A 57,331-nucleotide genomic window follows, 5' to 3' on the forward strand; every position below is an offset into this window, starting at 1 on the left:
AGATCTCTGTGTTTTAGGGTTCTATAATGCAGAAAAACATTATCAATACAATCTTGAGCACTGTTGTGACAGGCTAAATATATAAAAAGACTTATAAAAACTAGAATTTTATCCAAACATTTTGTGCAACTAATGCTAAAATATTTTAAGTTAAATTTCCTTTTCTTTAAAGCAAAATAAAAGTTTAAAAGGGGAATCTGTGGCATTCAACTGATAAACAGAAGATTACTAAGAGATGAAAAGAAAGCTACTCTTGGAGCTCACTTCCCCCCACAAGAGCACCACATTCCTAACCCTAAGGCAGCACACAGAGTCCAAAATAAAAGTCTTTCGTAAGATCAGACTCCACGTTTGCTTAAAGACACCTAAAGAACAGACATACGCTCAGTTCATATCCAGTCAAGGCTACAAATACTGGTTTTCTTTATTTGTATTTCTCCCCACCCCCCGGTACAGTAATTACAGTTAAATGAATGAGCCTGACATTGTTCAAAATGTGGCGACTTCTCACCAACTTACACCTGCCCCACATAAGAGCCTTCACCAAGGCAGATCAGATGTAGTGTCTTATTGGTAACCTTATCATTTGATGGCAGTGACGCATTCCCTCTTTTTTGTCCAAACAGACCTGCTGTTATGACACAGGTTTGCTCTGCTGTGTCACACAAATACTTTGGCAAGGGCATCAGCTCCTGCACTGGCAATATATGCTTTTGATGGATGAAATGCTACATCATAAATTGATTCATCCAGTTTTTTCCTATGAGCTGTTATTTCTTGCACACATGTCTTGCTGTCCAAATTCCATAATCTAATGGAACAGTCATGGCCTGTTTAGGTTAAAAAACAAAACAAAACAAAAACAACAAGAAACACAAAGAGTTAAGATTTGCCAGACACTTAAATGCAAGATTTATAAATCAGAGTATGAAAAGCTCCTTACTTCCAGACATTAAATAGATTCCATTGGGATCTACAGCTAGACTTGTAACAGCATCCAAGTGAGCAACCATAGAATGAATCATTTTACCTAAAAGCAAAACAAACAGTGAGTTGCCTGTAAAGTGTTGATTCTTTTAAAAATAACATTCCCATTAAATGGAATATGTAAGAACAAGCCTATTTAGATTCTAATATCTGAATTACACAACTAGATTAGAAATGATTAAATTTTAACTACAGCCTCTTGTATAAGCGTATGGATAAATGACACTGTAAGTACTCTCTTTATCCAGCTGTCATCTTTACTGATAGCAAAGTCAATGAAGACCAATCTTAAAATTATTCAGTGAGAACCTCAATGTTTACTCCTTTAAATGTCCTAATACTTACCCTCAGTCGGACAAATGTTGATGAAGCTTTCTAAAAACAGACTTACTAAGTCATACCAAAGGTTCATCTATCTCTCATTGCTAGGAAAGGGGCTACTGGTCATAAACCAGGGAAGAAAATAAAAATCAGCCGACTGCAGATGATGCTTGCCCAGAATACTCTCCAGCTTCCAATACTGAACTGTTCAGTTATGTTGTCAACTAGAGGTGTTATCTCTGCATGCAAATACTCATATTTCTTTTCACTAACCTGCCCTTTTGGACTCTTAGTAACACCTTTTAGAATCTCATGATGCTTTTCGAAAGGAGTTCCAAAATGTGTAACTGCACATAAGAACCACTACCTCTTTTTGTTTTGAATCTGTCACCTGTTGGGGGTTATCAACAGAACCTTAGTTCATGTACTGGAAAAGAGAACAGGGATGTAAGACCATAACTAACATGAAGAAAGTGCATCATTTTTTGCCCAGTTGTCTGTCTTCCTGTAGAGTTTCAGCTTAGTTTGTTAAGATTCTTCCTGAAAAAGCTAAAAGCTTCTAAAGTTCTCTGATCACCTTCATAACCACTCTCTGAAACATTTTAATCTGTCTACCTCCCTTCTGAGATAAGGGAGACTGGAGTAACGCAAAGCACACATGTAAACAGATCAAGAATTCATACAGAGATATTAACAATTGTTCTTTCTGGTTGTTCTTTCCTTTCTCATTCATTTTGCTGTTCTGACTGCTAAGCAATGAGTGGCATTTTCATCCAATCTCTGCTTACATGTTGTTTTACTTTGAGTAAGAACAGTCAGGCCACTGATAATTATTTTATATTATGAAGTTTTTCCTTATATGGATAATTTCTCATTTGTCCACATGGAATTTAGGTTCCCCGCTCTTAAGTCTATCAAGGTCATCAGCTCTTCCTGGTCAACCTTCATCTTTAATACCCTGAATTAATGAATGTTAACCAAATTGTTAACATACTGTCCACTGTCCAGAAGATTCATATTAGGTAGGGATATTGCTGATCCCTCCAGGACATGGTAATTTTCCATTTCTCAAAATGACCATTTACTTCTACCTTCTGTTTCCTGTCTTTCAACCAATTAGCAAGACTCTGGAATAGTTTGCCCCAGGAGGCTGCGAATGCCTCCTCCCTGTGAGTGTTCAAGGCCAAGCTGGGTAAGGCCTTGAGCAGCTGAGTCTAGTTGAGAGACATCCCTGCTCATGGTGGGGAGGTTGGAGTAGATGATCTCTAAGGTCCATTGAAACCTCAGCCATTCTATGATTCTTTGAATTTAAGGTTATTTCTTTCCCTAATAGGCACTAAGCAATGTTTTTCACTACTGAGAGTTGAAAAACATAACTGATACATGCTTAAAAGCATGCAAAGGAAGACAGGAAGAAAACGGCAGACATATTCTATAAAGTAGGAAAGCACTAACTTAAGATGACCTCCTTGTGCCTCACAACTACCTCCATCTCTTTTGAGAGAGTACTTCCTGACTGCTGAAGTCCAAATTGTAACAGATAAAACTGTTTTAGGGAAAAGGTACTGAAGAGGTTTAATCTTACAAACACCAAGTTTTCTTTTTTGTAAAACTGCATCACTAGTAAGTTTTCTACAAATGGATTCTCCCTAAATCCATCCAGATCAGACATATTTATACATGAAAATTCAGTTCTCTTTATCCTTACCCGTTTTGTTGTCAAAAAATTTGATGTGTCTATCTTCATGTGCTGTAATAGTTACAGGAAGTGTGGGATGACTTACTACCTTGTTAATATGATTATTTGATTGTACACCTGAAAAGGAAACATTCACTGTTTAAAGAAAGGGTTAAAGTTAAAATGAGAACATTTTAGCACGATGCTTCAGCTTTCTGTTTTAACTAATGTTACATAAATAACATTTTAAGAAAAGAATCAACCTCCTGAAAAACTAAAAAGAAAAAGCTTCTTGCTTTGCAGGATGGTGCTAAGCTAGGTGGATCGTAGCCAATGAACTGTAAAGAACAAGTGGTACAAGCTGTACAAGTGGTTTATACAATCAAAGTTTCTTGAGAGACAGCAAACAAATCAAGCAACTACTGCAGGGCAGCACTAACCAAGCAGAAACAAACTGTGACATCTGTAACATGTTCAGCACACAGCTCTTATACTTTCACATAAAAAAAAACATTTAGGTTGGGGAAATCAACTATGTAAAGCCACTTTCAGATTCTGTTAATTCACATATTTTACATTTGGTCTGTTCCAAGCATCCTTAAGCATCTAACCAACTTTCAAATTGCAAACTTTTTCATTTGCTTCCTCATATAAGAAAAACCTTTGATAAAGATGCTTCATCCAAGATGGATAGTCAAGACAAAAGAGCTTTTCTTACCAGATTCTATTTGTGATGAAAGCATTGCCACTGACTGGGATGTTTCTAAATCATAGATGACTGTGCTGCCAGTGTTAAAAGATGCCACCATATGAGCAGGATCACAACCTATAAAGTCAACTGATGTAGGTATTCCATGCTCTAAAAAGAAAGAAAAGTATCTTTGAATGAATGAAAGACTTCTAAAATTCTTGACAGTTGAAATGTTTTGTTTTATACTTTAAAGAAGAAATCCACTCTCTTCTTTAAAGTTACATTACAGCACCAGAGTTACTTCATTGAAAGATCTTTTCCCTTTTGGCCTGTTACCTAGTTTTGATAAATGGAGATAAGGAGTCTGGATGCATTATCAGCTGCCTCACAACAGATTTTCAAAACCATTGAGAAAAACCCTTACCTTTCTCTCCATTGTAAGTGCAAATACAGGGCATTTTTTCTGGTGGGTTCCATAGTCTAATAGTGCCATCTGCTGAACAAGACAGTAAGTGATTCTTTACACCACTGTAAGCAAGACCCCAGACTGCGTCTGTGTGACCAATTAGTGTGCCAGCTAGAACGTTTGGCTCTAGAAAAAAAAAAAAAAAGAGAGTTGAGAAATAAAACTTTCAGTTTAAAACTGTTAAGTAAGTGATACAGTGCTCTAAAACTCTCAAGCACTCAAAAAAATTCAAACAAGATTTTTTTCTCTTGTGGAACTGTGTAACGTTATTATTGTCTTCTCCCTGATACCTCAGAGTTGTGTTTCATAGAGAGACTTTTAATCTATTCTCTATCAGGCTTTGAGTAGAGAAGTGAGAGCAAAAGATAAATAGAAAGGAATAAAGCCAGATAAATCACTAAAATTCAATTTTGCAGAAAATTAAAAGCAACTTCTTATTGCAACCCAAAACCCTACTAACAAGCTCTAAGCAGGCAAAACATCCTATTGGATATCTCTCCTTTGAAGATAGCTTTGTCACTTGAGTAGAGACACTTCTATCAATATGAACATTATATCCACAATCCTGCCTGCATTTCTTGTGATTAGACTACACTGATGAAATTTTCAGCTGATGCACAATGTGAGCTATGTACTGGTTTTAAGGGACAGGGTCTAGCAGTCTCCTGAAATAAGAGCAAGACAGCACTACTTCCCATCTTTCTCCATCTCACTGCCACAGATTATGCAGCCTGACCTGTATTAGGTCACTCATCACATTGACACAGGAAGAGAGCAAAAGTTCTGCACACTTTCCCAACAGAATTTGGGTTAACCATGGAACTCAACCCTTAGAATTACATTAAGCACAAAATGCTGATCACCACCAATGGCATAAGAATGAGACACAGTTTTCCTAGAAGTTATCAGCTCTTTAATTTTAGGGACATCAGCTATGGGAGCAAATCAGAAACATGGGACACAGAATTTGAGTTTAAGATATTTAAAATTTTGGTTCAGAGTAGAAGGCATGTTTCTTAAAACTTAAGAGTTACAGCTAATTTTTTCTTTACTGTTTAAACCTCAGAAATTGCCAGACTTCCTATTACAGTTCTGTACAAATCATGTCACCAATGCAAGCAAGAATAAGAAATTAATGTTTACCCCATATGGGAAGCTGAAAACAGGCCATTTAGTCGATAAAGAGCAGTTACACTTCACAAAAGTTCTCAAATAATAGATGAACATCAGAAAATTAATTTTTGAAGACAATGGTCATAAGTTGTTTCTCTTTTAAAAGATACTTACCATAGGTATCATATGGATCCACGTTAGGGCTAGGCATATTCCACCACTGGATGGTTGCATCAATACCACCACTGAAACACTGTTCTCCATTGGAACTAATTGCCAATGACAACACAGGTCCACTGTTGGGAGACAGAGAAAAAAGAATGGTTATGGATACTGCCTAAAGGCCAAAAGTGAAAAATCTGGCCATTTCCTTCAAAAAACAATTAGATTCAATTAAGGCATTAGGAAAATAATTCTCTTAAAACCTGAAATTCTCAACGAGTAATAGGGGAGGTCTCTTCCAACCTGGTTGATTCTAATAACAACCTCTATTAAAATACTCGTAACAAATTAACTGTAAAAATTCCAGCAATTCCAAGACCACCACCTTATTTCTCAGAACCAACAGCAACTGCACCTAAAAACGGTGAGTTGAGAAAAACAATGATCCTAGAAATAGTACTTTCTGGCCAACATTAGACTTACTGGTTTAACTTTTTTCATCACTTGATCAGACAAACACAAGCTGCAGCTCAAACAAAGAGGCAGCTCTACTCCTTTAGAGACACTACTAAGTTAGGACTAACTGCATCATAAAACCATATCCCCAAAATTAGATGCATGGCTCATTTGATGGGCCAAGGTCAGGGCATAATGAGTTTATCATTGATCTGAGTGCAGATGAGCAAACTAGAATTACATATTTGAAGATGGTGAAATGGAAGATTATTGGTTGAATCCATCTACGAATTTGGCAAAGTGAAGAAGGAAGCTGGGCTGAAAGGATGTGTTACTTAAAGCTTGCCTGAGGGGAAAAAAAATACTAAAAATTACTTTATTACCAGTCTCACACTTACATGTGGGCCCTAAATGTGTAGATGGGTTCTACGTCTAAAGAGGCACTCCTGAAAGAGAAAGGAAGAGTTATTACACAAAATGAAAACTCTACTGAAAACCTGAAAACCTTTAAGAGTTGAATTGATTTCCAAGGCATTTACAACACGATGTTTTACAAAAACCCATATACTTGCTTTTTGGCAGGAACCGTTTTCTGTAAGTTCCAAAGTTTTAGAGTATGGTCCTCAGAGGCTGTAACCAGCACAGGCTCTACAGGATGAAAAGCTAATGCCCGCACTCCATCAAAATGACTGCGTAGTGTGTACTTAGGGTTCCATGTCTTGCGGAAGGCATCTTTATTAGCTGGCAGCTTAAATAAAAAGGAAAGAAAAGGATTAATTTCATCTCAAGTTTAAAAATACACATTTTATATATCTCCCTGCATTACTGGAAAAGCACCCTCTTTTTGATTCAGTTAATACTCATTTAATCTTCAGTTTGCTTTTTTTCTATCGATCTGTCTACATGCATCTGTAACTCCCTCTCCGGTATGCAAGGTAGTCTGCAAATTTTTCTGTTGCTGTAGTTTCTTTTGCTCCAGAGCAGAATGGAGTAAATAAATACCAAGCAGACATTCAAGAAGCCTTGATTTTCAAAAACGGCTGTTTATCCTTTTGTGCAATTACACTTTAATTCTTCCCTGAACAAAGACAAAGGTTTCATTGCTTATCATCTTGTCTGCCCCCAAAGAGAGATTACAGCTGCCAAAAGCTCATTTATCACCTAAACTGTGTTTAGGTGATAAAAGAGCTGCAGGTACCTAGTAAGTGATTGTCATCAGATGAGTAACTTGACTAAGAATGAGAAGAAACAAACATAATTACTTCTCTTTGTGAAGGTATGTACACAGAAATAGGTGTTTCAATACACATTTGCCATAATTTTAAATATAAGATTATAAATGAAGTCTTCATTGTGTTTTAAATATATTTGTGAGACAATAACTTGGTTGCTATGTGAAGCAATTAAGAACTTCACATTTATACATTGTGACCACCTAATTCAGCCTCTTAAACCTACAGACTTGTTAGGCTAAAACACAAAAACTGCAGCTGTTTAATATTAAGTAACTCAGAATAGCTACCAGAAAAATCCCAAAATCTTCTAGTGACTGCAAGAGACTAATTTAGACTTGTGAATACACTTTAGATTATGCAGAGAACAAGCTCTTAAGGCTACGGCCCGTTTGACCTAAGCCTCCAATCATAAGGAGAAATATGTTGCAGGTACTTGTTTTCCCCGCAAGGAATTATAAAGGGAGTTTAGGAAACTGAGTTAGATGACCAAAATCAGAAAACTAAGAATGAATGGAAATTAATCCTGTCCTCTGCCTTAGACACTACTCATCATGTAACAACATGTTTCTCAGCTCTAGGCCAAAATCACTCCACATCCCAAGATACTTTCAGCAACACTATTAAAAGATGAAAATCTCCCATAGCTAATAAAATCTTAGTACCTTATAGCTGTCTGGACTGAAAATAACATATACTGTAATAAGTATTTCTCGACCACATCTATATCCTGGACTAAGCAACCACTTCTCACTCAAAATAAACTTGATTCTATCTGATCAAAATAAATAGAAAATCTCAGAAAATAAAATTTAATGTTCTGAATTACAGAAGTGCAGACTTCCTCTATATTAATATAAATTTCTAACTTAAGTGCAAATGATGCCAAATTCAAATCAAGTAACAGAAACTTGCACATGGCATCTGGATTAATTTTTTTTTAAATGCCATCCAACAAATCCATTTCATAAGAAAGCGTATTGCTTCCAGTCTTCCTACTTCAGAGTATACTGAATATCGCAGTATTTTTATTGACATATAATTTTGCACTACACTGTATATTATATTCAAGCTTCATTAAAAAAAAACTGCACCCAAGCTAAAACCCAAATCCAATACCATCAGGGAAGGAAGTTTTTCCTTGCCCCTGCTTTCATCAGAATCTTTACAACATAGTAAGGAGATGTGCATTTCCCCATCTGAATCAACTACTCACCCACAGCAAACAAAGGAAGTAGAAAGCAATATTTATTAACTGTAGACAGTGTCTTTTAATGTTTTAATGTTGATGACTGTACTGTATTACAGATGACTAGCATTGTGTAGAACTTGTGCATTAAATCCTTCATGCATGGAAACATTTTCAGCTAGTCAAAATTCTTAATTTACAACTTAATCCCCATCCTGCCCACATATCCTCTTCTCTTTAAAATGCAAGACTCATTAAGGAGTAATGCATGAAAGCTAAAGGAACCCCACTGTGGTTATTTATTCATGTGCTACAATGGCTCATACAAGGTATTTGAAGAGTATGGATCTACTGGGAACAAAATGTAAGAAGTTACAACATTAAGGTTTTCGGATTTTTTTTGTTATTTTACTTAAAACATTAATTTATCTTAACATTATCTGCTTATCTGGAGATTTACTGGAAAAGGACATGGCTTCAGCTAAGCTCAGAGGGACATGTGGTTAAGATATCCTGCAAGTACTTCATTACAGACACATAGTAAGAAGTGATCTTACTGCACTACAGATCCATAGCTGCATGGAAGCTACTTCATAAAAATTTCTTTGTAGTTCTTAATTTAACCTGAAGATACACTGTGATGCAGCACTAATAGCATGTGAATTTCACTATGTAAAACATGCCCACAAATTATTCAACCCCATCATTCTCAGGGAAACACAAAGAGCTGAAATTGGACTGATACAAAGTTATCTGATTTCCCTGAAGCATTATGTAATTTGAACTGAAACAGACAACCTGGAAATTAACCTTTACTGTGAACAGGACAATAGAGTATACAAAATTAGGAAGTACTCAAAATATTTTAAGAAGTTCTATTACTGGACTGTATTAATGAAAGAAGAATGGATAACCAACATTTTTATTTGTCATTCAGGAATTAGAACTATGTAACATCACACCCTGCAATAAGAGAGAAATGTTAAGCACTAGCTCTCGCTTCATTACAGCAATTAATAACCCAACAGTTATTACATACTGAAAGACAAGTACAATTAACGAAAGGTGTATAGTAACACAAATATTTTCAGGCCCTGTATAAACATACTATGTCTTCACTTCGTGCATTCTGAGATTTAAATAAAAATCCCAAGTAATGGCTTCCAGTACAAACACCATGTATGCAACTTAAACAGTTATGGAAGCAGAGTTATCTTACCAATAACAATAATAAAAAACCCCAACCAACCAACAACCACCCAAAATCACTTTAAATACAATATATAAGACTTACCTGACACTTTCCTAACCAGTCAAACATTACTAGCCAATGAAACACTCCAGTTGCACTATTGTTAGCTTAATAGATATGGTGAAACAAATGTCAGAATACTCAGGATCAGAATACAAATACACTCAAAAAGCTTACATCTGAATTATACTACTACCTGTTGGCTATGCTGTTAGCACTACAAAACCACAAGGAGCAAAGTTAGTATCGATATTTTTGTTTTATACCATGTCTTCTCGTATCAGCTAACTGACTGCTGTCATAGCACACTCCCCTAGTGACAAAATCTGAATTAAATTATTTAAGTAGAAATCAAAATGAGTCATCTCACTTAATTTTGGTTACCCAAATTACTTAGCCCATTCACAAGGTGCTCCCTTCCCTGTCCCAAGTAATAGTTTTTGGTAATGAAATCTGTCCTCTGCATTTGTAATGTTCAGGATGGGGAAGAAGGGACCCAACTACTATTGATTAAACTGTATAAAGAATTTTAAAATAAAATTGCACTTACATCGTAACTATAGTCTGCATCATTTGTTACTGTCAAGTCTGCAAGGTCTCCAAGGCCCAGAACACTTAACAACACATCATCAGAACCCATAATAAATGACTTGCCTCCTCCAGGTGGAAACGTTATTGGCTCAGCTACAAAGAACAAAACAGTTTCTTTACATCTCAATGGAATAATTCAAGCTGATGAAAAATTACATTAGCCATCACTTAAAAAAGCAAAGCAGAGTTTAAAACTGAACTTGTAGGTACTACATACTGCCCCAACTAAAAGAGAAAAAACACAAGAGAGCATGAAGACAGGCACACATGTGCAAACACACACATATAAATACACAATTCTTACAGCATGCTTTGTCATTTCAAGGCATACTCAATAGTACAAACAAGCAACTTGAATCATGTTACTTTACACTGCAACATCAAGGGTACATCCCAAGTCTTCCAATTCTCAGCTAAGCATTTCATTCATTACACCATGCTAAATGCCTTCTATACATCTGCAAATATGTCTCTGTGCTTTATACTAGTCTAATATCTCTACTTGTAGGTGTAGATTTTATCTCTCAGGATAAAGACCTCCTGAAAGACATCCATTTTGCCTTTTTTCCCCAAATTACAAAAAATACCCCAAACCCCACCCTGTTATTCATGAATTCTCTCACTTTGTCAACATGATTTTTAGATTCTAATTTAAACCACCCAGCTGATAGCACTTAATTAGCTGTGCCTTCCTCAAATTAAATTCTAATATTTCTGTTGAAATATTCACCCATATGCTTAACACTCTTCAACTTCTGTGTAGCTCCTTCTAGCCACAAATATCAATTTAGCAGTAAGTAACAGGAATAAAGGCTTAAACTTTGTGATGCTTTAGCATATTCTAAAGGCTGCTTTTACTACCAGTACTCCTCAGTGCAAAAATTGGGACATTTGTTTGGTAGAGTATTTAAACCCTAGTGTGTGAACTTCAGCTAAGTACAAACACCTGCAAACTATGTTAAATAGTATTTGACATCTTCAAAAATTAAACTTCCTTGACTTTTGGATTTTACTGATTTGGCAGACAGGGTTATGGTCTCATTTTAACACCACCCCTCAGAGAAAAATAGGTTTCCAGATCTGAAAAACGCCAATATCCTGGTTCTCATTTCACAAAAATAGTTTCAAAGAGGACTAGTGATCAGCACATTCCTGTTTTTAACATGCAACTTCATTATCCTGTATTGCCACTATCTGAATGATTAATCTAGTTATGTTCCAGTTCAGCCGAAGGAAGGGCACTAAGACTAGGTGTAAAGTTATAGACATTGGCCATCATTGCAGTGTCTTTGCAATGAGAGGACAGCCCAGCGAGACCAAAAACTTCTCAAAAATAAAACAATTTCTAATGCTTGACATGTACTGTGTTACTAAAAAAGAGTAACCTTATTATCACAGGCAACACAACTCTATGCGGGATTCTAAAACCAACAACTAACAACTGTTATTCCTACACTTGCATAAAAAGAGGAAATAATACTGTAACTATGCACAATCACCTCTTCTTGTAACTTTCACATTCCATACAAAGGTCTTAAACTGTTAAGAGTACTGCATTAATTTAAAGAGCCCCAAATAACTTACCATGCCCTTACACTTAGTATTTTCAATTCTTTTAGTATTTTACTAAAACTCTCAATTTGACAACGTATTCCAAACCATTCTTATTTAAGAAAAAGCCATATTCCCAGAAAACCCCCAATTATTTTTTATATTCTTATCTATTTCCCTTAATATTGATCTTTGAATTTTGATTTTTTTTTCAGGGGGGTGTGAGAAGTTATCCAGTCATCCATGTTTATTAAGTGAGATCAGAGTTTCTAAGGATAGATTTCTTAGTGAAAGTGTCTGAGTTGAATATAGACACCTATAAACAATCCTTGAGGTCACTTCCAATGTGATATTTTATGATACAATTCTATGATTAAACAAAGCAAAGAAATAACATCACAAACATTCTCTGTGCAAATCCAAATTGTGAAATCCTCAAATGAGTAGCAATTAGTCCTCAATTACTTCAAAGACCAAAGTTTTCCTGGTTCTCTTCTGACAGAAAAAGAATAGAAGGAAAAAATTATAAAGGCTACAAAAGAAAGAAGAAGTTTTCAGGTTTCGTTGTTATCTTTTGATTTGCTTTATGTTTATTTCATTTTCTTTCTGACTCCCACAGGAAGATTACAATACTTTTATTTGGAATTTCCAAACCTGACTTGCCTCTGTTATCCTGACATAATCCCAGCCTCCCAATACAAGTATCCATTTACAGGCCAAACCTCCCAAGACATTATAGGAGAGTTGCTGATCACTGAGGGATGGAGGCAATATGCTAGTTTTAAACTTGAGGACACTTCCCATCCTTGCTGTGATGCTGTGACTCCTGTTCGATCCTTAGGGCAGGCCCACAAGGCTTAAGTAAGCTCCTGAATTTGTCATACTAATTCTTTGTGAAACTTCTGTCATCTATCCTTAACCAATCAACTTTTCTGTGTTTGACACTAACCATGAAGCACTACCACAGAAAACCACAACCACATTAAGAGTCAATACTAGAAATTTATAAAACTATTTGCATCAGAGGCTAGCATCCCTTTATTCAAAGCTTCAAAATTAATGCTATCTCAAATTTAGATGAGTATTTCTTCATACTAAAATAGCCAATATGTATAATATATTGTATAACTGTATTTCAATCTGCACACTATTTAAGTAAAAAGTAGTCAAAGTTAAAAAAATATAGTAAGCTGTTTTTATGAAGACAGAAAAGGTGCATGATGTTATAACTACTACAAATCAAGACCCACATCCCTGCATACTGAAAACAATGCATCAATAAATATGCAAAAAAATAAAGTTCAATAATTACTGAATGCTTTTCATCTTTAAAAATAAAGTATTTTTCTAACACAGTACATTATTATCCTCATAGCACAATATCTATCTGTTTAAATGAGTTTGCAATCAGTAGAGTAAAAACATTAAGTGATAGTACAAGTTTCTTGTAGCTGAACCTAGGTGAAAGAAAACGCAGTGATTAAATATTTGCTTGGCCAATCCTAACCAGCACTTCTTAACCTTGAGTTCTTGACATCATAAATTATTAAATCAGAATCAAGCTGTAATATTTATACAGCCTGAAACTGCTTTAATCTCTAATCAGGTATGTATGTTCATATATGCTGTTGTTATCTGGTATATGACAAGGCCATCTTGTTTTCTAGAATGTTAATATTGGTATATCCAAAGCAGCAGTTAATGCCAAAGCGATTAGCTGTTACTACTGGCTTTTTGTCAGTCTGCAGATTGGCACTCACCCAATCCACAGATATTTAAAAAAAAAAAATGACCTGTGAAAATAATTTTTGTGCAATACATTGGATAGAGTATTATGCTGCAGGTCATTCCAGTTCTGGAAGTCATGCAATACAGAAAAATGAAAACCTCAACTTCTTACAGCCGAAACTACGAAGTATGATTACAGCCTAACAATTTTCTTATCATATGGAACAAGGAACTTGAGAGTAAAAAAAACCCCTCAAAATCAAAGAAATCAAAACACATACCTCTAGAGGTGTAGAAGATATACTGCTAGCCAATTAGACTACAGTTCACTTTCCTCCCTGAATGCCTTCCTCTCTCTCTCTCAGAGTTGTAACACTTCAGAGTGTAGCTTAAACCTTACAGTGACAAGAACATTACGGCTTGGTAACACTTGACAGCATAAGCTAGAGCGTCTCAGCAAGAAACCCTGAAGTTATCTACAAAAAACTTAGCTTTTAAAACACAGCTGAATAAATGAGCAAACCCTGCATTTTATGATGGTGAAGTATTTGGCCTTGTTAAAAGACAGACCTAGAATGAATTCAAAGGCAACACTTGAATATTAAGTAAACAAGCTGAAGTTATGCAGAAACCACAATTAGCAGGTATTATGGCAGTGATATTCATATTACTACTCTTAAGTAAAGCCAAAACTATGCTGATAAGCTGAAAAGATGTGATCACATTAAATTATATGAAAATATTGCCCTGAAGCCAGTTTATTTGAAAATACTGTGGAGAATCTTTATTTGACATGCAGCACAGAGCTTGTGCTACAGGAATTGGGCAATAAAAGTTGGACCCTCTCAAATTCAAATTTAGCAACTGTTTCTTCAGAAAGATTGTTTTGCCCAAAACTATGTTAGATGGAAAGTCTCTAAAAAAACCCAACAGCTATATGGCATGTCATTAACAAAAGATACCTGTGTTCCTTTGTACAAAATGCATGGCCTATTAAGCCTAAGACAGACTGAGGGAACACCAACTGTATGACCTCAATACCTTAACAGGGCTAAGAGGCAACCTAAACCTAAACACAACCTAAAACGTACTCCCATAAGTTTTAGCAAGTGGAACTTCACCAGCAGGTTTCTCAATTGCACTCCACAGGTGAATTGGATACGTGATACATCTTTAAGTCCTAAATAAAAAAAAAGGATTAAAAGGAAGGCAGTAAAGCGAAGATGGGAAGACAAATGCTTTGTAAAATAACCATTTGGGACAATAAACTAACCCTAACCCAATCCCACTGTGAAAAATGTCTGTTTTCTACTTTGGCTGGTGACAGGCATTTGTTAGGGCAGGGATGAAGAAAGAACAGGAAAACCAACAGGTTATACAGCTCATTAATAATGCAAACTCTTGACACTTTTTCTATAGCTGATACCATATACCAGAGCTCAAACATGGATTCTGCTGAGTATTTTGAATTAGTATATTCTGAGGACAGAATTTTCATAATGTTATTCTAGTCTCACAGTTAATACGAGTAAAATCCTTTTAAACAAAAAACCAAAAACAATCTTTTAAGCTAAACACAACATTTTGAACTATTTAGATAGTAGTTTGCCACTAAATTTCATTGCCTAAGATAATCCTGAAACTGAGATCAACACTTTGTAAAGAAACAGTATCTTTGTACACCTGTCTATACAGACCAAGAGAATTTTAAAAGAGAACAATAAATTTGAGGATGAGACAAATTAGTCTCCTAATTTAAATAATCGCTTTTATATTTCACTTTAAAATGCAAGCTCTGTATTCAATGTTAATACTCACCTTTTTTCACCTCAATCAATAACACCCTATTTGTAAAAGGTTTTGCTAACAGGGGGGTCTGCAAAGAGGTATTTAATAGTGAATAGTTTAAGAATGCACTGCTGTACATAAAGTTGTTTTAACATGTTTTTGAAATGATGGTAAGTTACAATAGGCCACAAACTCAAACCATATTCTTATAAAAGCATTTGGGAAGAATTGCAAATAAAAATTATGTGGCAATACGCAATTGCATTAAGCTTTATAAAAGGGACAGTAAACTACAGCATGTGCTTTCTAAAAAGAAATCTCCTGAAATACAGTAAGTAGCTGAATTTTTTGTACCTTCCTCTGCTCTTGCACCTTCATGATCAGTCATTCTAGAAGAGGGTGACCTAGATTGATTAATGACTCCTGAAGGGATGTGGGGTATCTCATCATCGCCCAGATCAGCTATCATGTCGTGAAGTTTTGTCCTGTTGACTCCTGTAAATTAATGTCAGCAGCAAAGATTCATTTGATTGCTACCGCTTGACTTGACTGAAGTCTACAAATCCATTAAACTAATTAAACAAGAATAATTACTGATGGGATTTCCTTAAAATAAATACAAAGCTTTGCTTTTGTCTTTGCATATTAATAAAACTGATCTTTTGGAAATCAAAAGGAATTAATACATTAAATCTGAGAACTACAGGCGAACAGTTTTAATTCACTAAATGAAAGAAAAACTCCTTTGTGTTCTGTAGATGTATTCTACAATTCCCTGTAGGAGAGAGAAAAAAAATCATCTTACAGCCCTACTGAGAATTCAAGCCAAACATTAAAAGATTAGCTACTAAACAAAATACATACAAATCAAACATTTGTTAATAGTATTACACAGCTTTAACTATACTAAACAATTTAACACTGAAAAACAGAGTGCAAATAAAAAATAAGCTTAAAATGAGGGAAAAAGTACAGACAACTCATAATGGGGGTGCAACAAACAATTAACTTTCCCTGCTTTTGAATGGTATTTCAAGCATATTAAACACAAGAGCAAGATTGCCTCCACCACTGTATGAAAGTGCAGATGTATATTACTTTTCTTACACAAGCATGCCTCTAGAAACAAAGCATACTGATGTAGAAGTGCATTAAATTCATGATGTAGACACTAGCAAGCAAGAATGGCATATTACAATTTAGTTTTTAAAAAATAAATTAAAACTCCTGGTTCCACCTTGCACATCAAAAAGCTAAAAGCTTCAATCATAAAGTGGAACTTCAGTGACAGAATCCCCTTAAAGACAATGATTCGAGACTTGCAACTGCTAAGAGTCTGTCCTGGGACTGTAGGCAATTATATTGAGAATATTTAAAATAAAAAACCCACCACCCTGCTACCAAAATCTCCGCTCTCAAAACTGCGAACACATGTTTACCATTTTTAAAAGGCATACTAGAATCTACTACAAAATAACATCTCAAAATTATTTCAAGTAAGCATTAGGAAACCACTTATCATCTGAGATGACATGTAACATTTTATTAAAAAGGACATCAAAACAAACCCTAAGCCTTTGTTCTCAAAGAAGTCAAAAGGTATACACTAATTACAGATGACTTAGCAAAAGCAGAACTGCTCTTTTCAACAATCAAAACATACTTTCCAACAACATCTGATCATTTCAAATTTTAAATCTTACTGCCAAGAAATGGTTACAATACATGTGTTCAAAAGTAAGCATCCATCAATAATTGAATTCTCTGGAGATAATGTAAAATTCTCCAGAGAAAGGGATTAACAATGAAAAATATTTATGGTAGTAGAATGATAGTAGAAGCACACCACACATACCCCAAGAGGGATGCTGTGTAACTCTTCTCATTATTTGCAAAACATGTTCATTTTGCCAAATAATATAGAACTCCCTACATTTTTCTGTGTGCTTTTGGTAATTTTTTCCCCCTTTCATTTATGGAGCACTTAGTAGTCCAATTATATCTACAAAGGCTGCTACCCAGAACTCGACTGATAATAAAAATGGCTTCCAAGAGCTTCCTTTTTTTTTTTTTAAACAGATTTCTTGAGTGGTTGAGTTTCATGTCACTTTCATGTGGAAGTATGTCTAAACAAACTGTGAACTCAGCTAAAGAAGTGACTGTACAATAATAATGAGAATGTTTCTCTTGCACAAACTCTTTCTCACAGCCACTAAACTAATAGGATTTAATTTCAAATATTTAATGACAGTCTGCAAGCGAGAACTCATAAAGAAGGCCGTTCTTAAAATGTCCAAGTCTCTTCCACACAGACCACAAAGCTTGCTTTTGTCTTTATTTCAGCTGGGCACCAGCCAGTGATCTACAGCAACCAGCAGCAGATACATTCTTGAAGATATTACACAGCAATCAATAAATGACATGATAGAAGTCCTGACTAGTAAGCTGATGGCTACTTTAATATACCTTTTGCTTTCCAGGTGAAAACCCATTTGTCTCCTCCACGTTGATATGCATAATCAACACAAGTTCAACACATGGATGAAAAATGCTAAAACTGGCTTATAAACTCTTACATCCAAACTGAACTTTCAGAGGTACTTTCACACCAAACAAAGGCATGAGAAGTTTGTCTCTGAATACAACCAAAAGTAACTAGAAGTAGACCGTGCTGCACTGCTGCCTTGAACCAGATCGTCACTTAATGTGTCACTGATTAGGGCACTGCCACCCTTGCCTCTTAATGTTTTGCAGCATGTTTAGTCACTTCTTGTCCTTCAGGCATAATCTCAGAACAGCCCTCAGTCCATCACAGAACAGAGAGAAAAACTTCTTTCTGGAGTTTACAGCAAAGCAGCAGCTGTTCCAAACAACCTCTCCGTATTTCATCCAGAAAAATGATGATGTAAGCCTGTGCCACTATCACCACAGAAGAGACTGTGCAGATCTCTGCTTTCAGGCAATTGCACCTTCATGTAACTGGTGAAGTATTCAAAACGTTAAAAGAGATTTCTAAGGATAAAAATGTGCTGTCCCTGCATAAGCAGCTATTTTCAAGGGACAAACTGGATGACTGTGTTTTATCCTCAAGACAAGCTCCATTTCAGTGGATCATCCTTGAGAGATCAAAAGCAAAAAAGGAAACTGAATATTCAGTGCTGAGAAGTTGCACTTTGAGGAGCCACAAGCAGATTTCTATTAGCTCCAAGATGTAATAGCACAAGTCTGAATGTAATACAGGGATCCTTGCATAACAACAGGTGATGGCAAAGAAAATGGTAAAATCCAAAACTGTTTTCATGCCTATCAACTACTGCACTGCCTCTCCAGAAATCAAGGCTAGTGAGGTGAAAGGGACAGACATTTTCATAAATCCAGAATGATTAGACTGAGGGAAAAGAGCAGGAAGGTTAAAAAAAAAATTATAGAACTTCCAGGCAAGTAAAATGAAGCTGCTTTTACTGTTCTTTCTTAACAGTGGTGTACACACAGAATTTAAGATGTGAAGTCTGTTTTTCAAATTGCTGAGAACACATTACACTGACTTGATGGTATGAAATGAGATATGCATCATCTCCACTGTTATGTTCTGAAAACGCGACAGGCTACATCTGCCAAAACAGATCTGGCCTTAAATTCAGCATATTACTGCAAAAGGTAAGCCTCAGTTTGTAGTAATCAAACCTAAATCCTTATGTATTTATCATAATGAAGTCTAGAACAGGTTGTGCTTGATTTGGGGGTTGTTAGGGTATTCTTAATAGAAGAACTCTTCAATAAGTAGCTTTTGGGTTATTTTACAGTCAATATTTATAAAGACAATTAAAACGTGGGGTGGGTTTGAGTTTCTTGTTTGTTTGGTTTTTTAAAGATCCTTTCACATGGAGGCAGTATTTCCACATAACAGTGACAAAGAAACAAGCCAGACTATGAACTGAATATATATTATGAATATAGACGTGCTGACAGAAGATGGCCCAAATTAAGGTGTTTCACCCAAAAGATTATATATGAACATAGACTACAGAAGTATCAAAATAGAATCAAACCTATTTCTGTTCACTGATTTTTCTCTACATTTGGCATAAAAGCTACCATATCTGGGCCAGGGATATGAAGACAGCAGTCTAAATGCTGATTACAGTGATTACATGACAAAACAGTCCGTTAGAAAGTCTGCCCTACTCTGCTGTCCACAAAGATCTGCAAAAGGTGACAGTCAGTGCATGTTTAAATGATCTTAAGGGGATTTATGTGCTGCCATACAGATAAATTCTGGTATTATTCAAAATAAACTCTGCTAAGTCTGCCAATACACTGAAAAGTAAAGAGATGGTCATTCAGAATGAAGTTCACAAATGATTAGACATGAGAAGCAGGAATAAAGAAGGCCTTCAACATTATTTTCAATCGCAGACTGTTGAAAAAGTTGAGGAAAAAGGTCTATGCATCAAATAATTTAAGTAAACCTGCCCAACCTTAAAATGCATACTTCTACTCTGTGTGGAGTTCTTCAGTTAGTTCAGTGATTTAGAGGTGGATTTTTTAATCAGAAGCTACTATCATGAACACGACACAAGTGGAGAATCTAACAAAACTATCTGTATGAGCTAAGGGTTTCCCAAAGAAGAACTGAAACTTAAAACTCAAGACACTAGCAGAGGAATACATGACCTCACAGCATTTTGACAGTTATCTCCTAAATATTCTCTTATGTACGGGAAGAAGTTTTGATAATGTTGCTAAGTTTTAAGGACTTAACAGATAAAATAATTACTGTTATTCATTTTAAATGCTGGTCACAATCAATTTAACTGGCATACAGACAGCTAAATTGTGTATTTTGGAGAGAATAGTTACTTTTAATGGGTAAGAATTATGCACCTCTTCTGGAGATTTTAAGATTCACAGATGGAACAAAAGGATGGTAGGCATTCTTGATTGCATAGCAGCCAAAGAAGCATCGAGTATAGTAAAGAGAAATTTTTGCTATACAATTCAAAATAACAACACTGAAACAAATCTGGAGTTGTGGGGAGAGTTTTTCAACCATTTCATAATGCTAGAACAATACTACTCACCCCTGGTTTACAGCTGCTTACCTTGCATAAGCCAGGAAGTAGAAGCTAACTGGTGTGGTGGATGACAAAAGATTAGAGTCGAAACAAAAGTATGGTTTCAAGAACTTTCTCTATGTGACAACCTAAAGGCACAACACCAGAATTCAAACCATTTGCTGCTACTTTGCAGCACTGTGCCTCCAGAACTAAAAATTGAGAACTTTCATAACAAAAAGAAAGGAAGTTTTTAACCCTACAAAAATACTTCCTGGGAATCTGATGTCAATTATTGACTTGTGACAAATGAGGATACTCATTAGCATCCAGTTTACTACTGGATGTTCTAATCAAGTTCTAATCTAACTAAGTTCTAATCAAACCACAGACTAGGTCAAAAATCTTTGCTTCAAAGATTTTCAAAGTGTGCGTGTACATGCAAGTCATGCAAAATTACTGTAAAACAACCACCATGCGATAACCCAATTTTATTTTGTTAGAGGGTACAAGGAAAACTCAAGTTTTAGTAATTACAGAATTCTTAGTGAAGTGTTATAGTTTAATAATCCCTTCATTTAGTTAGTACATATTCACTTAATTTTTCAAATTGAGGGAATTTTTTTTTGCTCAATATCACCAGAAACTGTCAGAATAATCTTTCAAAATAAAAACACTGCAGTCAAGGAAACCTCTCTAGAGTGACACTGATTGAGTAACACTGTCCACTAAGAGCTTTGTATAGCTAATGACATCAGTTACAGAATCACTTTTACCAGGTTCTTCAGTATTGAAGTTTGGATAAACTTACATAGTCCAATTAGGTCGACTGGTCTGAAAACTCTTAAAGAGCAAAGAAGCGTCAACCAAATTGTGTTAATTGCTCAGGAAAGGGAAGGGCACCATAAAATAAAGATAATGCCCTAAACAAGACACAAAAAGAGTTTGTATTTACATTACAGGAATTTTTTAATTCTCATTTCCTTAGACTGTAAAAATAATGACAAGTCTATAAATAGGAATTACAGTGTGATTCAAGGTCATATTAAAAAAAAAAACCACAATTAAAAACCCCCCAACAACCTCCCCTTAGTTGTACAGTATTTAAGAAGCTGATGAAATCATCTTGTAGAAAATTTCTCACAAGAGGAGTATCCTTTAAATCCAGTTGTTCAATGTTTTTAAACACACATTTAAAAGCATTTAGCTCTCTTTACCTTCTTAACCATAATTTTTTCTGTGTTTTCAACATTTCTCATCTAGGAAATGCTGTTGAAAGTTTTAACATGTTCATCACATTCAGCAGGTAGAAAGTTAAAGTTGGTTGCCCCCATTACAGAAAGTTATGCTTAACGAAAAAATAAACAAAAAACCACAAAACCAACAAAAAACACAACAGAACTTGTGGAAAAAGAAAAAAAATGTCTTCTATATAGATAGGCAAAAAAAGGTTGCATTACAAGATTCAGAATCTGCACTTACTCTTTACCCCTTTCTTCCCCTTTCGTTCCTTCTTGTACTGTTCCTTCAGTTTACTTATTAGTCCCTGGTCTACATCCCAAACCTCAGCAGTTGGGGACAGGTCATCTTTGTCTACATGCAGCATATTATTAAAAGAAAAAAAATCAGCAGTTGGCAATGCAAGCTGTTGGTGATTTACTATCATAGCTGTATAAGAGCATTAATAAAAAGTTCTTAAATCTTTACTTTAAAGGTGCAGTCTCAGTTTTAAGTTTACAGAATACTAAGTCTCATTTCATACAGTTTTCCAAGGTACTGTATAACACCAGTTACATAAAATTATATGTTAATTTGTTACTAAAGAGCAAACAAATTAAGCTTCATAAGTAACTTTGTTAGATACTTCAAAACACACAAAAATTCATTGGTGTTCAGAAATGATTACTGCATCTTTAGAAAAGACAGTGTTAAAAAAAATTATTCAGCCAGTGTTGAATAAGCAAATAAAAGTATTCATGCTGTATCTGTCATGAAAATGCAAGCTGAGAAAGTCAGTGCCAGTTTATTCATGAAGACCACCATGCATCCTCTCACACTCATTCTACATGCACAAGAAAGAAACTTTGGTCCTACACACAACCAGAGAAACAAGTCTATAAATTCAGCTTTTTACATAAAGATAAAGAGAGGTAATTTGCATAGGGGAATAAATTGAAATCTTGAATCTCTCATCCAGCAATTAAATTAGAATTCGCTGAAATACAACATTCCTCAGCAGTTTCAGAAGACAACTCTTTCTGTTTGACAAATAGTGCAGTTAATTATTCTCCAAGAGAAGTCAAGTCTCCACTTTTCTAAGCTATCCACCTCAAACATTTCTGGAAACAGAGAAATCAAAGGATAAACTTGTTTCTAAGACAAGGTAAATGTAATATTTGCAGAAACACTTTTGCTAAGAGACAACTAGGCAGCAACCAAACTTTGTGTGCCAGTTAGGCTCATGTTGGCAAATTCTTTAGACATAACAGAACTAACTTACTCAGTTCCCAACTTCCAGACATACCCACAAATCGATATTTGAATAAAACTGCAATTTTGAAAGTTTTCACCATTCCAATCATTTAAGTGCACGAGAGGAGCCATACACAGCCGAAACAAAGAAACATGCATTTAGGATGCAAACCAACAGGAGTAATTTCAAGTACACGTTTCATGACAAAACATGATGTGAGAAAATATCCTAGGATACTGATGCATCTACCATCATTCAAAGTAGGGCTGATCCATCACAAAGAGGAACAATCTTAATCAAAGAGGCGGAATACAGAAACAGCAAGGGTGGCAAAAGCAAGAAATGGGCAGTGTAACAGCTGAGTCCCCTGAGCTGTCCACAAAGGATGGTGGAAAGGAGAACAGAACAGTGATATCCTACAATAAACTGCAGCTACAACTACTAAACTGCAAACACAAAGACTTCCATCTTTATGATTGCAGGGCCAAAACACTGACAGACAAGAATAGTGAATATTCAGGAAACACAAGAGGCATAGAAAGATACATCAGAGGGCACACCTAACCAAAACAAGGAGGAACTTAGAAAAAAACAAACACATGAAACACCCCAAAACAAACACAAACTCACCCCACAACCTAAAAACAAAACCAACCTCCCCCCAAAATCTAAAAATCCCCCAAACAAACAACAAACTTAAACCAAACTAAAGGAAACTCAGTTAAACATGACCAAAAAAACCCCAAAAATCCAAGGCTCCATTAATCAAAGGAAAACAAGCAGCTAGGTTGCAGCATTGCAGAGGATTCAGTAATTAAACTGAACCAGAAGCTCACCAGATGTTACAGCAATGCTGTTGTGAAAAACCCCCAAACTACCAACAACCCAACAACTACAAACCTCACTCCCCACCCCCTGCAAAAGAATCCCCAAAACAAACACAAAAAACCCCTCTAAAAATAAGACAACTCAACCCCCCCAAAACCCCAACCAAAACAGAAACACACACACAAAAAAAACAAACAAAAAAGCAAACCAGCCCAACCAACAAAAAAAGAAAAAAAAGACTCCAAACCCAAACAAAGTTTAAAAAATGCCAACCAAATGAAAAATGAAAAATCAAACCAACCAACCCACCCAAAAAAAACCCACCCCAAATGAAAAGAACCAAACCCATAAGAAGTCACCACAACAAAACTGTCATTCTGGAACATTTGAAAAAAGTGTGGTACATTAATTCAGTGAAGGTGATGATAAAAGTAACACGTTCAGGCTGTGTTCTACCCTAGAAGTTTAGAAAATGTCTGTAAGATTGCTAACCAAACAGGGCATCACTAAATATCAAGACAAAGAATTTGAAGGAATTGGGCTCATTCAGTCAACAGAGAACAGGAAAAACAAACCTGCAGACATAAATATTCAAACCTAATGCTATCGGCTGCTGAAATGTAGGTCATAAATAGAAAACTGGATATATGCAAACTCACAGGTTGTGAAATTAATTTCAAGGAAGGTTTTAAAAAAAATCCAGCAGTGTTTCTCTCAGCTATGCCTAGATAATACTTAGCTATTTCAGGACAGAGACACCTAAGTAGAATCATAGAATCAGTCAGGGTTGGAAGGGACCTCAAGGATCATCTAGTTCCAACCCTCCTGCCATGGGCAGGGACACCTCACACTACATCAGGCTGGCCAGAGCCTCATCCAGCCTGGCCTTAAACACCTCCAGGGATGGGGCCTCAACCACCTCCCTGGACAACCCATTCCAGGCTCTCACCACTCTCATGAGGAAGAACTTTTTCCTCACATCCAGTCTGCATTTTGCCACTTCCAGCTTTATTCCATTCCCCCTAGTCCTGTCTCTACCTGATAGCCTAAAAAGTCCCTCCCCAGCTTTCTTGTAGCCCCCTTCAGATATTGGAAAGCCACAATAAGGTCACCTCAGAGTCTTCTCTTCTCCAGACTGAACAGCCCCAACTCTCTCAGTCTGTCCTCATAGGAGAGGAGCTCCAGCCCTCTGCTCATCCTGGTGGCCCTTCTCTGGACACGCTCCAGCATGTCCATATCCCTCTTGTAATAGGGGCTCCAGAACTGGATGCAGTACTCCAGGTAGGGTCTCACCAGAGCTGAGCAGAGGGGGAGAATCACCTCCCTTGACCTGCTGGCCACACTTCTCCTGATGCAGCCCAGGCTCTGGTTGGCTTTCCGGGCTGCAAGTGCACACTGACAGCTCCTGTTGAGCTTCTCGTCCACCAGCAGTGGAAGCAGTGAAGTTCCTCAGACTGCCTGCAGTGTTTACAGTCACCACTGAACTGACATCAGGACAGCACAGGCTGCCCAGTAGCCAATATAATTTAGTGGAGAAAATAAAAATTTCCCCCCACTTTTTAATTTATTAAGCAGACTCTGAACTCCAGTCACCTGGAATTTTGGGCACAGTTAGTAATTTTGTGACTCACAGCCCATCTGTAAACAGAAATTTTGTGTTTCATGGAGAGGAGAAATGCAGTGATGAGCAGTCATCAAAATCATGAGCAGAATATGAAGTCTCCATAATACGTAGCATCTGTAATGTGTTATGGAATATATAACAATATGCACTTATTCCTGTTTGCTTAAGCAAACAAAAGTCCTATATGAATCTTTTTGTTAATGATTCTGGATTACCACAAGACAGTTTTTATTCCAAAATGTACACTCTTTTTTTACTGTGCTTTCTTAAATTCTTTCTTCACCACTGAATTTGCTCATCATTCAGTATCTTGAAGGTGAAGGTAAGCTGTTCTTAAGTAAAACATGTCCCATGACAGGACATTTTAAATCACGTTTGAAAATAACTCAAAATATATTACATGAGGAATTTATAAAAAAAAAACGTGTTCATAAAAAGCTGCATCATGGGATGGGGAAAAAAAAGGCAATCCGAACTTCCACACTCTGTGGCTGGTTTGCAGCAGTATCCAATTGCAAAAATGTAACTATCAAATCTGCAACGAAATATTATAGAGCATCTGAAGTTGGACCTAAAGATAATACTTTGACTAACCATTGAAAGTAATAATAAAAGCCAGACTAGGCAATAGGTTTAGAGTCTAAATACCAGAAGTTGTGGGTTTTTTGTTTTTTGTTTTTTTTTAGATACTAACTAAAAGCATTCTAAGAAACACACATGGAAACATTTACATTTTTTCAGAAAATCTAAATCTTTGCAAGAGTAAGAAGTTTTGGAAGGATGCCAATGACAGGGAAATTAAAACAGGAAGAAAAAAGCTGACAGAACAGACAAATTTTAACTGAAAAACTTAAGTTGATGGTTGATGCAATTGTTTAAGAAATAATGGGCAAGTATTTAAATAACATAAGGACATAAGCAAATAAATGGATGGATCTGGAGATTCCAAGTAATAACAGTTTCACAGGGTCCAAAATATTGTGACAGGCTCAAGTAAATTGGTTTGAGCAATGTATTATTTTAGAAGGCATTTAAGTGGGACAATGTCTGAAATGTCATATTTGATAGGTAATAGAGAAGCATTGTCTTTAAACATTTGAAATGTACATACTGATCTTTAAAAGTGCTACTTAAGCCCACAACCTGATAGACTGTATCCTTAAACACCCACCGAAGGAAAGAATAGCTGTACTAAACTCTGTGACAGGCTATGAAAAAAGCATTGTTACTACAGTTGAAAGTTCGTCTCCTGACTCGTTTAAATAGTAACTCAGTACAAAATATATGCAACAAACAATGTTTTCACACAACAGAACTTAGAACACATACTTTCTGTGATGAAAGTCAGTTTACGTTTAGTTTCTCCTTGCTACTTCCTTGCCTCAGGTGTGAGTGTTTTGGTAACAATGGAATTGCTGCATTTAAACTAGCTGAAATTAAAAAAGTGTCACATGGTTGCAGAAACTCCTAAACTGCTGTGCCTCACTGAAACTAGTAAAAGACATTCCCCAGCTTCTCCCTGAAAAGTGCAGTGGGTCAATTTGGTGTTAAAAGTAGATGTTTAAGTCTTATTTTAAGTTTGAGACAGCAAATGAACCACTTGAAAACAAGTTGGGGAAAAAAAAAATCTGAATTCCAAAGTCAGTACTGCAAATGATTCAGAACCCCCCCCCCCCCCCATTCTGGGTATCTCTGTCATCTGAGAAGATGACAGAGACACAGCACACTGAAAAGTAATATTGGAAATTTGGAATTTCAGTGGACAAGCTAATTCAGTAAGTTCCAGCAGTTTGCACTGAAAAAAATGGATAAAACTTTGACTACATGAATTACAGAATCAAGTTGTCCTTCCTGCTATACACTAGAGTGGTAAGACTGATGATAGAAGCAGAACTTTCTGCATCGCTGTACATTTGAAGGCATGTTGCAAACAAAGTCAAAGCCTTGGCTTCAGGACCTATGAGAGCAAGACTAAAGGTAACAGTTTCTCCAGTTTCACCTTTCAACTGGAAATAAGACTCTGTTGTCAAAATAAACCAACCCTTTGATAGTATTTTCCAGGAAAAAATGCTTTTTTAATCCTTGGTGCCTTCAAAATCAAGACTGGATGATTTTCCTCAAAGATGTGTCAGCATTTTGATTTCTGTAGACCATTATGTTCTCTCTGCTCACTGAGGTGTAAAGTATAACAAATTCATTGTCTCAATGACATAAAATGGTCAAAACAGGATGATCTAGTGGCACTTTTTGGCCTTATAATGAAAGACTTACAATATGCAACTACAAAACTGCTTGTATCACAAGTTCAGAAAATTAAGACAGTAAATTTCCCATTTTAAGGCAGATGTGAATTACTTGGTGCATTATTATTCTTCTTCCCACCCAAATTCTCTCCCTCTTCCAATTTCTTCTTTTGAAACATGTGGGCTCCAGGAGCTTAAGCCATAACACTTAGCACATTTTGTTTAACACCAAATTAGTAACCTACTTAATCTTATGATCCACTCTAGAATTAAAAATCAATAAAAGGGTGGGCCACAACACATGTTCTATTGATTGTACTAATGCAAGTCACATTAGCAGTAACGTCTAAAAATCTCAGCCAGAAAACTGTTTTCTGAAAAACAAAACCTATAACAAATATAACTATAATTGTATTTGTGGCAACTACAACAGCATAAATGGACATCAAAATAAGTTTCAGCATCCAATACACTGTTTTCTAAACATCAGCCTTTGATCACCACAATCAGCCACACATCCACACCATCTCAGTAGGTTTTGCAGCTCCTAAGTAGCACTGTGAATAAGTATTCCTTATTTCTCAATGTTTTTGTTAGCATCTTACCCCACTCTGTTCCATCGCCTGAACTTCGTGCTTCTCCAGCTCCCTCACCATCTTCAGCTGTCACTAAAAAATCAAATTCCTTCAAAGCTTCTTCAGTATCAGGGTCATCCGTAAGGTCGGCAGCTAAACCTTCATTACCAATCTGCAAGCAGAGAGATATTTTTCTGCAGCTGAGTCATGTACAGATGTGCAAATAATTAGGCTAGAAATTATACCAATTACTCTGAATACTTGGCTGCAAGGGAAAAACCTTTTCAACATGAAATGCAGAAAAGGACACTTAGATATAGTCAGACCTGAGATGCTTACAAAAAAAACCAAGAGCAGTGCAGTCTAATGATCATTAGGAAGTGAACGGAATACTGGCACTAGGTTTAGCAACAAAACCCTTCATATACATCCCAGACTTTACTTTTTATTTACAACACAGCAACTGGAAAATTTCACTGGTTTTCTTGCAGTATCAATAGCTCTCTGAAGAAGATTTATAACTAAGCTTTGCACTCTACTAGTCCAGAAGTCTTGATTGCTTTTTGCTTCTCATTTCTCTTTCAGTGTTAGCATAAGCTTGGAAAAATCAGGTGTTTTCAGAAAAATGTCTTTTTACAGCTGCACCTTAGCAAAGGAAAAAACAACCTCCCTACCAAGGCACCAGTGAAAAGCTTGCTTTCATTCTGCAGGTGAAGAAAACTTCCACTTGGGGTTATATTTCAATGACTTGTATGCTTTTGCAGATCACCGAGCAAAAGGTAATAGAATTGTCTGTACAATTTTCATAATCAACCTCTTTAGACAAAGAAACTCTGCCCACAGGGAGACCTTTCCAGTACAGGAGAAAGGACTACAAAAAGACAGGTAGTACAGCCTATCCTACCTAGAAAGCTCCTCACAGAATGGAAAACTACGGAGGAAAATAGAACAAAACTTAACTAAACTGAACCTTAAACAGAGGATGACTAGAGACAAGTCTCTGCTAGGTTTTAAACATACATAGTAAAAAGCTGCATAACAGAAAGAACAAAACTTGTATTTGACACACTGAATTTTTTGATGCTACTTTCTTCTAAGAAATGATGCCCACGTTCTCCAAAATTCAGGAAGTATGCACATTTTAGTGTGCTAAATTTACCCCTTAAAAGGACTCAAGGTATACAGAGAAACCAAGATGGGCAAATGAGTTAGCAATTAACTCACATTTGCAAACAGGATGGCTGGTTGGATTTAAGTTTTAAAGGCAATAGAATAATGATACAATCACATTTCAAAAGAAATGCACCTCTGTACAATCTGTACAAATTCAGATAATGTACAAATTCAGATAAGTAAATTACAACAAGCATAGCATTACACATTCATAATTAATTGGGAAAAAATACTTCTCTTTTAAAGGGGGATTTCAGATAGATATTAAAAAGCTAATAATAATTAAAATTAATTAATAACTAAAGTTAATTAATTAGTAACTCAAATCTTTTTACTTTGTGTTTCTTATTTATCCGGTGCTTTTCTTTTCCTTCTGCAATATCTTCTATCATATCACTCTCCTCCTCTTCATCACTATCATCTGCGTTTTCCAAGAAGTTAAATGTTTCAAGAACATCACCAGAATTCCTAAAAACGTTAAGACAAAATCCTTTTTACTTCAAGAGATTTCAGAAGATCAGATTAAATGCAATTGCTACCTAACAGCTTGAGCTTTAAAACCAGCAAAGCAACAAAAAACAGGGCTATGAATTTTCTACAGTTCCTATTTATAAAAGCTCATTCAACAGAATCTTTCCTTAAAATAACAGTTCCAAAGTGGTTATATGACTTAAGTGCAACTACAATACATCACATATTTTCCTGTATATATGTGTAATATGCATATATGTACATAATAAGATACATCTGTTCCTAAATAAAATCAGTTTTGGTTAAGTTCATAATAACCTGTAGTCAGCTATACTCCCAGGCATTCAGAGATTCTGGAGATGAAAGTTCAATGTGAACTCACAGTTACTATCAATGACTAAGGAAAATATCTTTTATGCAGTTCTTATGTCTTCACTCACCTTTTGATTTCCTGTCCCTTCTGTTTTGATGAAGGGGATTCACCCCCATTGAGGATCTGCTCTAAGTTCTTCGTCTCTACTGAACCATTTGGTTCTGAATTGGAGAGCCCCAGCAAAGACCTTACCCGCTGGGAGCGTACATCCAATATCGTGTCTGTGTAACCTACTTCCTGAAGATACCTACATGCATTAAGAGGAGAAAGAAAGAGGAAAACATATTTGAGGGAAAAGGAAAGAAATTCGTATTGACTATTAAAAATGAATACCACTATTATATCATTTATGAAAAAATAAGCTGTGCTATTCACCTTATACACAAAACTTGACTCTAGACTCCTTAAAGCTCAATACTAAACAAGTCCAGTATTTGCCCAGCTCTATTACTGTACTTCATAGCGTAAGCATAAATACAGCTCCTCATACTGCAGAGAAAAGTTTGAAGATACCAATATTCAACAATATTACTTACTGTCTCAGTAACTGTCTGCCTTGCTTCCAGGTCAATTGGCTATTCTGAGGTACTGCAGGAACCTCCAGATCTTTGGTTTCTTCTGAAAGACACAGTGTCAGAGCTGAGTAGGGGTTTTTTATGTGTTTGGGGGGGTTTGTTTGCTTGCCTTAGGTTTGGGGGTTTTGTGTGTGGGGAGGTTGTTTCTTTGTTTTCAAAGACCAATTTCTTTTTTACAAGACACCAATGAAAAGAAAAGCAAATCTTTAACAAAAGCTTTACATAGGTTGCCATCTCATGCAGTGTTTATTTTTTTTTCCTAAAGCATCAAAAAATTTAACAAACCCAGACCTCTTAACATGTAGAAAAGGAACTGGAAAAATATTTAACTTGAACAAAAAAAGAAAACCTTGCCCTGATCAGCTGAAGTGTTAAGTCTAAGGAAACACGCCAGATCTCTTTCACAAAGCTTAGAAAGCAACATGGAAAAATTAGTTAAAGTAAGAGCAGCAGTGACATATCAGCATTTTGAGAATACCAACATGCCAAGTTTAACAAATTTCATCAATTTATATTAACAGTTGCAGACCCCCTATCACTTCTACTGTGGCAGAATCTATAAAGCATGGTACTAACTGAAACATTTTAAACACAGCTTTTAAACCCAAGAAAAATCTCATCAAGCAAGAAATAAGAATTGTACAGTCTAGTTTCAACTGAGTACAAAAGGACCCAAAATGTGGCACTTCTAAAGCAGAAGAAAATAAACAAAAAAATGGTGATAGAAGTTTGTGGACCCTAATTTTAAGGCATGTTACACAAATAAAAGTCCAATGGTGAGACTTCCCAAAGACCTATATTTCTCAAGAGAAGCAACATGTAATTCTGCTTATTAAATGGGTCAGTGTTGTTATGAAAAAGGTTTCTTCTGTCTACAATATTGTGAAGAGCGAAACTGTCGTGATTAACTTTTTATCTACACTGCAAAAATCAGACACAATCTAGGGTACCAATAGGTATAGTCTGTTCTTTCCCCTTGAGTTTTTCCCTTCATTTAAGATAAAAACAGGAGCTCAATGGCACTCTATTACAGTGGCCACTGTAGTACTGATTTCCCCCCTCATTCTTTAAAAAGTAACATCCTATAAAAGCACCAACAGTATTTATGTTCATTATGCACTTTCCTTCTGCATGGATAATGGCAAAAAAATATTAGATTCTTCAAGACGCATGAGAAAAGCAACAGCTAACTAGAAAACTGTCTACTATCATTTAAAGCTTTCTTTAACATTCAGAACTCTTCTAATAACAGGAAAGGTCAATTACTTTTGATTTCAGATTAAGTAATGCTTACTGACTACTACACATTTCCTAGACATCACCTCTGTAACACATGGGTGGGGAGACTGCAAGCTACAATAAATGAACAGAGCAGATCTAGAACAGTGTATAAATAAATTATACTAAAATAGGCTATTATATATAAATAAAATTTACCTGATTCAAAAGTTGGCATTTTCAAGTCCCCTTGGTTCAATTCTGTGCCATATTTTAATTTATGATATTTTGCCCTGAAAAATTATGCAAATATTTAGCAAACTGGCATACAATGCTTTTATCAACTCAAAATATTCCAATATTCCTATTTAAAACAATTGTACCAATACAATGCAATTTATCACAACAGTTTTATTTGGATAATTCTTGCACCATACAATTACTTCTAGCCTTTCAAGAACACAGTTTTTGAGATAAATTGTCAAATAACTCATAGATGAGAATTTAGTATTTTCACCAGGACTTGGGATTGTACCCCTGTACACAGCACTGGTTAGGCCACACCTTGAGTACTGTGTCCAGTTCTGGGCCCCTCAGTTTAGGAAAGATGTTGAATTGCTGGAGCATGTCCAGAGAAGGGCAACGAGGCTGGGGAGAGGCCTTGAGCACAAGCCCTATGAGGAGAGGATGAGGGAGCTGGGACTGTTTAGCCTGGAGAAGAGAAGGCTCAGGGGAGACCTCATTGCTGTCTACAACTACCTGAAGGGAGGTTGTAGCCAGGACGGGGTTGGTCTCTTCTCCCAGGCAACCAGCACCTGAACAAGAGGACACAGTCTCAAGCTGCACGAGGGGAGGTTTAGGCTGGAGGTGAGGAGAAAGTTCTTCACAGAGAGAGTGGTTGGCCATTGGAATGAGCTGCCCAGGGAGGTGGTGGAGTCACCATCCCTGGAGGTGTTCAAGAGGGAACTGGACGTGGCACTTGGTGCCATGGTTTAGATAGTCATGAGGTTTAGGGTGACAGGTTGGACTTGATGATCTTTGAGGTCTCTTCCAGCCTTCTTGATTGTACAATTCTATATGTCAGCTACTAAGAGAACCTTCCACAAACTAGAAGGTTCAACTATTTAGAAGACACTATCTTTTCAGTTGTGGCACTGTCATGGCTAACCAACTGCACTACAATGAACAAACCTCCTATTCAGAATTCCTGCCTGTTTGCCACCATTTAACTTCTGCCTCATTTGCTTTCCTGATCTGTCTCTGCTGATGACAGAGTTCCTTCCCTCTGAAGAGCCATGTAAGAGTGCTAGTTTCCCCATCACATGTATTTCTCTTACTGACTTTCTCCTTCATACTGACTGCTGGAGGCTTAGCTTCCAATTCCTGCACAGACCACCTACAACATGCCTCACTCTGTCGCATCTCCTAATCTCAGATCACCTAACCTCTGCTTCTCTGTCACTTTTAAAAGCAATTAGACTCGGTGGTACTATTTCCATGCACGTCTGCATGAGCTTCCCAAATCTTATCCTCTACCAAAGCTGCTTATCAAAATATCTTTGGCTTCCCTTACCTCCAGGAATATCACATGAGCTACCTACACCTATATCCTAGAATTTACTAACTTTTATCCTATACCTTGCACAATTTCACTTTTGCCTCATACACCTTTTGCAAAAATACTCAAAATCTCAGGGAAAAGAATCCTAGACCTTCTGCGGTGGACCCAAGGTGAAATCTCTCTGCAAAAATATTAGCAGCCACATTTTAAAGAAGTCTCTAAAAAAATACAGTCGTGTCCATAATTCTAAACTAAACACTTGACAGAAGTTTTAAGAATAATTGTAACATATCTAGCTCCTACCAATTTTAAGACTCCTCTCAAAGATGGAACCTCTCAAGAGGGGAAGCATAATGGAACATGTGTTACACAAATCTTCTCAAATGGCTGAGTCACTCTTCTAAGTTTTTTCAAACTGATAAATTTGATAGCGAAGACTTGCTTCCAAAGTACAGACATTTCTGCTTAAACTGCAATTAGTAACAGTCTCATTAACAAATTGTCAGTAGATGGCACTATTGACCTTTTACAATATGAAAAAATCCTGCATTTCATATAGATTGCATTCTATGTGAAAAACTGCAAGGCTCCTAAAGACTGGCTATTTGTGCGACCTCAAATCTGATTGCCAAATAGAGTATTTGGGAACATCTTCAGATTTCATCCATGTCAGAATGGATGTAAGAATGTACTAGTAAGGTGTAAGAATGAAGTAGTAAGAATGTCTACCCAAGGTGATCTCTTTAAACTGAGACACAAAGCTTTGCTCCACCAAGCTTTCCAGAAAAGTATATAAGGCATTTAAATCCTGTCTGAAGTACTCTACATTTAGGGTTAAAAACAAAACAAAAATGTACAAAATGAAAACAGTTAAGAAATTGTTAAGTCAAATTAAGCTTAAGAAATGTTTTTGCTTGATTTATAAGTGAAGCCAATAAAGCACTGGAAATGAAAATTTCAATGAATTTGTTCACTTGTTCAATGCACATGTGGCAAATACTATTTCACAGCACTTGTTCCATTTTTGAGCTAAAATTTCAAAGTATTCATTAAAATTCTGCTTTAACTGTTTGTTAGAGAAGATAATGATGTGTATCTAATATTATATCAATGACTAGCAATGACAAACATGCCAAATACTGCTGCGTGGAATGAGATCAGTTGTGTTTCACATCATACCTGATTCTCAACTCAATTTTGCAGTAAGAAATTCATGTTCTTAAATTCCAATAAGCTGTATGTTTGCACATGTATCCCTCTTTGCATTATCACACAAACAAGGGTCATCATTACATAGCTTAAAAAGCTACAGTGTAGTTGACAAGTCAGTGATGTTAGTGTCCCACACTACACAGTAATTGAATCCTACATGAAGCACCTTTTTAATCCTTCAAGTATTGACTTGCTATTCTTCAAAGGTTAGGTTTCCATGAGTGAAAACAAGAGAGCAGAAGAAACAATGCCCTAATTTGATTTAAATGCTTGCTGCTATTTAACTGTTGAATCCTACCACTCTGTTGCCAAGGAAATAAGCCAGCTCCAGTTCAAATTCTATGAAGTCAAAAATGTAAGCACGGTTTTACAATCTCAGCAAGTCTTATTAATTTAAGCACAGCACTCTGCTAATGAAGCTTGGAGAAGAGCGGCTTAGAGTACACAACACAAGTCTGGCTCGGTCTGCAAAGCATCATACAAGGATATACACTAGCTGCAAACAAAAAATTCCATACACTTAACTACTTCAGGCTTGATTTTATTACAAAAAATTGATAAAGAACTATTTAAAGGGCATTAAAATAATAAACATCATTTTACTCTTCTAAAGCATTATCACACCTGTTGCATACACACTTAAATACTAGAAATATCACACTATTTTGTAACTACTACTGCCTATCATTTAATGTTACACAACAATGTCCTGTTTCACAGCCTTTTTCTGAAAAAACTGACTCCCTGTAATCTGCTCTTTCACTGCACGAAACTTTTTCACAGCATCAGGGAGTTTGCAACGAGAAAAGGAGAAAGGGGTTGGGGTAGAAATCAGGTGCAACACTGAAAATTGCTATAGACGATTTTCATATCTGAAAGTCTCAATTTCTTTTGCTTTGAGGCTGGTTTCTTTCCTTTAGTTGTAATTCTTCACTCTGAGGAGCAATGGCAAAAAAAAATCCATTATCCTAAACCTTGCATTTAGTGCAACAATCATGCAACAACAGGCTATCTTTTTTGGATGATGCATGGACAAGTCACCACCAGCTTCCTTTCCTTACTCAATCCATCACAGATTTGCAATTCAATGCCCCCAAACTACTGGATGTTTGTATTTAAAAAACAAACAAACAAACAAACAGAAAGCCTCCTCATTGCCTCCCATACATTTACCAACCAACCCCAGAGTTTCAGTTCTTGTTTTCAGCAATCTTCATGAGGATTCTGTCTGGATCTTAAGCTAAGATTTTCCTCTTGAAAAGTGTGCAGTGTGGGCTTGTACCCACTAGCCACAAGAACTAAAGCAAGCAGTATGTTTATACTGTTCTGTTTCTGTTGTACACATGTTTACAAGTTTCTAGCTCATTGTATCAATTTTGGAATTTCATGAGAAGTCAGACTATAAGGGAAGCTACATTTCAGGAGAAAGCAGGAGTGAGGGTTCACCAATGCCATTCATCTTCAAATTCTGCATTCTGTTGTGTCTTCACCCTCCAGCTGTAATTATGTGCAAGCCTCACAGCCCTATGGTATGCATTTGCAAAAGGTTTGTGCAGTACAAAGTTTATTATTGCAAAAATAAGCAAAATGTTTTCCTTCAACTTCAGAAAGTTACTTATACTCAAGATACTTGAGTCTGCCATAACAACACATTATTCCTTTGATTTTTAAAGGAAGAGTACACACACCCCAACAGTCAGCATATTTTTCATCTGCCTTCAATCCAGACTTTCAAGGGACATGACATAACAATGTAACTTCCAATTTTATACTGGTTGAAAACTCTTGAGTTACTTTCCATTTCAAGGACAGGGATGAATGAAGAAGTAAGATTCCTCCTGCTCAATACTCGACCAAAAAACATATGATCTGCCAGCATGCCTAAACATATGCTGTTTATTGAAGCATCTTTCTACTGGACACTTCACACAGAGGTATGTAGCCATCCTTGCCAAAGCAACATTTCTTAAGATGGAACTGACCGATCAAAGCTATTTCTATACTAGTCCCTGACAGTACCAGTTCATAATAAATCTATTTAGGCATCTTGACTCTTGGACAACTAACTTCAAAATGTCCAGGTGAAGTCTCACTACATCTTGCTAAAAACTTTAAGTTTACTCTGGCAGGAATGTTCTCTTTAGATCAAAACAAACAAATAAAGGCTACCTATTTTCTTGCCTAATCCTCAAGATCTTTACACTGTTGGATTCAGTTACTTCAAATGGAAGATAAAATTAAATATACAACTTAAGTCCACTACTGAAAACATAGGCACATGACAAGATAATTTTTCTAGTGTTTTTGCAAATTAACCACTAATTTTTGGTCAAATTAAATAACCAGGCAACAGAAGAGCAAGTAGGTTTGAAGGACATGATCTGGAATTGGACTGAATGGAATTTTCATTTTTAAAGCATTAATGTTACAGAAAATGCACCTACTGAGACTAGAAATCCTAGCACCTACCACACAAAAAAAAGCAATACTTCAAAAGGTAGCACTAACTTCTAAAGGATTCTACTCTGCCACAAGATAGTTTTCATCACCCAATACATACAAAATAATTGTAGGGAATCAAAAGCACAATTTATTTCATCCTTTCAAGTTTAATACCACAGAAGAGTAAATAATAAAGGGTTTTGAAATGTTTATTCTCACTTTGTCTATCTCTACTCTAACTCAGAAGAAGGAAACTGTCCAATTTGAACTTTGTGTTTAAGACGAGTCCAACAACTTGAAAATCACGCAACTGTCTACAGCAGACAATAAGTTTATTGGAAAAGAGTGTTAAGATGACCAACCATAAAGGTAGTTCACATGAAGCAACATAAAATCATTCAGTAAAAATAGTTGACATAACATGATGAAACTTCTTTTAGTCTGTAAAGCCTTTCAGGTCAGATAAAAGGTGAAAAATTTGTATACCTACCTTTCTTGTTTTAATGCATATTCTAACATTTTTATTCTTCTCACTAAGTCTTTCTTCAAATTTTCTTGACCCTTTCTTTCTCCTTGTAAAAACGCAATCCGAGCCTGAAAATACAAGAAAAAGACAGAGATCATGGAAGTTTTTCCTTTCTCTTTCAGACCCAGAACTTTTCTTCCATCTTGAAAGAGAGTGGGGGAAAAAACCAAACCCCACCCACAACAAAACCAAACCAAACCCCAAACAAACCAACAAACATAAGTCATATTAAAATAGGTACACGTCATGCTTTAAAGCAACTTAGTTTTTAATGTCAGTATACGGAACAGATTAAGAAATGGATACATGAACTGAAATACAGAATTTACAAATCCATTATACAGGAAACAACTATATCTTATGGCTTCATTTTACTTAGTACTGAAGACAGCTGAAGCATAGAACATGAAGGAAGAATTGGTAAGTGTGCTGTTCTCAACAGAAAAAAAGAATGCCTTTTTTTTTTTTAAGTGTCAATCACATTACCCATGAAACTTACAAAGAAGCAATGAAGATTTATATGTCTGCTAACCAAGTAGGTAGCAACAATAGTAGAATACACAAGCTCTCAGCTAGTGCAAACAGTCTAGTATTTGAAAAAAAAAAGGTTAACACGTTTGAGCAACTTCAATTTCAATACTTATATTTTGTTCTTTGCAAGCCAAAATCCTAGGGAAGACAAGGGATTTGCACATATGAATACAACATTTAAATAGTTGACAACATCAATGGATTGGCCATCATTACAGGAAACCACAAACTCCTTTGTCCTCATTACAACTTCAAAATTGACTGAAGTAATTGTGTAACTAATAAAGACAAAATTCAATATACATTTTTTTTTGGATATGGATTAAAAGAAGTAGGAGAGTAAAATTGAGACCACATTGCTTTATAAAGCTTAAGATCAATAACATAATTTCATTATGAAAGGAGGCACAATGAAGAAAAAAACAACCCAGAGCTATAGTCAGCACCTAATCTATCCTTGAACATGTTTTAAAGGGAGTGGTTGTGCATTTTCATTACTCTCAATGTTTAGCATCTGAAACAGTCTGACCAGGAGAACAGCATTCTTCTCTCAAGACTAAGCAGTACCACCATATAAAAATTCACCCATCAGCACTGATTTCAGCCCTTCTGGCCTTACACTCAATGGCCAACCAAACTAAAACGTGTTTTTTCACCTTGCATTAGCCATCTACTTGTTCAATTAAAATTTAAAATCCTAGTGAGAACAATGCAATTAGAAGTATTTCGGTTAAAAGTTTGTCTTGAAAGCGCTCTCAATTAACCATCCACTTGGTGAGAAAGAGTAATACAGTCAACAGTGCACGTTAATACAGAAGAAAGAAACAAGCAGACTTGTAATGGCTGTACAGAACTTCAAGCCAAAAGATAGCTGATTCTGGATCTTGGTCTCTATTTAAAACACTGGGCTCCCAATGGAAGGGGATGAAGGGACCTGAGGAAGCCCAACAACTAAACTCCAAGTTACTTAGGTTCTAAAAAGTATTACAAAACTGACTAACTGAATAGAAAGTTGGGGGCTGTTCAGTCTGGAGAAGAGAAGGCTCCAAGGTGACCTTATTGTGGCTTTTCAGTATCTGAAGGGGGCCTACAAGAAAGCTGGGGAGGGACTTTTCAGGATATCAGGTAGTGGTAGGACCAGGGGGAATGGAACAAAGCTGGAAGTGTGGAGATTCAGGCTGGATGTGAGGAAGAAGTTCTTCCCCATGAGAGTGGCGAGAGCCTGGAATGGGTTGTCCAGGCAGGTGGTTGGGGCCCCATCCCTGGAGGTGTTTAAGGCCAGGCTGGATGAGGCTCTGGATGTAGTGAGGTGTCCCTGTCCAAGGCAGGGGGGTTGGAACTGGATGATCCTTGTGGTCCCTTCCAACCCTGACCGATTCTATAATGTTAACAGACTTCTGGAGAAAACTACAATTATACTTAATTTGCACTCCTCTAGTATCTGAAAAAAATGATCACACAATTTCACAAGCCCAACTTACTAAATTTTCACCAGTTGAGCATAAAACAAACAAATAGTAAACAGTCACACATAATACTAGGTACTGCCTGCATTTCCCTTCAACATGACAAGTTAATGAGCTAAGTGATCTTAAGAATCAGTATATTACTGAAATAATATTGTTATAGAAGCAACACCCCAAAGTATACCCTACAAAAAAAGAGTTAAAAAAATCTTTTATAAACAACAGTAATTACAACAATCTTCACAAGGTCCAAAAGGATGAAGAGAAAATTTGCCACACAAGAAGATACTTGCTACTGTCAAATGGTTAAAGTGTAACAGAAGTTATCTATGCAGAAGTTAAGATCCTGAGGTTAGAAATACGTGTAATTAAATACCCTCAACACAAAGCCAAGAATAAGATCATTGCAGATCTGCTTTATAATTTACATTAATCAACTTGCTTCCTTAAGTCTTGAAATGAGAGCTGTCAAAACTATTACTTGACACATTCAATGACTATGAGGCCCAGAAATTAACATACAATTTCCCAGTGTTGACTTCTTAGAAAAGCAGTAAAGCTGAAGTTCAATAAAAACAGATAAAGTAAACAGATCAGTGTCCCTCAGGGTTATTGTACTAACTTAGGCTCTATAGACAAAGACAAAAGCTTAAAAAACGCTCTCTACATAATACAACCTCCTCGATCCCTAAGATATTCCTCTCCTTTGAAACAATTCTTGGGAGAGATAGATGATTTACAATTATATTGATGATCAAAGACAGACTGGCACTAAAATTGGGAAACAAAAAGGCACAGAACGATTTGGTACTCACCTTTCCTCCCAGTTACAACGGAATTCCTTCCATTGTCTTAAACCAATTTGTAAGTCCCCAGGCTGATATGAAGAGGAGCAATCCTCCTCCTCATATTCCTGTTGCTTCTACTGTGCTGACTTAGCTGCTTCTGCTGACACACATTAGGTCTACTGAGGAAATCAGTCTATTTATTTTTCACTCAGTCACAAATTACATCAGTTTCCTGATCTCACTCTGTATAGGCATGGGAGTACTTAAACTGGCACAAGGGATGCAAACAGGATACTGAAGCAACTGCTCCTTTCAGCCTAAACTAACCATGACATCATAACCTGCATGTCTACAGCACAAGATTTGCAAAAAAACAAGAGTAGAGAGTAAGAAATGCAAGTACAGGACAAGTCTTAACTCTTGTGAACTACAAATTCAATCAAAATGTAGTTTTTAAAATGTATCAGCAATACCATTTTTAAGAGTGAGAAAATATGTTATTTTTACAGAATCTCTAAAACCCTAGTTGTTCTGAAAACAAAAATATGGCCTCTCACGGCTTTAAAAAAAAAAAAATCGAATTATTTTGGTTGCCTACCAATTCTGTTATTTTCCCTCCCAAATAGGGCTATGCTTCAGATTCTTCAGATGAGCTCAAACAGGGCCTCTTCTTTTCAGGGCACATTCCTCCTCTTGTATCATCTTATCCATTTTCATATTTGCAGTACTTTCATGGCACCACACTTTCTACAAAATTCAGTGGCACGTGGTAACTCTGGACTCCATCTACACCTTGGCCCTTAGACATAAATAGAAGTACCACCACATGAACTTGCCTAGTTTGATTGTGAAAGTGAATTCAGGGAGCTCTGAGAAGGAGAGTGACAGATACTTTGTATTTGTGCAAGGATGCATGAAATAATGCCTGAAACTAGGCAAGATAAAATACAAGGATAAAAGGAATTACTGAACAGCTACTTGAATAGCATGGATTCCACTGGAAAAAAAAAAAAACAAAAACAAAAACCAACAACAACCAAAACCACCCCACAAAACTTTCTGTGGTTAAATAACCACAGAATGTATATATTCTAACATTAATACTCTACACTCTGTAAACTTCCCATTGTTTCAGTGACACCCTGCATTTCAAACATACATGCACTACATTTTGTAGATGAAAAGATGTTGATCTTTTAAATAGAAAGTCTGACCATGTGCTAGCAGGAAAAGTCTTTCACCCAACAAGTGGAGATCAAGGAAGAAAGTGAAGTTTTCCTTCAATGTTAGGAATAAGTACATTCACTGATTACGCTGATGCTCCACATCCCTGGCACACAATCACACTGCTTGAACAAAGTCTAACAGAAGATTTAAAGTTGTGTGCTAGAGAACTTATACAAAACTTCAAATTATTACAAATAATACATTTCACAAAGTTCATTGAAAAAAATGTGAAGGAAAAAAATGGGGTTTGGGAAGTTCCCCCCCCCCTTTAAAGAAGCTGGAAATATCCTAAAACTTCAGAATTATTGCTCTACATTTCAGAGAGCACTACTCACAATAGCAGCATAATAATAAAAATGCATTTTATTGCCTCAACTGCCCAGATTAATCTGACTTAAGGCAATCCTTATGATGATCAAACATTTCTCTTAGCCATTCAGGACAAAGGAGGGAAATTTTTAGAGCCTTTTGAGCAGGTAAAATTGACTGTGGAACCTCAAGGTTATATAATAACCGCAGACAGAATTTCCAACCTTAGTAATAAATCCTGACATGCAGCATTTGAAATATTCACCTAGTATCTCAAATGTGGCAAAATATGTAAATAGGAAAAAGCAGCACAAAACCTGAATGGGTTAATCATATAAGATTATTAAAGGACTTAAGCTATTGAAACACTAACACTTTCCTATACAATTCAACCAACCAAATTCTAATAGATTTACCAACACAGGAACGTGATCTATGAGTGAGCTTACTTTCCTTCCATTTCAGCTGAAACACTGTGAAAAGATTGAGCTGCAATGCTTGTAATTTGTTTTTCTAAAGTTCATTCAGAAGGAAGGACAGAAAGGCCTGCAGAATTTTTGAAAGAAGTGCAATATGTCACAGCAGCTTGAGCATACATACCCAGTGCATACATCAGTGTATGCTTATCCTCCTAGGGCATGTCACAAAACTCAAACAATAGTAAGATTAGTTTTAAAAAGTTCGGGTTTATCACAAGATTATTATCACACACAAAGACTAACTAATTTTCACTTTTAGATGTTTATTATGCTGAAGTAGAACACTGTGCTGAAAACTACAATACTACTAAGAAGCTGCAAGATTTAACTCAATTTGAGAGTGGATATAGCAATTTAACTACTGATGTTCTAGTTCCCATTCACAAAAGGAAAGCTGAATGTAAGAGGAGAAGCCCTCCCCTTCGGTTTCCAACAGTCGGAAACTTCATCTCACTGAGAACAGCTAAACCACCACCTATATAAAAGCAGGAAGCATTTAGAAGAGTTTTAGTGTATCCTTACAGACCTGATTATGTCTACACATTTATTACAACTAATCCTTAAACTGTCAACTGAGGACTAAAAGAAGATACCTGAACTACTTTAAATAAAAAAAAAATAAAATCCAAAATCAATTTTTATTTTGTAAATTGAAGTCTCAAGCAAGATTCTCTCTAGTGAGCTGCACAGTGAGATGGGTGCCACCAGTCATATCAGGATGATATGTGTTCCAAAGATTCACCACTTTTAAAGATCCTAGATAATAAAAAAAAAATAATTGGAAGACTTAGAGACATCAGCTCTTGTATGTTAACAGAAAACCTTTATTTCATACACCAACTCTAAGTTAAAGACGTAGAAAATTTATTTCAGCAAGTAATTAATCCTAGTGTACATTTGAACAACGTTATTATCAGTTAAACAACAGGTCAGTAACTATTGCACCTGAAGTAGCAATGGTATTATCAAGCTGTTGCCTGAAGGTTCTCTGTTTTACAGATCTTTTCAGTCTGAGCTGATGTTCACTTCCTGCTCCCCAACTGAGATGTTTCTTCAAAGCCTCATCTGATCACTGCCTGATTGCTTTGGAATTTTAACCACTACAGAAGTGACATCTTTGAGCAACTGTTCCACAAAAGTGGCAGACACTAGAAACACAGCTAGCTCTAAGGAGCAATCTAGCAGGTTCATGACACAAATGACAGATACAAGAGAATTACTCATCCATAAGTCCACTTTATTCAGCAATGCATATGGAAAAGACCAGGCTTGCAAAACTCCTTCCCCAAATCTGTCCTTCCTCTTTCCCACTAACACCATATCACCTCTAGTCATCCAGATTCTAAAGTTCACTTCTTTACATTACAGGGCCAAGCACTGTCGAGTTTTATCGGCTTCTTTCAACAACTTACACAAAATCCAGCTTCAATTACCTCCTCTTCTATGCTAGGGTGAAACTTCTAAGACAGCTCAAACTCAGTATCAGATTGTTTTCATTGTCACTATTTCTTGCTAGAATTTTTTTCACTGCACCTTTTTTTCTTGTGCTAAGATTTTTATAGTCACTTTCCTAACCAATTCTAGAGTGACAAAATTTATACAATTCATGTATGTGTTTTTAAAGACTAACACTCTCTAAAATTCATGGTCTGGAAGGTAAGTAAACTAACTGTAGACTTCTATCCAGTACAGAAGCCAGCAGCAAAGAAAGGGGAAAAAGATACAAAGTCAGTTAAGACTACAAGTAAGTAAAAAATAAAATTAGAACCCACTAAAAGCAATGGATTCAAACTCCTACAAAGAGCACTCTCAAAGACTACTACGTAGATGTCTAAGAATCTGAAACTAAACAAATATAAGTGCCTCACAACTGTATTATTCACCGAAGATTCTAGTACTCAAGTGTTCTTTGTGCAACACTAGCCTTCTGAAATTTTGTTTCAATTAAAAACTTACAAAATACTGAGCACAGCTTAATTTGTAAGCAAGTTGTTCTTTTCTATTTCAGTCCCAAAGGCAATTCTTCAGAAAAGAGAGGTCCTGCGTAGGAATTTTTAGAACTGTCTTCTTCCTGGAAGAAGATTCTATTCTATAAGGCTGCAAATCTGCATTTTCCTTTGACCTCACACAGAAATCATGAAGAACATCACCAACTGAAGCAGACCCAAGATCCAGAAAACTTGACCTGAAAGCTGTTTAACAGCCGTAATTACTTCTTTAATCAACTGACAGTTAATAGAAATGCTTGGAGATACTAGAACTCATCCAAATTATTCTGTCTTCACCAATATCAATGTACTTCTGAGAAACTACAGTCTTTCAAAAACATCAAACTGCATGCCATCACTCAAGGTAATTAAACAGCCAAGTAAAACAAACAGCAAATTAATTTCTTACTACTTATAAATATTTACTGTTCAACACTTATTATTCCTTTGGTAGGTTGAATAATCTATGAAACAAGTCTAAGCGCAAGCTCCTAAGACTCTGAGGCAATCATGTTTCTAATAAAAATGTAAGAAAGTTTAACATTTGTTTGCAGACCTAAGTTCTCTTTACAATTTAGACTGTTTGAAAACACAAGTATCCTTCCTCAAGAAAGTATGTACTTCCTGAAGACTGAGCCAAAACCCCCCAACCTAAGAATACTACATCTGTTTTCTTGACTGACTATGGGGTTTTAATTTGTTTCACACCAGTTTTTCCAACAAATAATGGAAGAATATTAGTGTCCATATGCCTTTTACACACAAAAAAAGTTAATGCAGATGTTTAAGAAATATTACACATCACCATATGGTCATTTTCAATAGGTCCACAGAAAACTGCAAGAACCCACATTAGGCAGTTGACTTGGCGAATCCAGTTTGGACAGTGCCAAAATTTAACACAGTGATTTTTAATCAAACCACCCAGCAGATCTCTGCCACAGTATATTCACAACAGCACAAACATCGAGGTCAGCTTTTGTTAATGTTCAAAGTGGACTGCTACTCAAAAACTCCAAAATTTCTTTATTATTTAATGTAGCAGAGCTTGAAAGCATCTACCTGAACAAACCAGTTTCCTTAACATGTTTTCATGGGCCTAGTACTTTCATGGTCTCAAGAGGTTTTATAAAGTTACACAATCTTTGACAAAATCTTGGGAACAGAGGGCATCGTAAGCGTCCTGCGATTTCACAGATTCAATGATACATTCTTTCTTTGCCACACACAGCGCAGCAAGAAAATAATATTCTTTTCACAGATGAAAATAAATTCATATTAGACCACCATTTCTTGAGAAATGGTTCAAAACTTGCATTTTTAAAATTAAGTCATGGTATTTTCTAAATATCCACAATACAACTGCAACACCAATGTCAAAAGCTGGACTCTTGCAAAAAAAATCAGCTACCAAATTATAAGTGCTCCCTCCCTCAATTAACAAGACTGTATATAGTCTACCCTATGTAATCTTTGTATTTTGGAAGATTTTGTACATTATTCCAGTATGAAATGCTTAAAGGAAGCAAAGCTCATGAGCAGTGTCTTCTCTTTGGACAAAATAATGTTTGTGGACAAGTCAAATTTTGCTCATCAGGTTCAACAGTGAACAGCAAAATACGCCGTAAACATAAATTAGATTGTGTTTTCACCACTTGAGAAATACTTTTGACCTCCACAGTACAACAATTTTGAAAACATTTAGCATTATCAGAGATACCAGTTTATCCATGAAATGTTCTACATAAAGTAGTACAAAAAGAATCCCTAAAAAAATTTTTCACTGCACTGTGAAGTCTCTGAAGTGTTTTTAAGCCCAAATTCTGATAGGTATTTAACCATACCATAATAGCAGAGATTCAAAATAAACTGTTGAACATGCCAGTATCTTCTTTCTATATTACTGAAACACAGATATGAGAGTGTTTTAAGACAGGTCTGCAATTTGCACACAATGCCATGTAATAGTTATAACTTACAGCACAAACTGATTGCAAAACACAAACTAAAGTGCAATGCAACCAGAGCAACTATAAGAGACCTTCTAAGAGAAAGGCCAGGATTATTTTGCAATTTCGAGTCTCAGAATTTATTCTGCAAAGATTCTTGTCCATTCTCTTCTATTTCTTATAATTTTCGTATTTCAAGAGCAGCTTCTAGCCCCAGACAGAAATTTAACAACCAAACAAAAAAATACTGAACTACTGTACTTCAACACTGGTTACCGGTAATCTGATTAGGCCTCTATTTTAGTTAATAAAGGAAAATATCATTGCCTTTCTTAGCAGAAACTAGCTATGTTGAATATATTTCATTGTTACAGTACAGATAACACTGGCTTCATTTTCATCGAAGACAGCCATTCAATACTGTGAATATGCAAGATTAATGTACAGTACTCTCATGATCAAATTCCTGCTTACTACTGCAGTTTTCTCTGTAACTGGATTACAAAACACAAAGCCAAAGAAGTGATACTGAAAACAAGCAAACTATGCCTTTCTGTGGCTCTATGTACTTATATTCATATACATATTCTACTGGAATTTAACTTGGAGAATATGCTTTTACTGTCCAAAGCAGGAAATTCATATAATTTTTATTTTCAATCATATAATTAAGAGATTCATGTGACTCAAAATCAAGGTGCTGGAGACTTCATTTTATGAAAGAGCAGCGCAGTCAACTGAAAACATCTATAATTCTCTATCTTCCAGGAGGGAAACAAGAGTCTTCTAGCTTCTCTAATAACATAATTGAAGTAGGGGAATCTCGGAAAGCATGTTTACAAAATAACAATTCCATAAATAAAATGGAGTTAAACAACAATAAGATCAATTAAAGTAAGCTTATATTTAGATAGACCACATTTAATTCAGTTACCTTTGTATTGAACCAAATGTTTTACTTAAGATTTTAAAAAACAAACAAACCCCAACATAATTAAACAAAGAAAAGCATGGAAAAAATAAACCTAACAGCAGTAGATTACACTATAGAGTAATAGATGGCTTATTTTGAATTAATTTATACTTCATGTCTTCACATAGAAAGGATTCCTAATTTTTCATTGGATATAAATTATTTCAGTGTGTTTTATACTTGTTTCCCAATTATTTCTTTGGCTGTTCTACAAAAATCCAAACCATAGAAAAAAAAAAACCATCCAAACAAAACCCAAAACAACCAGTTACCCAACTTCACATATGCATCTGTCACAATACCTACACCCCCTCATTGGGATAATCTTTTTTCATAGTGAAGATCCAGTCTGCTGAACTAAGCAATTTTCAACTTTAAATTAAAAAGCAGCTGAATAAATCTGAAGCCCAGAAAGCCACCTAAAGGCTCTCTCTTACACATTCTTGATTAGCTAAAAAGTCCGAATTCTAAAGGGATCACTCTTTAAGATGTTATTTCCAGCCGTCAAATTGGTTTTATGTCAAATTTCCAGCATTCTTTTCAAAATCACTATTAAAGAATGGGACATTATATTACAATGTTGACCTTGCCAGTCCTGCACAGATCACAAGACAGAGAGAAATCACTTCCCTATTTCTATATTTATAGCTCCCACTTAAAAAGCCACAGATCATTCAGGGGGTTTATGAATTTCTCTTAGCAAGAAACCCACAGCAATCCTGCAGGAAAGCAACTCAGCAAGTTTATTTCAGCATAAGGTCTTCCTGGGATGCAGTTTTTCATACTGTCACTATCATCTATATTTTCTACATCTAAATGCATGAACCTTGCAAGTTACATCTCTAAGAAACCAAAAAACAGCTACATACCTCAGCCCATTTCTATCAAAAGAGATTCATGTACAGACTTTTAAAACAGCTGGGCATTTTTTGGAACATATCTAAGCCAGGAAAAAAAAAAAAAAATCCCACAACTGTTCCAAGAAGGTCACCACTACAAACAGTAAGACTAATTATATACTGATGGTAACACCAAAACACAGTATTTGAATTTGGTAAGATTAAAAATATCTTTACTGTCAACATCAATCTACTGGTGCATTATTCTATTAAATTGAAATTACATTGTTAGGTTATACAGCTAATAATCTAGTGCCTTGGTTAAAGCTTCATTAAAAGCTTAATACTAAACAGAAACAAGAACATTAAGCTCATTGACTTGATTATTACCAGTAGCTGTAGTACAAGAGCACAGAAAATAGAGTGAAGTTGCACACTTTGTAGTGTGGCAGGTCTTTACAATCACTACAGAGTGGAACGGGAAGGACCAGTGGCAGCACGGCAACCATCTCCAAGAATGTATATTTCCTTTCCAAACCCAGGAATATCTATTTATTATTTAGGAATACAGAGGGGGAAAGTGTAATCTGCAGCAGGCTCTGAACACCGACCTGAAGCAACTGAGGCTGTTCTAGTGATGAACACTCATGTCAATGTTCATCAGCTGCGGGTCAGTAGCACACACTACCAAGGAAGAGACAGAAGAAAGTGAAAACTACTCAAGCGTTACAACTAGAATATAAGAAGCCGTCTATACATACACAAAAGAGGAGAGTTTTACAGAGCTTTAAGAGCTTTACATCATTAAGGTGATGCTGACATGGAATACAATCGAGTTCATGGAAATAAAAGTTATGAAAACCAAAAGAGTAAGACAGTTCAAATACAAGTATGTAACAAAGTGTTTTAAAGGAGGCATCACAGGAAGTTGACAGGGAATAGTTACTTTGCACATCCTAAATGCTAATTTAGCCTCCTGGATCAGAATAGTGCCAGTGCCCTCTAATTTACACCACTTTTTCACAGTTAAAATAGCCAGCGGTCCTGCCTTCCACAAACTCAACTGCACAAATCTTGCTGAAGCTATGAAACAGAATAGGTCATAAAATTTGCATACACATTTACATGTTCTTAACTACTTCTGAGAATTCTGTCTGTCCAAGCAGGATCCTTTCCTTTCCCAGCATCCCAGGGTATATCCTAGGATTCCTGTTCCTGCACCTCAGGGTCCAGGAGCTAAAGCACCTTATCCTCAAAGAAAGAAAGCAAACAATTCTAGTTTCACAACTCTTGAATCATCAAGTGTTTTTATTGAAGGAGTTAAACTCATCTGGCTTGTTACTACTTCTTATTCTCTAGTTTGATATGCTGTGATATCTGAAATACTAGCTGAATGCTAGGCAACTTTGTATCAAGCAAAATATTGTAGTATCTACCCAGAAAACTATATTTTGAGATGAAAATTAATTTACATACATAAACTGCAGTTATTAGTTACAATATCAGAATCAAGTGTTCTCCAGCTTCCTATAGTGGTCACTGGTTTTATTTGGTTAGATGGCTTTTTTGTTGGTTTGATGGGGTTTTGGGGGTTTTTTTTGCTTTCAGTTTTTTGTTTGCTTGTTTGTTTTTAAAGGAATATTATAGGAACATCAGTTATAAATCTGGTAGCAGCTAAGAAGTAACCATATTTTGGGTGAGGAGAAACCAAGGTGAACAAATGGAACAAACTTTATGGCAAGAGAGCCATTAACAGCAACAAAGATAAAGAACTTCAGGGATCTAGAATTTCTGATGCTCATTCCCTATTTCACAAATGCTTTAAGCAGCATTCTGAGAAGCAGTTTCTTTAGAATGCTACTGCCAATATTCAGGGTTTTTCAACAAGAATACAAACATAAACACGCACAAGATATTCCAAAAGGCTAAGAATGTGCTTCATCTCTCAGTAACATTAAGTGGAATTTATTCTAAACCTATAGAAAGTATTCTTTTGCCCTTAATCACTAACAGCAGGTTACCTCTGATCATGCATTTTTATAAAAATCCCATAGTGACAAAAAAGAAACACCTACAGACTGCTTGAATTCATGATGTAGGTTCAGGACTGGTCCCAAAGAACAACCAACTTCATAATTAGCTCTTAGCATCTGCTGAAATTGCACAGACAAGGCAGAGGATACCATTAAACTCACGTGTCCTGCTGAGCTGTTGCTCAGGATAATTCCAGAGCAATCTGAGTGACAAAGTAACAATCAGATGTGCAAACAAAGCTCCTACAGGTCATACATTTGTCCTGAAGATTTGTTAAATCAGTGAAGGATCCAACTCCTTCAAACAGGAAAAAGACATTACCACTTTCTCCTAACTTCTTAAATGACAAAAGGATGAAGAACACCCACCTCTATCTTAAAACCTACTTCGTGTTAAAGAAATTACTATACCACAGATTCTTCAGTCCCCTCCAAAAAATTACCCAAAAGCAAGATTTTTTCAAAAAGCCATTAAACATGCATAGGCTTGATGGCAGTGAAACTAATAAAATATATGTTCAGTGGTTTTTCACTAAGAAGCGTTATATAACTTATGCCACAATTTTCGGCTGTCTCTAAAAGAAAACCTCCCCGAAGTAACTGCTAGAAAGTAACAGTTCTGTGCACTGCTTCCAAGAAAGAGTGACTTTATCCCAAGTAATTATTTATGAAAGGATGTATTTAGTACACACTAACTACACTTTTATCCCAAGTGTTGATAGAAGGGAGTTATTTAGGAATGATATACCAGAAAAAAAATTGACAAAACTATTAATCCACACCTTTCCACATACCAAGTATTTCCAGTGCAATTTCTACATGGATCTACATTCAATTCTCTCGTCAAGAAGCCTATGAGGAAGGCAGGATTTCCCCATACACAGAAGAACAGACTTTCAGGCTTCAGTATACAGGCACTTAAAAGTTCCACCACAGGCTATCTGCCTGTAACAGTTGGCTAAACAGCTTATGGAAAGCCACAGTAGGAAAACCCTTGATTATGTATAATTGTCTTCTACCCAAAATAGACAGAACTCTCAATTCAGTCCTCTATATTGCAAAAGGAACTTAACTTTACAAAACTTGCAGCTGTTTTGAGCTTAGGAAGATGCTAAAACCCAGAAACTTCTGTTGATTAATCTTCTAAACATAAGCTATTTTATGCTAAAAAGTTTTATTATAAATGTACTAAACACTCAAATATTTTATATTTGTACAAAAAGATACTTCTGCACCCCTGATACAGCAACCTCCTTAACAGCTTGCATGCACAAAAGTTAGCAATTTCAGATGCCCAGGTTACCTGTGCACCCTGTGGCATTTACAGGTATCACAAATAGGAATGTTGAGCAAGTTTTTATAAAAATTAAGCAATTTTATTTTTTGTTACTTTTGATCAAGAATCCCTTAGGTTTTTAGCAATATTATTCAGTGTTATATTAATATAATATATATATAATCAGTGTTATATTAATTTTATAACACTGACACATCTGTAAGACCCAACAAAATAATACTTTACCAATCATGCAGGTTTTCCAACTTCTACCATCTCGGATGCAACCAATAAACAATGCACGTGGTTAAAATATATTGTGTATTTCACAAGTACAGCATCTGCATTTCCTACCTGGTAACATGCCCCTCATAACAATCAGGTTTTGTTATTTAAGCAAAACAGTATTAAAATAACACGGTGTCTTTTCAACCCATCAAATCGTTTCAAAGCTACCTCATTCGTCACAAGAATGTAAGAATAGCTATGTTTGGTCAGACAAACCAATCTCAGGAACCACTTATAACCACATGGAAACAGGCAGCACCATGGGAATAGCATCAAATCAGAAGAAAAAAAAACACGCTAAATCTCCAAAAACTTGTAAATTCAAAGTACTCTGAGCCAGAGCTAATATCTTTGAATTTAGGGATGTTTCTTCCATTCACTCATCCAAACACTTTTTGACCCAAGAACATTTTACCATCTGTAACAGCCCCCTGCACAAAATTCCAGTAATTCCTGAAAAGCCAGTGTTTTTTTGAAAATATTTTACTTCATGTTTGCTAGCTGCTGAGACACTGATTCTTTCCTTAAGCTAACGAGCATTCTGTTTTCACTTAACATGAAAATGAATTATTTGCTTGTCAAAACCAAGGTGAAACCTATGCCATCATATCAACTGTTTCTTCAACTTAGAAACATCTCTAAAATTATTCCCCCCGCTTCGAACCTGCGAGTAAAACAAGCTACACTTAGTCAAATATTTCAGCAGTTTGTTTTTGCTACTTTTTAAATGCTAAAGCACACTGCAAGAGTGCATCTATGCTTCAAACGTGGTCTCATCTAGTTCAGATTAACACATTCACATGTTTGCATATTAACAACTACATGTAAAGTACCTTAGATAATCACCTTAAAGATAATAATCTGAAAGATTCCCTGGAAGATAGAAATTTTCAATTTTTTTAAAGAACATTCTATTGCAACTCTGCAGCATTTATGAGGTTCCCAAAGTTCATAAAAATCTTTTAATGAACTGCTCTTCACCTCCCAGAAGAAACAAAACCAAACCAAAAAGAAACAAGTGTGGCGTTTTTTTTTTTTAAAAAACACTTACATGAAGCACACGAAATAGTACATAAGAAAATGTTACCATGTCACTGAATAATAGTTGGGGGCAGGGAGGGGAAGCATTTGTAAAACTAGGAACTTCAGCTGTGCTACTAAAGCAGTCATTTTATAAGATAGAAAATACATTAATAGCCACATTAATCTCTATCCACGTTTGAGTTAAAAGGATGCATACTGTTTATACTGAACTTTTAAGTACTTTGTTCTGAGTGTTTAATTATTCTTCCTATTCATTACAACATTTGGAAGCAATATCCACTGTTGATTCTCTCTCAACACATTGTGTGCTTTTGAAGTATCCAAGTACTCAATCTCATTTCTGCCTCATTCAGAAAACGCGTAGAAACTGCACAATTGAGACCTTTATTCCGTCCAAGCGCTATCTGCCTGTAAACCCCAAAAGAAAACAGAACTGTTGATAGTCCCCCCAAAATTTAATGTTGTACTGACACTCCTTTATCTTCCTGTGAGAGTTTCAGTAGTGAATCTCCAAAGTGTTTTCCCACCTGTATTTTTTTCTGAGACTACTGAGATACCAACTAAAGGAAAACATTTTCTAACAAATACATATTATCCAACAATATGAGCTTGCAATAATTCCTCTACAGTGCATAAACATCTTAGAAAACACAGTCTGAACTTATTTCAGTAAAACACCTAGCGACAGCAAGGTCATTACAACAACAGATCAAAGTTACAGTATGAATTACCCACACTGTTACAGTGAAAAATATTCTTCTATATACAATCAATTCCCCCCCCTCAGAACTGAGGATAGATCCAGCCTGTTACTTCAAGCAAACCACACTATGCAAGGCCAGACTATCTCAATGCAGCAGACAGTAAATGCTAAACAAGTTACTGTGGCAGCCAGTAACACAAGTGAAAGGAAAAAAAAAATGTACTGTGGTTCAAATAGTGCACTCCTTATACCTGATGTTTCTGTAATAAGCTGATAGTGATTTGAACACACCGATTTGGCAAATTATGCTGCTTGCCTTGTGCACACAGAACAGCTGGAAGAGGTAGTGTGGAATTACTAATAGTTCAGATTCCAAGTCTGATGTGGATGAAGACTTGAGTCTACAAGACTTCAAATACAAAGAGTTGAGACTCTGTCAGTCGTATGTGATGTAATCCCCAAAACAATGAAGCAATGTGTACTTAAATTATAAAAATGTGTCCCATGCAGGTAGAACAAAAGAACAAGAAGTTCATTACAAGATCCAAGAAAGAAACTCTTACTGCAGATCATCTCTCCCCGCACCATCACCCCTGCATGCAAAGAGCACTCTTACTAGGGGTGGGCAACTCTTCCAGTCGCTTGAATTCTACTGGGAAATAAAGGGGAGTGGGTGGGGAAATGACTCAGGAACGTCATTAATTTCATACCATACATACGGAAGTATATTATGTGATAAACTCAAAACAAGTAAATAAAATCACATATTGCTAAATCATTTAGTTTTCTGTCTACTTTTTATAAAGCAGAATTTGCTAAATTGCTGGATTAACTTAGAACTTGTAATTACCAGCACTAGGAATTATGTTGAGAGCTTCCTGTCACGTTAAAAGAAAGAAGAAATTACCTGTGTGTGGAAAGCTGCATCTAAAACCATCCAACTCTCGTATTTCCATATTAACTAGCTACTATCACTCTACTGAAGTTGTGTTTTTGTCTCTTTAAACTCAGGAGGCCTCAATTACCAACAGTCTCACAGTATCACACAGATGAACACTCTCAACAGTTTAAATGGACAATACTGCTTTTGGGGGACCCAACTACTAAGGCTTGATTAGTTACAAAATATACTAGGACTTTACAACTTCTTGTAAACAGCAAAAAAACACAGGCCCGGTGAGCACATCTCTTGAAAAAAATATTCTCAACACATTCCTGCTGGATAGGCTGGCACTGTACAGGCAGGCATTAAAAATCGAAAGGTGATGCCCTCCCCCACTTCTATCATGGGCTTACAAAGTTATAAAAAACCCCTACCCTCATGCATACTCACCGTGCAGTGACTGCTGTCCCTTCCCAGGACCTGATACACACGAGGTAGAATGAATCAACACATACAGATTCAGGGTCAGAATTACTACAGCACATAAGCAACTGACGCAGTGTGACCACGGGTGACAAACGGAGATTACAAACAGAAGCTACAGATTTGGCAAGAACACACCAAGGTGTCTAGAGGCCACATGAGTCCACAACAGCACTTTTTCAGTCAGACAGAGCTTTTACAGACTTAGACCTAACTGAGCTTTAGAGTACAGAATGCAGTACTTATTTTTGAAGTAATAAACCCTTATTTAAAAGTTATTTTAAGATGATTTTGTTTGCTAATAAACAGCACTAAGCAACTTATTCATAAACATAGCACTATACTACTAAGACGCTAGAGAAAACAAAAAAAAACAGTTAATTGTTCCCTGCTAAAAATGCCTATCAATGTCCACCAAACTGATTTGACAAACTGCCATTCCACAAGGCCTTAAATGGTAAAATGGGCAGTAAGTAAAGGAAATGGTGAAACACCTCCATTTGTTTCCCATGGTGGTTTAAAAAAAACCAATCTCTTCTTAATTATAGCTGCAACAAAATCTGTGCAGATTACTGGCTTGTTATAGTCCTGAGAAGTCCTGAAAGAACTGCCCAGGCTCAGGTATAGTTCCTGGTTCTGAAATCTAAACGCTGGATCTTGCAGCATGCTATTAAGAATTCCAATTACAGTGCAATTTGATGAAATGCCACTTCAAGACAGTAAATAGTCACTCAATACAAAAAACACCAAAAATTCTTCAGAAGCAATTAAGTCTTTTGACTGCTACTGTTAACATTTCTGCCTCATAAAATAATGACTCCTACAAAGATACCTCACATTCACTGGATTTCATAATCTGTACATAAACTTCCTGTAGACCACACATACCTTTATTTTTAAGTACCAAAGTAATTATTAGAGGCATCCTTTCTACTACTAAACCCAAATATTAATGGCAAGAGATCTCTACTGGAACTTCAACACTTGCTCTCTGTCCTGAAGAATTATTGCATCTTTGTTCCTGACACAAAGTTCGTACTTTTATGTATGTTAAAATGACCACGCTGTAGGCCCACCAATTCACCATTCTTATGCGGTTCTCCCATAAGAAACCTCCAAAGAAAAGAGACTTTCTAGGAAGTGAGCACACGCTTGGCCTCTCTCAAAGCAGAGTGCCTGGACAAGTCTCCTACTTGAAATTTACCTGAACACCCTTTCCTCGTCCTCTCCAACAGGCACTCATGCCTCTTCGTGACTCCCTCTTTTAACCCCAAAGCAACTGCTCGCTGGGCTTCGGGGAGGCGCCAGCCCTCTTAGTCCCGAAGGCTCTTGCTCCCCATAACCCGCACGCAGGGCTGTGGAGGCCGCCGGCCCGGAGAGCCCCGGAGTCATTGTGCTACGGGAGATGATTGCAGCTGTCAAGGCGCAGCTCGCCCTGCCGCGGGCGGGCGGGCGGGAGAAGGGTCACCAGTCCCGCGCCGCAGCAGCGCCCGCCCGCCCTTCCCCAAACGTCCTCGGGCCCCGCAGCGCCAGTACGGGGAGAGGCCTGCGGAACAGGGGCTTCCTCCGGAGCCAGGAGCCCAGGCGGGCGCCATGCTAAAAACCAAAATGGCTGCCCCAGGGAAAGGAGCCCTCCTCGGGCCGTGAGGGGCTGCGCCTCCGCCGGCGGGCGACGCCGCTTCGCCCGCCGGACCTCGCCCAGGTCCTCGTTATCGTTCCCAAGCCACAGCGACCGGCTGGGCCTTAAAGGCCAAATGAGCTTTGCTCTCCCGTGCAGTTCTGCTCTCGCACCCCGTGCGCGGCCCGGTCACCGGAACCCACCGACCTCGTCCCAGCCTGCGCCTGGCTCCACACGGAGCCTGCTCTCGCCACCCGTACCTGAAGTTCGGCCCGCTCCACCTCCCAGTGCGCTCTCTCCATCTCGAAGCGTGCCCACTCGTGCTGGATGTAGTGCAGGATCCCCGGGATGGTGTAGTGCTGGGGCCGGGACAGCTCGGCAGGGCCCGCCGCCTCCTGACCAGCCGGAGCCGAAGGGCCCTGGGGCTGCTGCTGTTGCCCTGCTCCTCCAGCTCCAACCCCCACGCAGCCCCCACTCGACTGCAGGTTCATGTTCCCACCCGCCTGCGGCGGTGGCTGCTGCGGTCTCGGGGCGGCCGCCATCCCACCGCCTCCTCCGGCGCCGGGGTGCTCGTCCATTGTCTGCGGGGAGTCCTCCTCCTCGTCCCGCGGCGGGGGCCTGGAGCAGGGGCCAGGGAGGGGGTGAGCGGAGCTGGCTGGGGCGGGGAGGAGGGGGGCGGGCCGGGCGCGGGGAGTAGGAGGGGGAGCTACGCTAAGCAGTATCCGGGTGTCAGAGCAGCGCCGAGCCGCCGCCAGCCGCCATTACAGCCGCCGAGCCGTCGGCCCACCCACCCGCGGCCGGGCAGGGAGGGGAGCGGCGCGGCGCACGCCGGGAAATCGCTGCGCTCTCGCTCCGGCTTCCTCCACCCGGACGGGCAAGGCGTCGGAGTACGCATGTGCCT

General features: G+C 36.9%; 1 protein-coding gene across 2 annotated transcripts; it reads right to left on the reverse strand.

Annotated features, from left to right (window-relative positions):
* Positions 1 to 250: 250 nt before the first annotated feature.
* STRN3 (striatin 3) lies at positions 251 to 57,008 on the reverse strand. Of its 2 annotated transcripts, XM_054400846.1 has the most exons (18): positions 56,691 to 57,008; positions 37,518 to 37,621; positions 32,032 to 32,105; positions 30,556 to 30,637; positions 30,087 to 30,266; positions 29,511 to 29,643; positions 28,033 to 28,174; positions 21,742 to 21,852; positions 15,560 to 15,700; positions 10,098 to 10,231; positions 6,447 to 6,622; positions 6,273 to 6,320; positions 5,431 to 5,552; positions 4,102 to 4,269; positions 3,705 to 3,845; positions 3,017 to 3,124; positions 944 to 1,030; positions 251 to 830 (listed from the first exon to the last, which is right to left on the reverse strand). In XM_054400846.1, the coding sequence occupies exons 1-18, from the start codon at positions 57,006 to 57,008 to the stop codon at positions 661 to 663; spliced, it is 2,439 nt and encodes an 812-aa protein (XP_054256821.1). In that variant the 3' UTR covers positions 251 to 660. The 2 variants fall into 2 exon arrangements, with proteins under 2 accessions (XP_054256821.1, XP_054256822.1); XM_054400847.1 differs by lacking the exons at positions 15,560 to 15,700; positions 21,742 to 21,852.
* Between the last annotated feature and the right edge of the window lie 323 nt (positions 57,009 to 57,331).

This window comes from Indicator indicator, chromosome 4 (assembly GCF_027791375.1).
Source record: "Indicator indicator isolate 239-I01 chromosome 4, UM_Iind_1.1, whole genome shotgun sequence".
In the NCBI taxonomy this organism is placed as follows: Eukaryota; Metazoa; Chordata; class Aves; order Piciformes; family Indicatoridae; genus Indicator; species Indicator indicator.

Bases quoted from the DNA above. Each gene is read 5' to 3' on its own strand.
- STRN3 (XM_054400846.1), bottom strand. From the start codon at position 57,008: ATGGACGAGCACCCCGGCGCCGGAGGAGGCGGTGGGATGGCGGCCGCC. The intron at 37,622-56,690 runs GTACGGGTGGCG...TTGTATTTTCAG, and splicing joins TGGAGCGGGCCGAACTTCAG to GCTCGGATTGCGTTTTTACA. The intron at 30,267-30,555 runs GTAAGTAATATT...TAATGCATGTAG, and splicing joins GGCAGACAGTTACTGAGACA to GTATCTTCAGGAAGTAGGTT.